Source organism: Perna viridis, chromosome 10, assembly GCF_037379345.1.
Source record: "Perna viridis isolate PV_CMFRI_1.1 ecotype Kerala chromosome 10, ASM3737934v1, whole genome shotgun sequence".
NCBI classification, from domain to species: Eukaryota; Metazoa; Mollusca; class Bivalvia; order Mytilida; family Mytilidae; genus Perna; species Perna viridis.
This window is the reverse complement of record NC_142454.1, coordinates 29,380,557-29,452,645: the sequence shown is the minus strand read 5'-3', so window position 1 is coordinate 29,452,645 and position 72,089 is coordinate 29,380,557. Positions and strand designations below refer to the sequence as shown.

Here is a 72,089-nt window from a genome sequence, read left to right as displayed (position 1 = left end):
CGTAAAACGCGCAGTGTACACTTTCATTGAACTTCAACGTGTAGACACTTGGTAACCAATATGTACTGTACAAAATAGTATGTTCGGTGTACATCAGGTATAGATTGTACATATCGATTCCACCGTAGTGTTCCGAAAAGTAGCTTTAACCAGAGGTATAACCAGAGGTTCCAAAAAGTAGAACGGGTGAATCTTACACGTATTTACAATACAATTTAATGCATATCATATAAATTGTAGCTATAACCAGAGGTATGACGAACTTTAGAGCTTTAGTTTTCCTACATGTATGAAATATTGCTAATAACTATATACAATTACGGATTTTTACTAATGTTGGAATATACTAGTATACCTTTGTCATCATCTCATCTGTAAAAGCTTCTTGTATATAACAGGAACGCACTTTTTTTACACTATATACACACGGATGATCAAAACTGTAAGGGAACGAACATCTTCTACCGCAATATTGGACAGGTAAATCCTGTGTACATGTAAAGGAGTGTATTGTACTGTAGAGTTAGCCTTTTCTGTCCACTACAGAGATTTAAAATTGGGATGTTTTTTTGTGAAATCTTGATTTTTCACAAATTCTACCTCCAAACTTTTTTTTTCCTGCACTGAATTTTATTCTATCAATGCCTCCCTAACCTAAAATTCTAGATCCACCCCTGATATACAGTATGTATAAGAAAGTACACTGTACCACACATTCTAATCTGGTTGTTTCATTGCTGCAGTTTTGAAATTGATTTATTCTGTACATTGTGCTAGTTAGAATTATTTGATACAAAAACTATAATAAAAAAATGCTCATTATCAAACTGTATATAGTAAGAATACAAGTAAAATTTTACTTTTGAACCCATGAAGTAGGGAATACGTGAACCTGTGGTACATGTATTAGGAATACATACTAAGCAACAAATCCAGTGGGAGGATTCTGGGTACTGGACCCCCATTGGTGGAATGTTTTTTTTTAATGTATGCTTATTTAGTGAAAGAATAAACACTCAGTCCTTTTAACACATTTTTGGATCTGCCGAGCATGTAGCTTCTTATCTGTCAAAAAAGAATTACAGTATTTGTAATCAATTAAACCTCATTTGAACATTAATTACAAGAATAAGTCACAAGTTTTCAGTCGGTAGAATAGACTTACGATTTGTTCACTTATAGTACAAAACAGGCATCACCCAACAATCCTGCAAAAAGTTAAATTCTTAAATAGAACTTAAAATAAGATATGGATTGTGCAAAGATTGAAATATGTTGATTGGCATTTTTTGGGTGGGGGAGGGTTCAATACCAACAGAAATTTTTCAACAGAACCATACTTAACTCAGCCTTTACACATATGGCTAGCATTTCAATATTTAAAAAAATATTTTGTTACTAAATAGAAAAACTTGTAATAACTAAATTTGTCTAGCTGTATTTTTGTTTTTTGTTTTTTTTCAGAACTTTAAGTTAAGACTTGTATTTAAAAGAGAGAGCCATTTAAAAAGGGCAATTATCATTAGTCACATTTACTGTAGCAGTAAGTGCTTGTGCATGCAATATTCAGTGATTATTAAATAATTAAACAATTTTCTCCATCCACATGTATGCATTTTTTAACATAATCTTGATGTCATTGTCAATAGGCTGAAACAGTTTTGCTTTGAATACACAGGAAGCTTTCATGACGAGCATTCTAAAAGTAAGCACACTGAAACTTGCAAAGTAATAGTGGAGATGTTTGATTTTGTTTTTCACTTCACAAACTATCAGAAACTTTCACGCATACTGTTTGAATGATAAAAAAGTCTAGACCCATAAAGGGAGATAATTAAACTGATTCGTTTTTAATGTAAAAACTTGTAAGCACAGCTACTCCAAAACCACTCAACTTTTTATATTGTAGGGAAAACCTGATATTACCAGATGACTATTAATACATTGACCAACCTGATGATGGATTGGGTTCTGGATCCTGTAGTTTGAGCGACATATGGTAACTTGTAATTACAGGTATTCCTATATATGCATGGTAAAACATTACTTGTACATGATTTTGATATTTTTTTTAGGTAATCAGTTTACTTAAAATTGTTATCAATGTTGTGCGGCCTGTGAGCACAAGAAGCATATAACATGTAGTTAGTTTTTAAACTTAGCACATTAAGTTCTGTCTTTATACATGAATGAGTTCCATATAAATCAGAATACATTAATAAGTTATCAATACTTGTAAGAACCTGTAAGAGTTGAAGACCTACAGATTATGCTTTGCGTGGCTTTGAAAAGTGAGTGGGGTGGTTGTTACTTGCTGAAACTGACCAATCACCCTCATAGTAATTAGTCAGCCAGTAACACAAATCATGTTTACACTAGGTTGTTACATTTTTATCGTTCAAGGTAGGTTTTTGATAATTGGCATGTTGTTAAGCATTTTCAAGATGCCTAGCTTTCTACATGCTCTAGGGTTAATTACCATTGACCTTGACATCACATTTTTATGCTTTGTTTACATTTTTTTAATTAAAAATCTACCCAATACTATGACGTTTTTAGTTCTTAACTATTTTTTAGGTATCCTTATTGTTTGGTATTCTATGGTCAGAATAGCTACTGGTATACAGGAAGAAATTGGAATAGTTTATACGAACTGTGTTTCTTGCCCAGTATATAAGGTTCAAAATGATAAGTTAGACTTTGATTCAGACATTTAATTTCTGTCAAATTGCATGCGCATCTATTTCATATCCTTAGAAATTATGAAAGAGGGTTTTCAGGCTTTGATTTGCTCATTTTTGCCAAAATTTTGCACAAAATCAACCCAATTTTTACACAAAAGTGGGGTGTATTAAATATAGTTGATTTTGCATTTTACACTTTTTGTGTCTGCAGTAATGAACAGAATGTATTTAACTGCATAATATACTTTTTTCAATATAATGATTTGTAAGAATGGATATAAAAAGCCAAAAAATACAGATTCTTTTGTGTTGAATGTGGATATGGTTATGAAATGTTATGAAATACTAACCTTTTTGTAGTTTGTCAATAATATTTGTACTTTTGCAATGCAAAAAAAAAGAACTATATCATGTTATATAAAGCATGTTTAAGAAATAACACTAATCAAGATAATTTAGTTCAATTATCTTTTGAGTTGAATAATTTAATACATAAAAACATGCAACTTCCTTATAAAATTTAATAAAGTAATAAATATACTTACTAAATGTGACAAAGCCTTGGTTATTACTTGCTTATAAATAATAGAGATGTAAAATTATTTAGATTCTATAGCTTCATTCAATCTACACATACATTTGTACTTTCTGATATCATATCATAATACCTCTTTATACACATGTACCCATTTTTATATGTTTATAACTGTATTGAACATGTTGAATTACAAACAAAAATCCCATGGGACAAAAATAATCCCATGGGAGAAAAAAATCCCATGGGACACGAACAAATCCCATGGGATAAAAAAAATCCCATGATTTTAAAATTGTAACTATAACTTTATTTTATCAAATATTGTAAAATAAAATTCATTTCATTAAATCCCACGTGAATCTGCATCCAATGGTTACTCACATGACATGGTAGGTAGAAAAAAAAAGTGGCGCAAGATTTGCAATTCAGTGTTTTGCAAATTTAAATTGTCTCGTGTTCTAAACATAAATTCGTGACAGTATGCACATCTCCATGTGGTTACATCACATCCTATAAAGTTGTATAACAACAGTGTAACCTGTATAGAGTATAATTTGGACAGACGGGCGGACGGACAGACTGACAGGGTGGAACCTATATAACCCTAAACATTGTTTACAGGAAGTACAAACATCTAAAGCATTCCCTCACCATTTCTTCCACTACCGTTTGTCAACAAAGGTATAGATGCAATTAATTTGGCTAACATACTCTATCACAAAAACGTTACCAACAAAATTCCCCCATATTTCAAAGACAAATCCATACCAATTATTTCATATTCCTATACTTCACCCATCGCATCCAAAATTTTCAATTATAAAAGAGGACTTTAAGGCTAAACCACATGACTGTTCTTGCACCTCTCCATTCAAATATGGTCCTTCTGGTCACGTCGTTACGGGAGATTTAACCATTATCGAAAACGAATCTCTGCGTAATATCCTTTCTAAAGGTCCCAAGTACCATGAACCACGCTCCATCAATTGGAATTATAACTTTAAAGTTCTTATGGATGCCGTCGAGGACTATGCAAGAAAATGGATAAAACGAGAACAAGAAGACATTGATTCTCCGTCAGAGTAGTTAAAGGCCGTGAGGTCTTTAATTTTGAAACGAATGAAAGTTTTAAGTAGGTCAATAATTGCCAAGGCTACATCAGTTTTCAAAGACCTCGATGTAGCAAAAACATTGTCTACTATACATGACAAATGTGTTGTCGTACCAGCAGACAAAGCCCAAAACAACATTGTTTTTGTCTGCAAAACGTTTTATATCCAATGTTTATTATCAGAGGTAGACGTAGAAAATAATAGCAGTGATAAGACCTACACTGCTACCACTCTCTCCAAATAAGAGATTGTAGAAAACCATAAATCTGTGCTATCCTCTTTTGGTCTCTCTACCAAGGACGATGATTGTGATTTACCGTCTATGTACTGGATTCCTAAACTTCACAAGAATCCATACAAACAACGTTTCATAGCTGGATCGGCAAAATGTACCACCAAACCTCTTTCAAAACTTTTAACTTCTATATTCACAACTGTCAACGAAGGTCTACAGTCCTACCATAACACTTGTTACTCCCATAGTGGTATTAATTCAATGTGGATCCTGAAAAATTCGAAAGATCTTTTGGAGACAATCAGTTTAAGACTATTATCTGAATATAATATCATTAAAACCTATGATTTTTCAACACTGTATACTTCTATTCCCCATACCCAGTTAAAATCCCGACTTAAAAACATTATACATCGTTGTTTTTCCAAAAAAGATGGTACACCTAGATACAAATATATAGTTCTTGGTAGAGATTCCTCATACTTTGTAAGAAATAATTCCAAATCATCTTCCAAATATACAGAGGAAGATGTTTACAAAATGCTGGAATTTTTAATTGACAATATATTTGTCAAGTGTGGTGGACGTGTTTTTCAACAAACGGTTGGCATTCCAATGGGACCAAATTGTGTACCTTTACTTGCTGACCTATTCCTTCACTGTTATGAGGCTGACTTTATAGCTGATCTGATCAGAAAGAAAAAAATATCGTTTGGCTAGATCCTTCAATCTCAGTTTCTGCTATACAGATGACGTATTATCTTTAAACAATCCTAATTTCGGGGATTTGATACATCGCATCTACCCAAAAGAACTTGAGATAAAGGATACCAAAGACACTGTGAAGTCAGCCTCATATCTTGACCTACAGTTAGAAATCGATGGTAAAGGATAACTATTGACCAAACTTTATGACAAACGTGATGACTTTTCATTCAGAATTGTCAACTTTCCTTTCATCTGTGGCAACATCCCTTCGGCTCTTGCGTATGGAGTGTTCATATCACAACTCATAAGTTATGCCAGAGCTTGCCGAAACTACGCAGACTTTTTGTATCGCGCTAGAACTCTAACAAATAGGCTTCTAAAACAGAGTTATGTTACTACATGATTGAAGTCATCACTACAGAAGTTTTATGGCCGTTATCATGAACTCGTGGATCGTTATGGTGTATCCATCAGCACCATGAAAACTGATTTATTCAACGGGTCATAGAATTCCTTCCCTCGTTTGTCTACCCCGGACTTGACTTTTTATGAGTAACTCGGCGGGTGTTTCTAGAAAAGCAGAGGACGCTTACCCTACCGGTGTACCTGGTCAATGCTCCCGGTTTTTAGTGGAGTCCGAGTTGCTCATTTACTTGTGTTACTTTGTATGTATGATTTTAGTAACTTTATGTTCTTTGTTGTGTATGTCTGTTTTCCATGTCTGGTATTTGTCCCTGGATTACATTATTTTGATTACCGCTATAACCTTGGTTCCCTTGATTACTCTCTCTTTCCAATAGAATCTGAGAAATCCGTTACGAAAAATCCTGTTTTAGTAAAATGGAAATAGATGAGAGATAAACCTGAAAAGGGCAGATCGTGTCATCGTGTAAAAGTAATATACAATTTACCAATAATTGAGCTTGCATTTCATCCAATAGAATCTAAGTAATCTGATATAAAAATTTTCATTATGCCCTACCTAAAAATGCATTAATCGATCTGAAAACACGATGTAGATGAGAAACAAACATTTAAAATGAGGGACACGACCGGCGTGCAGGTCATCATTTAAGCATTCCTCCCATAGAAGCTACGTAAATGCAAAATATTTTCTACATAAAAGCGGAGAGACAAAGTGATTACAGTATAGTCCCACTCTAATGATAGGGGGTGTTATATATAAACACACATGTACATTGGATATTTGTAAAATGATTTTTTTTTAATTACTAGTACAAAACGATAAAAAGGCTTAACTTACCTCGGTGACCCTAGTCTCTACCTCGAAATTGTGAATGTTGAATGCGCTTTTATGGTTTTTTTTAATGCTTGAGTAAAGTAAGCGCTTTTAACATTTGTTCGATCGCGGTGTTCAAAATTCTGACTAGCTGCCAGATTTTAACCATTTTGTCAGCCCGCTTTAGGACCAGACTTTAATATATTCAACGTGATACATATATATTCTTTATGTAAATACTTAAATAATTCAATCACTACTGCATATGTGTGATATCAAGCCTACCATTTGTTACCAACGGACTGTTAAATACTTACTAAACAGGTCAGGGCTAAAGCTTACCGTCTGTAGTATCAGTATCATTGGTGGTATCTTTTCTCAATTCACATCTATCTCCATGATAATCATCTGTACAGTTACAGCTGATCTTATTCATTTCCGGTAAATGGCAGGTACCATTATTCATGCATGGCGAATACTGTTGGCAAACATCTCCGATAAAAAAAAATGCAACAACAAAATGATAAATCATAAACGAAACTGTTTTGTTTTCTATAACGAATGAAAATTAGCAATAGTGTATATATAATCAAACCTACGCCAAAAACAATTGTGGCGCCTACGCACCGTGTATTTCACATTTTTTGTTATATTATTCGTATAGGTGCCACAGGAAAAATTGAAATATTTTTTCAGTTGTTTTTTTTTAAAGGTACTGAATATATTTGATGCAAAAGCGATAAAAATTTGAAAAAAGTGATGTACCATCCATTGCTTGATTAGAACACAGAATTGTACTTAAAGCATTAATTTTGTGCGATGAAAAGCTGAGGTAAATGTATGTATTGAATTATATCAAGTATACATGTATACATATCAGGACCTGCCTGACACATACAGCAAGTTGTAATATAAATTCTACTTCCAATACATGTACCCACCCGCAAAATTAATGTTCTGATAAGTTTCAACATGATTAAGTAATTATTTATTCAAAACTATATATGATGTCTTTAAAAGATCTTGAGACCACAACTGCGGTTGATCTTCGATTGCTATATTACCAGTACCCGTCTTATTTGGCATGGATAGTGTGTGTGAAAATTACTGCTCACCTTCATCATGTAAACTAACACACGTATGTGTATCAGCTGTTTTCATTCATTACAGTAGCATGAATGAACATCAAATTCATATTTAATAAAAATATTAAACGTTATGTTTTAGAAAAAAATATACTATATTCCGTAAAAATCACTTACACACGTACACGGTAGCACTCGCCAAGTGCCACATGCGCGATCATGTATGAAAACAAACAATAACAACCGTCAAAGAATGAAACAATATACCTGTCCACGTGTGAATACAGTAACATTACAATGCATACATCTTTTGTAATATCTAACACCGTTCTACTTAATTCGCTTTTTCCTTCATTATAAAAAATACAAATCAAAGTTTCACTACCGACGATATCAACTGACTGCGTAAAATGTACACCCAAATAAAGACAAATATGGAGGGTCTAAGGTTACCGTAATTGGTCACAAAAATGTAAAAAGGGTATTGTAATTGTCCTATTTGAATGGAAATAAATCACGGAAACTCCAACTCGCAACTGCTGAAAAAGGTATAAATGGTCAGCGCGTCCTGAAACAATGATAAAATGAAGTTTCCCTGATTTTTTCTTAAATATACAAATAACATGACTCACAAGACTCAGCTCGTCAGCCTTGATATGATAATCGGAGGTGTGTTACCTACTGTACAGTGCAAACAGGGGATATGCGTCATGTAAAAAATGGCTAGGGCTATCGGATGCCGTTTCGTAAAAAAAAAACCGTTGTGACATGTTACAATTATTTTGGAGTAGACATCGAGGTCACCAGTTATGGTGCACCACATTTGTCTTGCGCCGATTTACCTCTATGACCAATGCCAAAGGTCTACAACAAAAGACACAAAAAATTGATGCAGGGACACGAATCTTTGAGGTCGAAGTGCAAGTTTAAAAGTCATCAACCATCGTACATTACATATTGTGTTGAGCTGATTTACTCTCATGCCAAATAACAGAAGGCTTTACCAAAAAACAAAAATACAAAAGTGTATGTAAAGCCTGATCGTGATTGTTTACAGAACAAATAGACGGACAGACTGATAAATTAAGATGGTCCGCCAATACTCGTGACAGGGTCTTATTTAATGTAACACACCTGTACACTTTCGCTGCGTTGTTTCTGTAAAGGTCTTGGACTCGTTTCCGAAGTTACGTAAAATGGAAACCTTTTCTTCCCCACAATCAAATGGGTCGTATAGGTATTCAAAGGTCACGTTAACAGCCAGAGAGTATCTATCTACATGTACCTTTTTTATTGATGGAGTGATGTTTGCCTGAAAAAGTAGAGATATGTTTTATATACGCTATATTCCACAGTCACTTAACATAATAATACACTTTTCTATGCTACTTAAAGATCGGAAAATTCATATCAACACATATTTACCAAATTTCAAAAGGCATTTAAAGGAAAACTACATGAACATGTTTATAATATTTAGATCCCAGTATAAAAAAAGTCAACTTCCTTCAAATACTGGAAAACAGCTTATTATTTATAGCACAATGATTATCATTCGCAAAAAACAAATGAGTGTGTAATGAATTCGAGATTTGAAGGGGGACACACATACACATATGTATGTTAAAATGTACATGTACTATAGCATTATTGCGTAAGGTTTTCCATATTGGCTTAGTTATTGGTCTAAGGCTAGTCATACTGGACTGAGGCGTACCTGTATTGACAAACTTGTCCAATACGTCATTTTGACCTTATTGGGACACTTTTGTACTTTGTATTGTATTGGCGCTTTTGATCATATTTCGGCTAAAATTCGAACGTTAGTCAAACAATTTTTGTATTGAACGTTAATGAGACGATAATTAGACTAAGATAACCATATAAATTGAACATATGAAAAAAAGGTACACGAAACGAAAAAAAGATAAGTATTTTCTTTATGTTGCATTGTGCTGCATTTTTTTTCTGACATGAAACGGAAGTTTAAATAATACAAATGTAATATACGTTAGTTTTCGTGTATTAAAATATCAATAAAGTGCACATGCCATGTACTTACCTGTATTTAATTGTTCTGTATAAAAGTTAGGACTCAAAATTACAGCAAAGTTGCTAACATATTAAATGGGTCCAATTCTATTGAATTTTAAGTTATTAGTTATTAACCATATGACTGTAATTCTATAATAATCTCAATGCATGTAATACACAGCTGTATAAAGATTCCGTCAAAACATAATTTTGTATTCAAACAAAAACAAAGCGATCAAGAGTTACCTCTCTTTCTCCGTATATCTTGTTACTATGCTATTTCTCTGAATAAAGCAAAGTAAAGATATTCCAGAGGCTTCCATTTCAGACAATTCAGTGTATTACATTTCAATGGTAAAAACATGCCAAGTCAACAAACATATACATATTAAAATGCAAAATGATGGCATACATGTATACATACCCCAATTCGGCTAGTAAAACCACATGAAGGTATGGGATGTATCTTCTGAAATAAAATGTCCCCCTGTACTGATTCTAATGTCGAGCTTACGTCAAATCTATACGTGCCTGGTTTAGGTTTCCCTGTAAGAATACGACTAACGTACACAACGTCATAGTCTAAAATGATTTCATATACATGCACCATTTTTATTATTACATATTTGCAACTTTACAATTATTCGAATGTACAAAACAAATGACCGTGTACAAAGATATACTTATACATGTATATATGTATGTGTGCGTGTTTGTGTGTAATATGTACAGTACATTAAACTACATGTGCATGAAAGTCTTAATTGGTTTGTGTTTTTGTAAATTGCTACAGGGCGATGCTAGGGCTCCTTAATAATGCTATGTTATTCGATAGTATTTTATCTCGAATTTTTTTCACATCTTGAATCATGTGATATAAAACAAGAGGCTCCAAGGAGCCTGAATTGCTCACCTGGCTAAAGTTTGTCTTTCAAGGGTAATAAATTTAGCAAGATGTCCAACAATTTTGACTCAAGAAAGCTTTGGTAGGACTTATCGTAATGATTATTTCAGAAATTGAAAAAAAAAATCATCTTTCAAGGGCAATAACTCTTACAAGAAGTCGCCTGACAACTTTGATCCCTGACGACCTTTGAAGGCCTTATAATAAGGATCATTTCAGCAATTGAAAGAGTTTGGCTAAACCTAAGAGTTTTGAGATATATGCGAAAAATTACTGTTTGACCCCTATGTTCTACTTTTAGTAATGGGCCATGTTTTTTGATGGATCAAAAATCCCCAGATCAGTTCTATGCAGGATATCACAAGAAACGGTCATACCATATTTTGTTTCAATTTGTCAAGTAGTGTCAGGGGAGAAGATTTTTGAAAGAAATAACATTAAAAATAGCAAAAATCGTTGAAAAAGGGCAATAACTCCAACATGGCTTAAAAGATTAAAATCAAAAGTTACTCAGAGATAGATCTCATCATGCTGAACACTTTCACCCTGTGTCAGAATTTTGCTAAACCTACCAGTTTTGGAGATACATATGAAAAACTACTGTCCGACCCGCATGTTCTATTTTTAGTAACTGCGGCCATGTTTTTCAACGAATCCAAAATCCTCACATCAGTTTTATGCAGGATACCCCAAGAAACATTTATGCCAAGTTGGTTCTAATCAGTCAAGTAGTTTCAGAGGAGAAGAGTTTTGTACAATTGTTAACGACGACGACGGACGACGACGAAGAGTGATGGCAATAGCTCACGTGGCCTTTGGCCAGGTGAGCTAAAAATACCTTCATGTAAATGTACTATTATATTGTCACTCATCGAAACCGAAATTACTGCCGCTCCATCAGTATTGAAAGTACGTGTATGCGGATACATAAAGAAGATTATTTTTTACTTATTTCATATCACAAATGCATCCTTTTTCAAAGTTGTAAGTTGTAAGTTTTTTTTATTAACTGCAAGGATTGGAGAGAAAATAATTACAAAGAAAGCGTCGAAATTCATTGGAAAAGGGAGATAACAATAATTTGAGAAAAATTTGTTGCATTGTTTGGGAACTTTAAAACAGTTTTCTGTGCCAACATTTGTCATTTAAAACACAGTTATTACAATTTGACATGCATATGATATATACATTACATGACAAAATTAATCAGTGAATTAAAATTTACCCTGTGCCGCTCATATCATAGGAGCTGCCTGAATTTTTACCTGGACAGCCTCATAACGACGACGACCGATGACGACGGACGACGACGACGAGTGATGGCAATAGCTCACGTGGCCTTTGGCCTCTTAAAGTTACATTTACTGAACAAAGATTAGGAAAATGGGTTATTATTTGTATTTTGAAATTGTTTAAACACTTATGTCTAGTTAGTAGCCGAATATGTTTTTAAAGTATTGATTTTAAATAAAAGAATTCATTTCTTTTGACACTTATCTAATTTTAGAAATTATATCAATCATGTCATAGTTCTTTTAAATTACAGTGGTAAAGTTATTGAAGTGCAGTGTAGACATGTCCTTATATATAAGATAGGTAGATATTCTTGTTGAATCATGTCTATCAAGATGTATTAAAGGTATGTGAATATACCCGGTACTTAGATTAAAAGTTATTGTACTCCGTTAACGTACGCCAGTTTAATTCTAAAATGGTGGAATTGATTACAAAAGGAAGGTAATTATAATTTCTATATAAAAATTGTTTCATGTTCTTTAAGAGGTTAATCATAAAACGTTCAATTTTGTGTATATATACGGTAGGCAAGTTAGTTATACACTATACGGTCATGTGTACAGCATATATATACAAAATGTACGATATGTACGTGCTGTACACATGACCCTATAGTGTACAACTCACTTCAACTTCCGTTAAAAGTTCAAACCATCGCCTGAATAGCGTGTATATATATGCCTTTCCACAATACGGTTTTCATACGCCCCAACACCCCGTCTATAATTTGTGTTTGTTGTAAATTTCCTTTTATTGGATTTTTCAGCTATTACAGATTTGCAACTATAAATAAAAATACATATCTATATATGTACTTACATTGATAATTTCTGTCCGTTGTCAGATTTGCCGTGTACTTTTCAAATCCATAAGAACATGTATAATATATGTTAAAATCTCCTGCCTGAAAGTCTTTAATTGTAAGCGTAAAGCCATCTCTTTCTAGCGACCCTTCGTACTTATTTTCGTCTGATGGACCTTCATCTATCGTCAACACCGTAGCACCTATTTTCCATTTTCGGGGATACCTCTCATTAAAATTAGGAGGGAGGGAACAGAAAAGGATGACGTCATCTCCAAATATTATCGGATCTGTTCTTATTTTCCATTTTACTAAAACAGATCAAATGTTTCGCTGAGCACAGCTAGATACGACAGCAGAGGAAGAACCCTGAACGGTTTAGGGGAAGCACTGAATGGACATAAAAAATACGCTTGATACACCTCTGAGTGTTGTTTGCGATTAAATGTTTCACAATCTTCAATATGAGGCACAACCCCCCCCCCCCAAAAAAAAAAATAAAAAAAAAAAAAAAAAAAATTTCAAAGACATCCATACACAATCTATTCTTGTTCTGGCAATAAGCTTTTTAGAACTTTTGGTAAACGGTTCAAGTTGCAACCCCCTAAAATTAATCCAGTCTTCATTTTGTAGTATTACGTCTTAATTGTGGTACAATTTCATAAACACTCAAGTTATTGTCCAGACATGAAATGACTATGGACGACGAAGAAATGACTATGGACGACGACGAAATGACTTTGGACGACGATGACATGATGATACTGTACAACAACGTATACATTTGCACTAAAGGTATAAAAAGATACAGAAAATTTTAAAACACAATGTACATTACTCATACATGTATATATCTTTTGTTCGTGAAATACTTTCCACAGAAAAAAATAACATCAAATGTAATCCGGGAATATTTTATAATAGTTAAATGTTTTCTGTTTCACATGGGTACCTGTGAATAAAACAGAAATGGAAGGAAACGTTCTATATAGCATGTTGCACAACTGTTACATGTACACAAGTTAACAGTAGAGTTAGCGGTTTTGTTTTGTCACATCTTGTAGTATTTTCGATTGCATATACTAGCTAGCCTCGTTTTTATTTAAAATATGTGTATATAAGTAAATACACCAGTGTAATTTTGAGGTAAATGTCAATACCTTGTGACGACAGTATGACAGGTAAAAAAACGTCACTACGGTAACTGCATTACATGCACAATGTACATTGCATATGTACCGTGCGATAGTTTATTGAGTTACAAAATGTACAAGCAGTTTGTTGTGTGTTCCTGCTGCGTGAGCATGACCAATGCGGTTGGTTCTAATTGTTATTTTAATGATGTATACCTTTTGCTTCGATCAGGACACACAGGACATGTAGTACAGTAACAGCATGCACAGTAACAGTATGTACAGTAACAAGTACACGGCGGTTAAAAATAGAACGACTGAAAAAAAATCAAGGAAATGCAAGTGAAACTTTGGAGCTCAGGTATGCAAATCTACATATACAATAAAATAAAACTGTCCTACAACTATACTTCTCGTGCGGTGGTGAAATAGTGACCACCGTATTGTTTGTGTGACTCAGGCAAAGATCGAATTCGAATCCACGATGGTAGTTCTAGTATGTATGGGATAAAAAGCTTAATGTAAATACAAATGTAATGTCGTCGTTTTTCAAATTCTTTGTTTGCTGCATGTATGTTTGTTTGTTTTATCTTTCCATGATAGAAGTGTATCATTCAAGGAGCACAAGGCAGACCATATAAACGAAAATACAAAGTCAAAGAACAGAGAAATAGTCTGGAAAACAGAAACTAATGTACCGCAGAATGTATCGTAAATACAAATGTAAGACTATTACAGTAATACGATAAAATACCACGTCAAATGGATACATGTAATAGAGTATTGGAAGCAAAGACGTGTCAAAGAGTCGACAAACATTTACTTCTGAAATGTGCAAACAAAAATTCAAAACAAAACAAAAACAGAGGCAGACTACGGGTCTTCAATGGACGTTTGTGAAATTTCTCAGAGTCTGCCCTCAACTGCTTCCTTAAAAACTACATAAACATGTAACTACTAACATACAAATTCAGCGAACTGGCCTTCACCCTTAACCCTAAAAATATAGTTCAAACTCGCACGAGATTAACAAATTAAGCTAGAGGTAACGATAATATTCTTCCAAGCTATATGTACAAGTCCATATTAGCAGAAATATCAACCTACAAAGTAATAAAAAATGAAAAATAGAAAAGAAATGAGTGACAAAAGAGTAAAAAAGAATGTCAGATATCGATCTTAAATTACTAAATGTTACTATTAACTATTACATTTTCTTTTATAGTGTTGTTAAATGGGTATTTTCATGTTTTATTCCAGTATAAAGTGCAAGTACAGTCGTATTGGGTTAAGGTTTCCTGTATTGGAATGAGGCGCAGCCGAGTGACAATACTGGTGATGGTAACCCATTACGACTGTACGAGGACTTTATACAGGGTAATATGGAAGTACCCATTTCATGACACCTTTAATAACTAATGTGTCTAAGAACCGTATGGAAAATCATTTTTCAACTGTTGGTTTTGTGGGAAAAAAACACTGGTCTTTGTTTAGAATTTATTTGTCTTAATATGAAATTCAGTGGTCTTTATACATATATGTAACTTACTGGTCTTAATGTGAATTTTTAGTGGTCTTTATACAACAGATAAAAGATGATGCTCTATAAACCGGTCAATTTCGTTTGAATGTATTTATACATGATAGTAATTCCTGGTATAAATTCCTATTAAAACTAGAACAATACTGTGAGCAATGCTTACTAATCTCTTGATACCCCCATTCGCCCATTCGCCCATTTAAAACTTTCAGACTTTCAAAGTAATCTCGATAAACGCTTAAAAATGAGATGCACAATAAAATATGTAATAAGGATTCTTTCAAAGTTTCATTTAATTCCATTCAGTGGCGTAGAAGGAGTAACGGCTAAGAGATGGGACCTCCTCTACGTACGGGAAGAAGGGAGTACAGACAGAAGGAAGGACGGACACCCATATCACTATATCCATGATGTACCCATCTCAAAGTTAGGGGTATAATAATATGTGTTAATCGATATTATCGATACACATGTACATCTCTAGAATTTATTTTATCATGTTTATGCTACGAGTCCTAATTAAATAAGACGGTTACATGTATCAGAATTGCACATACATTTCCAGAGAACCATCATGTCCCGTGCAAATTTATGAATATTTTGCATTAGTTTAAAATATTCTCAGTGTGTGTGTGTGTTTTTTTTTACGTTAAGCTAGCAAATGTTTGAACATTAAGTTACTTGAAACTACAAATGTACATGTAATTTCAAAAGAATATATTTTCAATGATATTTGCTAGACTATACCCTGAATATCAACAGAAAATATCCACAGCCCATAGCAGCCAAGTAAGTGCAAAGCTCTTGATTTTTTTGTTGTTGATTTTTTTTAATGACATAAGCCAAGTTGCTCACAATTCCAGGCGGGTACTACATATAAGAGAGAAAGTTGTCACTAATCTACAGTTTATTACGATTATATTGAAAATACTTGTTACAGGATGAACAGTTGTTTTGACAACAGAAAATACGTAAAATCACGAGTGCAGTGCACTTAAACACATGGCACAGGGGAAAACTCAACAGCAAACATCAACAAGTAAGTAACTCTCAATAGTTATAAACTTCCTATCAAGGCAAGTTATGCAATCATTAATAATACACTATACATAGCCTCGAAATTCGTCCCGTACCTTGGACCATTGTCCGGAACTGTTTCCTGTTAAGGCAAGTTATGCCAGCACTCCACAGTATTGTAGAACTGCCTAATTTTGGTCTTGTAATCTGATGATTTGTAACATTTATCGCTTTAAAAAATTGTCAAGCATCTGTAAATCTATATATCTAGAAAAACCTCAACCCAAGGCCTTCAGTATGCAATAAAAATATTCTGGAAAAAATTACCCGCAGCAAATAGGGTTACCATCGAAACCATGCAAAAATATGCGAAAATTTGCAAAAAAAGTTGATAAAATCAGGTTAAAAATATAAAATTTCCTGCAAAATATCTTAATTTTTTATTTCATGCCCTCAAACTGTCCAAACCTTTTCCTTCGAAAACCCCATCCTCATTTGGGCATCGCCGGTTATATTTTGGGCTATTTCACTTTGTATTTAGTATGGTAAAAAATTTACTTACTTTCACTTTCAAAATGAAGTCAAATTGACATTGAAAAAAACCTTCAACATTGAACATATAAAACATTGCAAAATAGTCACCTTTTTCAGAGAATGTTTTATCAACTGTGGATTCTTCATTTTTAATCACTATAGCAACCACCGGTTTCTATTAATGTAATTTTTCATCCCTAGCCAAAAAGTGCGAAACTAAACTAAACTGTGGAGTGCTGGCTACACTAACATCAACTATTCACTATCACCTCGGACCCTCACCATATTGTCCGGAAAACAGAAACTTCATACGATCTATTGGAAGTCCTCAGCCTTTTTTCGCTACACATAAGAAACCTTTCTCGTTACGCATAAGAAAATACCCGGAGGCAATTTGCGGAAGAATCCGATTCTAAATTTGTAGTTAAACTGGTTGAATTTTTACCATTACTTATTTTAAGCTCGCCGTTTCGCGCCAAGATTCTTGGAAAAGTTATGTTCTTTATTTTTAGTGAAATCTAATTAAATTGGTTAGCGCCATTTGACGGATCGAACTACTTTGATTTGTGTAATTTTCGTGTAGCGGAAATGGCCGAGTAGTTCCAATTGGTATCTATCAAAAAGAAACATCTTTCAAAAACAATAACACATAACTTCCAGTTACATGTACGGCAAATTACGACTCAAAGATTTATCAAGGGAACCAAGATTATTGCGGAAATCAAAAGAACGTGAACAAGGGAATAAATACCAGACAAGGAAAACAGACATCCACAACAACAAAAAAAAAAAAAATAAAATATTCAAAAATAAAAAAGAAAAGAAGTAAATGAGCAACTTTGACTTCACTCAACTGAGAACATGAAACAAGTGCACTGGTAGGAGAAGCGTGTTCTGATTTTCTAGAAACACCCACCAAGTTGCTCATAAAAAGTCAAGTTCGGGGTAGACGAAAGAGGAAAGGAAAACTACGATACTTTTAACAAATCAGTTTTTTAATAAATTTGCAAGTTTTTATTATTGTAGGAGTTATTTTTATTATTTTTTTTTCTATTCATTCAATGTTTACAATAGTATTATTTAACTTAATTATGCTCACAGGGGAAGGAGGAAGGGGGTGGGGCTAAAGGTGGGGCGTGAAAAGAAGTCATTCAATGGCATGTGATAAAATCAAATAGAAAGTACACGCTTTTTGAAACGATATTTTTAGTAACACTTAAAACTGATATAATTATATATGTCAAATATGAATTTACAAAGGTAATCAAAATTGCTCATCTATAACTGATATCTCCAATTCTCCACCAAACATAATTTGCCATGGTTTACCCCCACCCCCTATTTAGGTGAACATATACATGTATAATCATTATATCATTGCCTATAAATAAACGTTGTATAGACCAAGGTTTCAAACTGGGAAATGAAAAAATGCCGAAAACTTCCGGGAAGAAATTATGAAAGTTAACTGGAGTTATCTCCCTTATCCTTTCGGGTCGCTATATAATGCATGAAAGATATGCAAGTGCAACATGTGCAAGGAGTTAAGACATGTAGCTTCAATGAAACATTTCCCAAACAGTTCAATTACCAATAGCAATCCAACAATGAAAAGTTCTCTTGAAGGTTTTACATGCAATCGCAATACAAATTGTGAGTATAACCCAAGACACACAGTTGGTTTGTTTGTTTGTTTGTTTGTTGGGGTTTAACGTCCGAGCAGCAATATTTCAGCCACATTCAGACACTGAACATGAAATGGATGATAAAATGAACATGAAATGAAAAAAAAAGAATGGGTCACAAGGACAATAGGGTCGACAAACTTGATTGCCACCGGAAATAGGGGGGATGGGTAAGGTAGGGCAATTTAGCCTCCTGTGGCGGAGCGCAAAGGTTCCTACTCCTATCGAATACCACAGCAGGGTTCTTTAACGTGCGAGGAACGTGGCATCTTTCCCAACACGGTGCACCACTATGGTTTGCGGTCCGGTTTTCCGTATTATAGCCTGACAACACCAGCATGTAACCCGCCAGCGGTACCCCATTCCACCACCTGGGGCACACATCCCAGTTGCTCTGTGGGCAGAGCGCCCTAGCCCCCGGCTAGTGTTCTGAGCACTGTTTAGTCGCCTTTTACAAGGTCGATATTGTTGTACATTAAAAATGGCGACTGCCTGCTTGAGCATTACAAATATACAGAGAGTTGATACCTGTTTAAAAAAAAAAACAATATTTGGTATCATAAAATTGTTGCCCTGCATAGTTGACAGTTTTATAAATTCAATTATCACCTCATTTTATATGTTCATTACTGGGAATAATCCAAAAGGAGCAAGATTTCACGAAAACCAGCAGGGGCCAGCCACTCTTCTAAACAAAAATGATAAAGGAAGGAATGTGGAAGTGAAACATTCGCAACAGGTCTCAGTATCGTATTAATTTTCCCATAGACTTCTATAGTGAAGTGCATATTTTTAGGAATTTAAAAAAAAATATGTAAATTGATTCAATAAAACTTTCACTTATGTAGCATTTCTAAAGACATGTGAAAAAATAATTTCCCGCAAAGAAAATAGGGTGAGTCCACGAAGATCGGACAGAAAAGTAGTCTCGAACTATAAATAGCCATTTTCCCTACTTTCACTTTCGTTTTGCACTCACCAAACCAACCTTTTCAGTGGAACATTTTTATGATATCATGTTAGATTTTCTTTTAAAAAAGTTCTTCATCTTACAGTGTGATGTTTGCTCTATTTTATAAGTCATTGTTCATATCTTTTGACAAAATATTAGTTTGTAGAGAGGCAAAAAGAAAATGCACTATATTTTTATAGCATCCATGTTTTGATGTACACCTGCTCAGGGATATGCAATGCGATACTGGTACCAACAATGTTTCAGGATTTCCATATTTTTTCACAGGGAATATACAGTACATCTTTAACATGTACAATAACTATCATTAAACGTCAATTTCATTATTTTAAATGATTTATGTGATTACTTGAAAACCAGAGAGCGCCTTGAAATATTTATTTACTTCGGCTATCAGCTTTGCGTCACGTGATTGTAAAACGAAAGCATCACCCTTAATCAGAAACATCAAAAGTCCAAGTGGAAGCCGACCACATATTGTCATGAAATTTAACATGTTGCTTCCTAGTTACATATTCTATACAGTAATTGCTGTGCCCAATTTTAAAATAATCGTTAATTTTTTTTTAATAGCATAAAGTGGCGACTTGTGACATATTTACGCAAATTTGACACTTTTCGTATACTTTAATATACTTTTCATAGCGAGAAAAAATTGGGCGCAGCACTTTTCTATTAAATCTATCACTTCTCTTTTACCGAAATATGAAAGTCGAGTAATTCTATTGCTAGTCCGAATTTCCTCTGACCCTGCAACCCTCCTCTTTTTTATTTGGATTGATATGTCGGGTTAGGGTCAGAACCATGTGCCATACAAACAGTTGGAGATTTAGCGGTACCGCGGAGTATCGCCCTTCAACCGCTTGTAACGACTTTCAAGTTGAAATTGTGCATGTTATATCTACCTAGTTTGATTCCGGAATCATTTTCCTGTATACTGATACCAAATTTGCTACAAAAATTACATTTATTATTGAGGGTCTCTCGTGGAAAATTATCGAAACTTCAATAATAAATGTAATTTTTGTAGGAAATTTTGTATCAGCATACAGGATAATTATTCTGGATATTCAATCAAAAAATAATTTATACAATTTTAATCCACAAAGAGATATTTAAGGGGAAAGTTGAACTTCATGAATACTCAATCAATCAATCATTGATAATTCATTTTATTCTGTTATTTACCTAAAAAATTATCTAAAATTATTTTATATCATTTCTATCTAAAAAAAAAACGTATGTCAGGTCTTTTACTTTTCTGTCTTGCAGGCGTATAAAGGTTGTCCGTAGACAGTAATGTAAAAAAAATCTAAGTAATTATGACTATATATAAGTTTTTGAAATTCGTTTGTTATAAATAAAATGGGGACGACAGACATTTTTCTAATGACACAATTATCATGGGTAAAATTTTAAACAGAAAGAGGAATTTCGAATCTCTCCACTTTTTCCCGTCAAGATCTGCCGCTGTATCCGGCTTTGTATACATGTCCCAAATTTCTAATCAGCAGTGTCTAATATTTTAGTCTCGATTGAAGCATTTAATGGTGGTACATTGTGTACATCATACATGTAGATCTAACAAGTTTGGTTTGGTGGCAGGCCTACTACAACAAAAAAGAGGTTGTGACTTGTTTCACATTCACGACTTAGTACGTCGGTCTCTAGGTTAAAATGGATGAAATTGTTTTCCGCCACTTCGGTGTGTATCTGAAAGAATTACAGAGGGGTGCACTTCAGTATCTTCTCGAAAAAGAGGGGGATTTGGTTTTGAATTTACCTGTTGGGTATGGAAAGTCTGATTTATCAGGCTTTTCCATTTGTGGTTAATGATTCTAATGCTGCTTCTTACACCCCAAACATCATACAGAATAACCAGTTAGCATCTTTTAAAACAAGGTAATGTTGAAAACCTTGTATTACGTATGTACATACGAAACTATATAAACTGTGGGAATGTTCATTACCTAATACAGACCCTCATAACAAGGGCAAACCACGGGGGGTAACTTAAGTACACTTGGTAAGTACAGTTGTGCGGCCCATATCGGTCTACTTTTATGATTAGTAATATATGAAAGGTTAGGAATTTAGTAATTTAGTTGCAGTATATATACTGATAAACACCATGCATATATATGAATGGGTGTCGGTTTTTCATTGTCAGAACATAAGAATGGGGTTGGGAAAAATTTTTGGGGCCACAAACCTGTACCCTTTTACCAGTTAAGTTACTCCCCCCAATGAAGCTCACATCAGCTTAAAATGTGCCATTTCTATATGAAATCAGGGACAGATCCAGGATTTTAGATGGGGGGTAGGGGGTACAGTTAATTTTTTTTTTAGGTTAAACTCTAGAGTGGGTGCAATCTAGATATCTTTTACTTTTGTGGTAAAATTAGCAAGAAATTTAAGCTTCATACTAAACCCGCCAAAATCTACCCCTAACAACCCATGCTGCCCTTACCTGAATCTGCCTCTGGAAATGAGAGCACTTTTGTCCCATTCGATAATACATGTATAAACTTTTGGTTTAAAGTTTTAACTGTTTAATGTTGAATGCACTGTGAAGTGTATTGGAAATCTTTTTTTTTTTCATGTAAGTGGAAAAGACTTGTTTCTATCTTCATGTTACTGTTCCTCATATGCATGATCATTACAATCTATCAATATTTATTCAGTAGTGACCTAATTTGTGAAAATTACATCAAAGCTAGGAATTTAATAAATGTCATTTTTGTAAATTATTAGAAAAAAGTTCTTGTGAATTAAATTTAAATCTAGCTAAATGTACATTATTAAAAATACTCTGCATGCTGTTGAGGTGTTTAAACTTAAGGCTACAAGTTATTTTGGAGTATGCCAACCTAGTAGACTTTTACCCCATGGTTAGCCCCTACCACATTCCTTTAGTGGGTCTGATCATTTTTTCAGCTAATATTTCCATGATTCATAATTTGTACAGAATCCGGAAATATTACAGTCCCCAACGGATGGTGGGAATATTTTACATATACAAAATGTAACCTTGGATGTAAAAACAAATGTACATGAAAGAATTTCGGCATAACGAACTCAATGATTGCCTTTCCTATCTTAGAAAGCTTTGTTTTTGATGACAACTCAATCATGACAATATTTTTCCAAGATTGGTTTGGCTCTTGAACACCCAGAGGATATCAACGGAACAGTGAAGAAAAGAAAGATACATATTTTTATTTGTACATTGTATTTTGTAGATTTTAAAGTAAATTTTGACTGTCACATGCTCACTAGAAATGAATGCTGCCTATTTCCTATTATCTTAATCATTGTAATGAAGTGACATAGACTAATTTTGTATTGAACAATGTATTGATTCCAGATAGGCTGTAGTGGTTCAGAGGTCATTAGAATTAACTTGAAACTTATTGATCAGATCCATGTTAGCATGTTAGGGCTGATTTTACAGATTATTTAATAATACACGTATGTTTAATTGGTTAACGTTCAAATATTAGCCTACATATGATCAAAACAGACAATTTAATACAAAATATAAAAGTGGCCAATACTTGATTTAGCCATATTCGCTTAGGGCAATATGATATATTGGACTAATTAGTATGTAAAGGTATAATTGCATAAGGTCATCCATATTGGATGAGTTATTGGTCCTCAGCTAAGCGTATTGAACTTTGGCCACGCCTCATTCCAACATTACTATCCTCAGACCAATAATTAAGCCATGAAAAACCGTACACAATAGTATAATATTACTATAATATTTGACTCCAACCCATGACAGAACTTAAGTATCAATGATTTGAAAATTAACAATTTTTTATGACTTACGACTGACAAATGTACATTGTATGTGTATCCAAGTATCACGAACAGATGGTATTTTTTTTTAGAAAGATAAAGAAATAGAAAAGTTATTTTTATTGAATCGTAATTTTTAACTATTTCACCTGTTACTTCTTTTTAGTATTATACATCTGGGACATGGATCTTTTCATAATTATAATTGGGAATCTAAAGGGAAATTAACATTCATATGGTAATAAACATAGAGCTCACATGTTGCTAGGTACATGTATAAATGTCTACACAGTATTAAATTGCAAGTAACACACTACACTACAATCATCTATCAACCAAATTATGTTATCTACATAGATGTATCCTAGTATGATGTAGAGTAGGCATAAGTTGCATGTACATGTAGCAAAACAGAATGTTTTGATATGCAACTAGTAATTCAAGTAGGGTTTGTATCAACTAGATGTACATTGGAATAAAATTTGCTATTTGACTCATATTATTTTAATTATATGTTTTAGATGTATTCCAGCATGTAAAATTGACATGGTTGGCAATGTCAGTTGCAATGTTTGTGACAATGTCTGTAACTGTGGTGTTCAGGGTATAATGGATGGACAATTCAGGGTAATTTACTGTTACCCTGAATCACTTTTTTTCAAATCCAAATGGGATAAAATTGCTACAGTCTGCTGGTTTAGTAAGGAATGTTAAAGCTTTCTTCATGGACGAGTGTCATGTTTTTGAAAAAAAATATGAGAAAACCAAAGTTTTAAAGTGTTTGATGTTTATTGTTTGGAAGAATCTACGTTTTCATCTTATTGAAAGTGTCTTTTATTGAAAAAGAATATTAATGGCACTATGTACATTGCAACACTCCATCAACTGATACTTTTCATCTAGGTATGCTTTAATTTTTAATGGTATATCATCTGAAAAGTATGATTAAATGGAGACTGAACGGAGCCACTATTTGTTTACAGTTTTCTTATTTTCTGTCTTCTTTTGCCAGTTATTTGTGCTTCCTATTTTGTAGCTTCATGGTTTTGATTCACATTTAAACTTCAGGTGATCCTAAAATTGAAATCGATGTTCCTATTTGGGATGCTACAATTAACTAAGTGTGTCTTTTGTTTTTGAGAAAACTACAAAAGGAAGTAACAATTTTCATGTGTTATGCTTGAGATAACATGTACATTAGTATATTCCAGGTTAACACTACCAGTTTCAAGATGACCTGCAATGCCATAGATTCAATTCAAATGGACAAGATATTATTTATTAATTGTAACAAGTATTCAGTACACTTTTAAAATTAACATAACATTTGTATTAACTGATACATGTACATGTAAAAAAGTATTGTATAATGACGGTATATCATTTGCTTACAAATAAATTTAACTTAAAATTGAACATACATGTAATACATATTTCTTCTATCTCACAAGACATTGTTATTTTTACACACATTAATATTAAAGATAATTGTAATGTGACCATGCAAACAATAGCTCTTTTAACCTTTGTAAACAGGCATTTTGTGGTCAAAACTTTTCTAATTTGCTTGAAATGTATTTGCAGCTTATATGATTTGGTTCCTTTTGTAGACTGAACAAGCTTAAGGGAAAGAAAGATAGTGAAAATGAATTTTCATGCAGGGTGTATATATCATCTGTTCATAAACATGTAAACAGGGGCGGGACCAGGAATTTTTTTTTTAAATATTCTTCTAGAGTGGGTGCAATGTACATATCTTTTGTGTGTTAAATTAGCGAGAAATTAAAGTTTCAGTTTATGTGCAAAAAAAATAGTCTAAATCTAGTTTCCTCAATTGAAAGGAAGATTAGAATATATTGTTGTAATTTAAATATTTAACTTAACACCTCCTTTTATAAACATTGGTATTGATTTCAGTATTTTTCTACATAAATGGTTGTATTATGTCTATTGACAAAATATATCTAAACTTAGTTACAAGATTTTTATAACACCTACCACATGCACAGTTTATTTAAACTAACTAGAGATTATTTTACCTACATGTCCGATTAGGTTACAAGTTTTTATAGAAATCAGGCACTTTGAGAATATCACCAATAATGTTTCTGACATATGTTGTGAAGTCCATTGATACATGCATATGATGCAGTGCCTTTACATAATGAATCTTTATATTTATATATATATTATCTATAAAAACTTGTAACCTAATTGGACATATATTTAATGATAATCTTAGTTTAGTTCAAATGAACTTTGTATGTAGTACATAAAAATCTAGCAATTTAAATATACTTTATTTATAGACATACCATAATCATTTACGTAGAGAAATACTGAAATCAATATCAATGTTTATACTTTGTATATTTAGATGTTGACATTTAAGTCGTAAAATATCTTATCTTCCTTTCAATTGAGAAAAAGTAAAAATAGTTTATTTATTGCCCATAATAACATGGTGTGAATGGTCTTGACAATTTTAACAATTTTCTGTAAATGCCAAATATTTCATATTATATATCTGTGTGCATGATTTAACATGATAATACAGATTAGTGAATTATCTACATATTTTGATAAAACGTTTGATGAAAAGTATTCAAGAGAGATTCATGATATTTGATGTACAAGTATACTATTAAAATATTGGCAACTGAAATCTCTCACATATTAATCTGACTACATGTATACATGTTATTAACAGGGGGATTCAGGCGGGGGTGTGGAGGCCGTGCGCTCCCTCCGCCTAAAATTTCCAAAGCATGGGTTGTCAGGGGTAGATTTGGATGGTTTTAGGTTGAATATTTCTCGCTAATTTTACCAATTTTATCAATCTGACTACATGTGTCCATATTATTACATGTTTATGCACAGGTGTGATATATTCCCAGCATGAAAATGCATACTGCACTATATGTTTTGTTCTTAAACTTGTTCAGTCTACAAAAGCAATCAAATAATTCATGTATGCTGCAAATACATTTGAAGCCTATCAGTATAGATTTGACCACGCAATGTCTGATTACTACACTTACTTGTATTGGGTTTACCACGGGTGCCTGATTTGATCTAAACTTTGTCTGGAAAAATTACTCTCCAGTTGTGTCGTAATTGTCACAAGCACTGAACAAAATAAAAAATTATACATGTTATAGGTAAAAAAATCAAATCGCTACCTGCTGAGCATATATATGTTAATACAGTGATATCGGTAATAATATACTTTTAACATGTTTTAAATCTTTCAAAGAATACAAAATATTCTTTTTTTCTTAGATTACCAATATATGCATATCAAATTTTGATTGAATGCAAATAAGAGTCGTATTACATTACCATAAGTTGGACTTTAAAACTGGACATGCTTTTGTGACTGACATTCTAGTACTCTATCCCTTTTAATACATGTACCCACAAAGAATTTAGAAAATCATTTGGAGGATTCGCTGTTTATGTTTGCCTGTCTATTTGTTTTGAATTAAAGTGTCATGTATATATAATAATAATAATATAATATTGAATCTAATTAGGGAGTAACGAATCAAATGCGCTCATCCTTTGATCCCCACTTTGCTCAATTTTCATTCCCAACTTAACTCCATAAATTGGAGGGCAACCCCTTACTTCGTCCGTGATCTCATTATACGATTTGAGTGCAGATCTGCCTTTAAACCAGGCAGAAGCTTTTGAGAAGTGATTCATGCATTTCTTAATCCAAAATATCGTATTTATTTAAAATTTCTTTTGTAGTATTAAAGTAAGTCAATACAATGTGGACAATACCAGATATACACATAAAGTTGTTTAAATATGCACCATTTTATCTATTATATAGGTAGTATCATATTTGGAGCTTTAAATAAATTACAAAGGAAACCATGTACGTATTTGTATCTAAGTAAATAAACACCAAGCGACCACTAACTATGAAGTGAACTTAGGGTTATTTGATTAAATTGCAAGTTGAAATAGTATATTTTATTGAAGAGAAACACGGAGGTAAGTTACACGTACGTTTAACTTCTTTTGCGTTGCCATTCTTAGTGTCTCACCGTGTTAATAGGATAAGTATTTTAACGTCTTTCGCGCTATTCATGACATGTAACATTGCAAATGAAAGTTACAAAAATGACAATTTCTTAATATTGTTGACGTCATTATTTATTTGATGAACTTTGCTTGCTTTGTACATATGTAATTTGACTTTTTGTTGTATTATCTATGTGCCCCTACTATATCTATGTCTTTCGAATTTCGTTTCTCTGAAATCGATTCAACTGTGTACTTGGTCATTCTTGGCTGTACGTGTGATTGTCTATTATTCTGTAGAGTTCTTGCTTTCATCTATTGATAATTTAATTTCGACATTCTACTTTCAAATGCATTTAACAAACACCAATAAGATATCCAATATTACAAGAGAAATAGACTAAATATAAATTTAATTAAATTTATGTTTTACCTGTTATTTTCAGATTGTTATTGGACAAGAACCACCAAAATGTCCTTGAAATAAATACTCGAAAATTCATTTTAGTTCAATGTGTTTTGAATCAACTTATGTTAACATTAACCTATTCGTCTAACAAAATTTGGGACCTTAAATATCGCAGCAAATTTATTCCTTAAAATATACCGAGATAATTCTCTTGAAGTAAAATAATCATCTATGGATATCGTATTATGTAAAATGCTTCGAATCCATAATGACTAGCAAGATATAGTAAAAACATAGATTTTCACATTTGTATGCACCAATTTATTTTTAGGCGTTAAAAAGTAACTTCAGCATTTTTAACAATAATATATGCTTATTAAACATATGAAAACGCTCATCATGTTTGACGTATTTACATTGTAGCAGGAATTGATAAGCGATCAACGCTCGCTCTTAAATTTATATAAATGCGCTTAATTTGTGTTTCATATTGATCACCTGTGAAACTGCCATCTCTTGAAACTTTGACACCTAGGACGCAGAACATTTGAAAGACCTGCGTGGTGTTTGATCGGAACTCCTCGGATTTTTTCATAATAACTTCTTCACGTTGTGGTTAAACAAGGCATTTTTAGCCGAACCAAGAACTGTTTTACCGATAAAATTACAAATACTTGGAATATCTTAAGCCGGCTCCCACTGATAAAATGATCCTTCATCAATTTCGCAAAAAATTGTAAATGACATGAAACCATTTTATTCAAAAGAGAGCTTACTTCACTCACACTTAAGGCAAACATCTTCCTTAAACTATGAAATTATTCGGAAAAAAAAGCCCTCTTCCTTCATTTGAAACGATTAGTCGTATAATGATCTTATAATAAATGTTGAAGAGTTTAGGAGGCTCAATGTAAATGCAGTACAATGACACAATCAGTAATCACGAATTGGTTTCCAAATATAATACTTTTTTTACGATTTATTGGAGTTGAAATATATATATTCAATCAGAGCGTCTTCCTGTCTCCCTGACCTGAAATCTATTACATCATATATATATGAACGCAAACATTAGTTGTTTTCTAAATCGACCGCCAAACAGTTTGAGTTAAAGAATAATCAAGCAAACCAATATTACAGCGAAAATCAAAAGCAATCCAGGGAAAAAGACCAGACACGAAACACAGACAGACACAACAGGCAACATATAATAACCAAAATAATACATGATTTTTAAATGTTTCTGTCGTAATGTATGACATACTGATTGATAAGAAATACAAATACTTATTTTTAATGAATTTCGGTATCCATATGTGTAATTTAGTTACTAGTTGCGTCGGCTACTGGAATCGACTGTGTGACTCTTCTCGACCATATGAGATTAAGGGAGAATGATATCTCATATGGATGTCATCCAGTAGCTTCTCCATAGCGTTATAATCATTGACTTGGAGATTGACCCCGTTGTGGATGACGAGAGCGGTAGTTTTGCTCGCAAGTTACTGCAATTGATATAAACAGGCTACCCAGTTTGTATGATGGGTGCTCCAAGGAAGTGATTAAGACGTCAATGCATTTTAGTTTAAGAATGACAGATGATCGGTTCATCTCAATTTTAGAATGTTTATCAGATCAGAATCAAAATTAAACTAATTTTCATCTGTAAATATTGTCTAATGTTAATGGTCAATTAAAGCTCGTGATGCTATAGAATATGACAATATTTTCCCCGAAAAAGGATTGAAAACTATTAAAAAGCATATTTCATGTATAATATTTCACACATGAAAACATGACCTTTGAACAACTATGCGCACTGTATAGACGACTCGTAACGTATCACCTAGCTAACATTATACAGATGCGTTTATAAAATAATTTCGAGTGTTTGCAATTCGATAATTTCAAAATATAACGATAATACACTCTTCAAAGCCTTAACATTTCCCATTTTAGCGTTTGTGCATCGTTAATCGTGCGTTTACCCATCGGTTTGCGTAAACACACGATAGAAGCAGTCGTTTAAACGCACAATAGACGCGTTCGTTTATTTTTGTATTTTGATTTAAATGTTTTTTTATTATTATTATAAATTTATCTATTTCCATTAATTCAATTTTCTATTTTTTTTTCTCCTTCGTCATTATTTGTTGATATTATTATGTTTCATAGTTCGTTTTTCGTGTGTTAAACAAGGCTGTGATTGTTCGTCTATTGTGCCTTGAAATGCAAGATAGAAGCGCTCGTTTACATTGCCTTTTGTGAGCGTTAAGCGTGCGTTTAGGTATCATGCGTCTCAAGGAATATAGGCATTGTGTATATGTCAAAGAGACAAAAACCCCAACGGGATTAACATGTCAGCCGAAGGTCACCGATTAGTCTTCAAACCGAAAACACCCTTCAAACGATTGTGATGTAACCAGATGATGTCATTTTTAGCAGCAACATATTAGCTTATCATTTTGACAATTATCAAGAATAACCTAAAGAGATACATGATAGCGTCGGTACAAATTATTGCAAGTACAAGTGACAATTTGAACTTAAGTATTACCTTCATACAAACAATTTTATAAAATGGTACATGTAACACACAGCATATAATAACCAACTAGAATTACCTACATTGGTAATTGGCGGTTGTTAAATTTGCAGTGTATTTCTTAAATCCATATAGACACGAATGATTCTTCCCGAAATCATCAGAATCGAATTTCTAATTTTGAGTGAAAAACTATCACCTTCCAGAAATCCCTCGTATTTATCTTTGTCTTTTTCAGAATTTTCATTATGGATCAAAACGTTGCTACCAGATTTCCATTGCCGTATTGTGTTCGATGAGAAATTCTTAGGTAGAGAACAAAAAATCTCTACATCAATTCCAAATACAATGGGATGCGTTCTTGTCATCCATTGAACTTAAACAGAAAGACAAGTCAAATACGTAAGTTAAACACTATCTCGTCATATCTAAACACGGAAGAAAAGGAAGTGTATTTTATATTTTTAATTGTTTGTCTGTGTGTTTAGTTTTGAATGTTCATATGAACAATTAAACATTCCAATGAAGCAAAAAACACATTGACATGTTTTTTTTGTTTTTGTTTTTGTTTTTGTTTTTGTTTGTTTTTGTTTGTTTTTTTTGTTTTTTTGTTTTTTTTTGTAGTTTTATACACACAATATAATGTTATATTAGTTTGAACATTAACACGAATTTATATTACTTAACCTTTGAAAATATGGCAAATTTCACTGAACAAATTTAGAATGATTGTCCGAAGGTCACAGAATGCATCGTTTTTTAATGCTTTACTATCACTTTTTAAATGAATCATAAAAAAACACCAATCATATATATTCCTAATTTTGACATGTATACACGTGTTTCCAGGAAAAATATCTCATCAGCAGCATTATAATCAAATGTGAATTCATGAATGCATATAGATGTATGACATTTTTGAAGTTTTTGTATGTAACCATTATAACTAACACGTCAAAGAAACGTAACTCCAAATGTTATTTTGTTTGGATCCTGTATTTTCCTTTACTCGCAATATGAATTTTCGACAGGGATCGCGGAAAAAAGACAAAAATCATGAAATATGGAACAAAATGGTTTTTCCAATTTCGTTAATTTTCTTATGCATGCACATGAACTTTTGTGGATAATTACCGTTTGATGCAATCGAGACTGATAAAGCTTGTAGTAAAAAAAAAGCAGGTAAGGGTTGTCGGACTGAAAAAAAAATACTTAAAAAGTTATAAATAATTATGGTCAATATTCTTGCAAGCCAGGGCTATACTTTGACAATAGAGTACAATCGTTATGGTCAATATTATAGCTGGTATTATATATTATGGCATCAAATATTATCATTTGTTAAAAATAATAATGTACATTGTATTTTGTAAACAACATAAAAAACCGATTCTTTAATAAGTATATATTGACATTTATTGTAAAATTCGCATATCATTTTTTTTTATTTAAGATGCACAATACAGCGTACCCTTACGATGATTCGATGTATCTTTCTGATATATCAACGTGTTTTGATCTATTTATGTTTATGTACGGTCCAGCTGGATACTTATCATTTAAGCCTGACTTTTAGTCTATTAATAAAAGTACAAACTCGCCGTTTGCAGAATATTTCTAAATTTAGTTCTATTTGGAAGTCAGTAGGTTTCTGAAACAAGGTTATGTTGTTACAAGATTGAAGTCACCACTGAAATGTTTTATGGTCGTCATCATGAACTCGTGGATTGTTACGGTGTATCGATCTTCCATGTTCCCAGTTTTTAGTGGATTCCGAGCTACTCATTTGCTTTTGTTACTTTGTATGTATGATTAGCAACTCGGCGGGTGTTTCTAGAAAAGCAGAGGACGCCTACCCTACTGGTGCACCCGGTCCATGCTCCCAGTTTTTAGTGGTCCGAGGTGCTCATTTGCTTTTGTTACTTCGTATGTATGATTTTAGTTACTTTACGTTCTTTGTTGTGTATGTCTGTTTTCCATGTCTGGTCTTTGTCCATGGGTTGCATTCTTTTGATTACCGCTATAACCTTGGTTCCCTTGATTACTCTTTCAAAAGAAAAAAATCAGCGTCAATACGGCTTTAGATATATATATATTTTTTGTTTTAAATTGTTGTTGGTTGCATAGCAAGCAGTATCAACAGATAAACGCTTAACATGGCAGATGTTTTCCATGTCCACGACGGCATTTTAATTTCATTCTAGACTCACAAAAACAATTGTAGGTGACAAAATAACAATGTGAATACTTAAGCTAATTTGATTATCATTTTTTTTTAAATTGTACACCATTCATTGACAGATGCACAATGAGTAAACATGGGCATTTAAACTGAGGACGTACATACATAATCACTACAAATCATTAGAAAGTCAATTTAATATAAATTTGAAAATTTGCTATATATACCTGCATGAGCAAAATCGTATTTATACATGTACAATCCTACGTTTAAGGTAATCTAAGATGGATGTTATGATAATGACTGATACACATAGTGTATACTAAGAATGCCAAAGAATAAATGATGACTTTTCATGTCCTGGTACAAAGATTTACATGATGAATGAAATGAAGGTAATACAAATTATATCAGTTTAAGTATATAACATTATTATTAGGACTTTTGACAACAAGATCCAGAACGGTGAATTCTAAAACAGAGCAATACCCATTTATTTTACCTATTCTAGTACAGAATACTTTCATAGACAAGTTCTCGTGTTTAAACCGTCCTCTAAAACATATTTCTGGAATCAGTTATACTAAAGAAGTAATATATCCAGTAGCATATTATGAATTAATTCAATATCACCATCTCCACTGTTTCAATTATTTATTTATTTTTTATTTTTTTATTTTTTTGGGAGGGGGCAACTTCTCAAACATTGGAATGACATCATCGACATGGCACTTAAAACCTCCCCCCTTTCAGTTCATATCAAAGAGACGAAAGAAAGTGTTTTTTGTACGATCACAAAGTGATGGGTTCGATACATTGTTACTATCATGTGGTGATGGTTCTGGATACAAATAGGGGGAAGTTGTGGTGTTGAATTTTAAATAACTTTTAAGATTTTACTTTTAAATATACTACATGTATAATGAATAGTGCAATATTAGTCCTGTTAAGATATACCACCATTTCTCAAATCTGACTAGATTATGTCATGGCAATATTCATATGCTTACGATTCATTGATTTAATTGGATATTTCTAATCTAGTGATTTATATTTTTGTGGGTTCAATTTTCATAGCAGAATATATAAAAATAAATTGTAATTGTAGGCCTCAGCTTTATTAGATATTCCTCCTCTGTGCTACATGTTTAACCACTCTTTAAGGTAATGTAAAAAAGAAATAAACAATTTGTGGTTATTTCGTCATACCCTTAGAGAAGTTTGTGCCAGTCATCTGTGTAATACATGCATGTTGGTTTGCATAAACATAATCGGAATTTTCTTGTGTATACACATTTAGAAAGTTGCGTTTGCATTTCTTGTGTAGATCATTTTCCATATTTTGTTATTAACAATTTTATTAATAATATTCTGCTTTCACAGTTGGCAAATCAATCTCTACCTGATGATTACTCGCAATGATATGGATTGAATAATTTTATTCTTTTAATTTAAACTCTAACTTTACTAAAACCTATCAATATTTTTTTCACAATTTTAACTCAAGAATTGAGTTAGTTGAACGTTCTATAAACCGTATACACGTATAAAATAAAGCATTATTAATGTAGATACCAAGAGAGATAATTCAATATTGTTTATAAAACATATACACTAACTGTAATATGGGAGATAGCAACGGAATGGTACAATTTATTAGAGAGAATCTTTCGTGTCTCCATCACTGAAAAAATGAAACCATTACCCATTGGAAAAATAGGCACGCGCAGAACATTCCGCGTTTGCCATGTCTTCAGGCAAATGAAAAATTGGAAAGATCTTTTGGAGGCAATCAGTTCAAAACTACTATCAGAATATAATAACATTAAAACCTATAGTTTTTTTTTCAACAATGTATACTTTTTTTCCCCATACTCAATAAAAATCCCGACTTTAAACATTATACATCGTTGTTTTCCCAAAAAAGATGATACACCTAAATACAAATATATATTTCTTGGCAAAGATACCACGCAGTTGTAAGAAATAATTCCAAATCATCTTCCATATATACAGAAGAAGATGTTTACAAAATGCTGAAATTTTTTTTTTATATCGACAACATATTTGTCCAGTGTGGTTGCCGCGTTTTCAACAAGAGGTCTGCATTCCAATGGGAACAAATTGTGCTCCTCTACTTGCTGAATTTGTGGTGTATGTGTGTTTCCATTGTCTGGTCTTTTCTCCCTGGAATAAACTATTGTGATTACTCTTTAACAACAAGTTGTAAACGATATTTTAAACGATCTATGAATGAATTGTTTTTAATATAATTCGGTCTTGTGTTATATGTATCTAAACACTCATAAAAACATAAATGCATTCCAAAGTTTTATTCCATTGATTCTTTCTGACAATCATACCTATACCATTATGCTTCTGCGCAGGCTCACCTTACTCGTTCGACAAATATGGGCTCAATTTCACTACATTCTTCACTCTACTGCATGTAACTTTTGAGACATGAAATCCCTAGATACTGTGTGAAGTGAAATTAACAATGCGATGTCTTATTCCCTGTTAATCCGATACCACGTCTATAAATAACTTTAAATTCCAAACAAACATTAGCATACAAACTGGTTTTTCGGGACTATCATTTCTTGAGCAGTTGAAGCCTTGGACAAACACACCACATACTGCTTCCAATCAATAAGACTGATTTACTTGTTTATGTTTGATAGTTTTACGAACTTCGACTTCCACACGGACTGTAGTAAGTATTGACCTGCCTTCTACCAAACTAGGAGTAGAAAATACCGGAACAGGTATAGGTATCCTTTCTAACAAATCAATAGCACCTGCCATTAGGACTGATGAAAATACTACAAAATACGTGCCTGCCTATTACTAAATCAAGAGGAGCTGCTAAACGTACTGTTCAAAGCATGAAGATGCCTATTACTGAATTAAGAGCAAATACCACACAAATTGATTGCTAGATTCGTAAAAAATAACAAAAGGTGACACTAGGACTGTTTACGTTGTGGGCCAGCCTCCAACTAAATCAAGATCAGCTTCCACAGTGACTGCCGACATCATGAGTTTGCCACTTACAAAAGCAATTCTGGCGTCCACAGTGACTGATGACATTATACACTTGTCCCATACTTCATCAAAAGAAAAAGGCCGCAAGGATTGCTGACAGTATGGGCCTACACCACGTTATTTTATATATACATAAGGGTTTTCTATCCTTTATATAACGAGATGCAGTCACTACCTGATATTGTCTCGTTTAATGTGTGATATAAGTAAATGGTCTGCAAAATGTTATTGTCAACATTTAGTTCTACAAAGTTCTGTCAATAAGCCTGGAAACTCAAAGCATGCTAAACAATTGGAATTATTGCACGTTTGTACAGCATATGTTTGTATCGCAGACTATAACCCTATAGTTAATTTCAATTTAAAATCCAGTCATTCCCAGTAGTTATATAGCAACAATTTTGGGACCGATCTTTCATGTTTTTTCAAGAAAAGATTTGAACGTGGCGTCATTGCCATTGATTCTGAATATCATGCCTGCTAAGAATGAAAGCGAGAGGTTCGAAATTATCCGTACTTGTTAAAGAAAATTTTCTGTTACATTACAATTGACTCAAAGAGTCTTTACATAAAAACTTCATATCCATAAACAGTTTCCAGCATGACACGGTTTGTTTCCTTATTGTATGACTTATGATGTACCTTGGTTCTCAATCCCACATCGGAAATATAGGATTGCTATTACTTACAATGAGGACATAAAGTTTTGTATTGGACCACACAAAGGCTAAAGTATTAACGCTTTATTTGGCCACAATAAAAAGCACCCTTTTGCACATATACGTATGTAAAGTTTTTTTTTTATCTGTATTTGGTAGAGAGACAACTTACTAAGACAGTATTTTGCAGTCAATGAAATGCTTCCTGTTATCCAGGATGAAACAGGAAGCACGTTTTTCTTAATAGTATATCGATCAGAAACGGACAAATCATTTGCCTTTATAATTGCCGTCCTTTTATTAAATACACCCAAAATAAAAAAAATACATGTTATTTGTTGGAAATACATATAGCAATGCCATGTTTAAAAATATAGTCATGTCATACTTTTAATCCCATTATTTTGTATATTAAATTCAGCTGTTTTAAAGGTACATAGCAAATTCTAAATTAGTACGGATGGTGTTTTAGGGGTTCTATTGCGATGGGCACACTTTATCTTAACTAAAGAGAACGGCAAAGTTAAAGTAGACTTGTGCAGAAGTCACAATATTTGTTTTAAAACTTAGCTATATTGCGGGAGGTGGAAAGAAGGGGGAAATGCTTTTGTACTTTTGTCATGTCTTAGTACAGTTTTAAAAACAAACCTCCGCTGCCTTTGTCGACAATATTAAGTTTTTTTTGACATCTTCATTTTTTTCAGTTTTAAAGAAAACATCGCCGCCTTTGTCGACAGTCTTAAGGTACTGTGAAGATATCGTAGTGATACTACAGAAAGTATATCCCTGCTTCTAACTTTACCACCAAGTACAGGTGCTTATTAGTTTGGTATGTAATATATTTATGTATTATGATTCTTCAAAACAACTACTACCCTAAAACCCAAATCCCTGCAGCCTGCAGCAAATGCTTATTGACAGTTATTGCACATTTAGTAGCATGACTGCTGGGAATACCTCAAGGAGATTTACCAATATTTCTTAATTAATCATGTGAAAAATTAAAGGAACGGTTGGAAATACTATTTCCTTGGAAAATCCTGACTTTACAAGAGTACTGGAATTTCGCCCATTGCAATATATTTTATGTTTAACAAGAAAAACACTCAAGTTTTCGCCTATTAAAAGAACAAAATATGAACAAAGGAGTTTGATGAATAAACTGAAATATGTCAATTTAGTAAATTGGCGGATGTAATTTTCCAAATATGTACATTCAAGATTTTTTTTGAAACACCATTTCCCCCTTAAATACCTGACTTTACAAGAATTTTGGAACTTCTCGTCCTTCCCCCGTCATGTTTGAACATTCATGACAATTAATTTTACTCAAGATACACTCCATAAGTGGTAATTGTTTTTTGTTCTATGTGTAAATACACATGTAAAGGGGTTGTGGTTTTAGAATATTTGCGAGGTCGCGATGTTCAGAGGAAAGATGTTTCAAAATAATTCTTCAACCTTCACTTGTCAAAGTAACAACTGTGGGACAAACTCCTTAGGATCATGCTATTACAAAGACCAACAGCTGCCAATAACTAATTACTGCAGGTTTCAGGCGTTTGGTTTTTGGGTAGTTGCTGTTCTTCAAGATTATCAACACATTAATACAGTATATACCAAACAATTAGGCACTTTTCTTGATGGCGAAGTAGTAGACAGGAATACTTTATGTAGTACTGCTACAATCTGAAAGCTGCTTTCTAAAGGTGTATGTGATGCTTTCTAAATCTTCTCCCATATTTGTGCTGGAGCAGCTTCATCAAGTCTATTTTCATCTGCATATGTGATAATGATTTATTCGCATATTATATAATATATTGATTAAACAAACCAGACAGTAAAATAGAACCAACAAATTGACGTATATGGCAAATTCTTTAATGTCTATGCACTTATAAATAAAACCAGGAGAAAACAATTCAAACTGTACATTTTGTAAACTCTTGAAACTAAAGATTATTCCTTGTTTAAACTTTTCTAGGTTATATTCGTCAAAGAAGGAAACATTAACACTCTTGCTTCATATCTTTGTTCTAGTAAAAGAGAATTATTTCGATGTCTTTTAGTGTATATGAAATGAATTGGCATGCTGGAAAGAACATCATCCATAATTCCTGCATATTCGGGGTAAAATAAAGGTCTTTCTTGAATGTACACGTGGCTAATTTACATCTTCCCCCCAAAAAAACAATTATTAAAATGACATATGTCAGCTTATTGTTCAAATCCCTTTTTTAAATTTTAATTTGTTCTGTTAATAGGCAGCAACTTTGAGTGGTTTTTTTTATTATACGAGAATGATTAGGCAGGTTGGGGAGGTTCAATAATTCTTGCAAAGTCAGGGTTTTGAGGGAAAATTGTGTTTCCAACCAATTTTTTAAATAGTTTTGGAATAATCTTTAGTTGTTTTTAAAAGTTGCACAAAAACAAAAACGGCTCATTTCAAATTTCTCGGGTTTTTTTCTTAGCATGTATACCATTAAGAATCAATGATAAATGACAATATTAGAAAGTGACTTGTTTTCCGTTATAAATAGGATAGAACACTCCTATACATTAATAAATTAGGTGGTAATCAGTGATTAATCTTTTCTTAAGGGAAAGGAGTATGGAGAGAAAAGGGGGAGAGTTTAAGTATCCATCCTGCTCGTAACACTGTAGGACACCGAACAATATTGCCAGAAGTCCCCAGGCCAGCTGTTTTTGATGTAGTAGGACTCAGACCCTTACTGTCATCAATCAAGGTGACCCTTTCTTTTGATGAAGTATTGGACAAGTGCATAATGTCATCAGTCACTGTGGACGCTGAAGTTGATTTCGTAAGAAGCAGACACAAACTATCAGCAGTCATTGTGGAAGCTGGTCTGGATTAAGTGAGTGCTATTTGCTCTTGATTTAAAAAGAGGTGTATTCATGCTTTCAACAGTAACTTTGGCAGCTGCTCCTGATTTTGTAGTATTTTCAGCAGTCCTAATGGCAGGTGCTATTGATTTATTAGATAGGATGCCGCTGCTTTCACTGGTCCACTCTGGCAGCTGCTCCTGGTTTTGTAGTATTTTCAGCAGTCCTAATGGCAGGTACTATTGATTTATTAGATAGGATGTCGCTGCTTTCACTGGTCCACTCTGGCAGCTGCTCCTGGTTTAATAGTAGGCAGGTTAATAATTTCTTGTGGAAGCTGCTCTTTATTTCGTTTGAGAAAGGTCTACGCTTTCAGCGGTCCTTGTGAAAGCTGATATGGATTTACAGACTGCAGGCCTTATACAATCGGTAGTACCCGTGGTAGATTATCTGGATAAATAAGAAGGAAGGCTTATGCTGTCATTACTCTCTGTGGTAGCTACTCTTTATATTAGTAGCAGGAAGGGTTATACTGTAAGTAGTTCCTGCAGGAGCTCCGCTTAATTCAGTAAAAAACAGGCTCATACCTTCAGCAGTGCAGTTTTTGGGGCAGCTTTTGGTATATTATGAGGTTAGCCAATACTAATTCCCAAGGTGTTGAGTACTTATATTGTCGCCCAATCGTTTAAAGATAACGTTTTTTTTTTGTTATATAACTATTCACTCATTTATAACCGTAGACCAAACTATAGATTTAACTGTAATCAAGTGAAGACCTAACCATAGATCCAACCGTATCCAAGACGAAGACTTAACCCCAAATCGAACACTTAATGTTACCCTAACCCGTGACCTATAACCATCACTATAACAATTACCTTAGCGTTTATCCTCATTCCGCCGGTCTTTTCTGTGTTTACTCAACCTTTACCGTGACCCTATCCCAACATATTATCTAATCCTCACATTTTGACTTTGTTTTGTTTTTGTTTTTTTTAGGTCTAGTCCTTACTTTTGTTCATACACATGTTTTATAACTCTCTTTAGACTTGTATGTTCTATGTAAACCATTACACCTCCTCAACCCTAACCAAAATGAGAGTATGTATAATGTGTTCTTTAGGTCTATTCCGTATTATTGTGCGAAATGTTTTTTTTTATTGTGTTAACTGTTACCCCAAGGCTTACCCTAACCCTATCCCCGACTCTTACCCGAACTTTTCTCTTTTTTCCGTTTGTGTGTGTGTTTTTTTTTCTGTTGTTTTCACTAACACTAACCTTGACTTTTACCCTAACCTTAAACCTTGTTCTGGTAGTCTTCTGTTTTAACACTAACCCTAACCCTTATTCTTTCCTTAACCCTAATCTTTACTATATTTATTTTTCTCTTATCTAATTACTAACCATAATCACAGGTATCTAATGTTCAGTACACGGTAAGTCTTTTCCGTATTATTCCGATTTATTTTCTATCATTATCACCCTAACCCTGGTTCTAACCCTAACTCCTAACCAAATCTTAGCTGTGGTTGTTTTTTTTTTTCTATTGTTTAAACACTAATCATAACCTTGACCCTAGCCCTTACCTTAATATTTTCAGCCTTTGTTTTGTTTCAATTATCCCATCACAAACCCTAATCACACGTCTGTAGTTACTTGGAAGACTTTTCCGTATTTTTGTTCAGACTTATTTTCTATTATTCTCGTCCTACCCTTAACCCTAGATCTAATCTTTGTTTTGGTAGTTTTTCTATTGTCTAAACAATTATCCTTATTCCAAGTCTCTAAGTCTGATCCGTATTGATCTGATTCATTTTCTTTGATGTTTTATCGATTCCTAATAAATACGTTTTTATTGATCAAATGTTTATGAGAAGAAAGAAAAATAACGCAATGCACCATATGAAACAAATAACAATAAAGAGTAAAAAGTCATAGAAAGATATAATTGGGGTTATAGTGAAGGTGAGAGTTAGGGTTAGTGTTATGAGTAGGGTTAGGGCTAGTGTTAGGGTTAAGGCTATGGTTAGCGTTAGTTAGATTACGAGTCGGGGTAAGGGTTAGATTGAGATTTATTTTCTTTTATTCTGATCCTAACACTAACCCTAACTCTAGTCCTAACCCTAGCCCTAAGCCTACCCCTTTCTTTCAAAGACTTTTTTTGTTCGATATTTTATCGATGCGTAATAAATAATACTTTTTATTTTTCAAATGTTGTAAAAAAAGATGACTAACGCAATGTCCCAGATGTAACAAAAAAAAAAACAATAAAGAGTAAAAAGAGTAGACACATAAAAAGTAAGATATAGGGTTATGGTTCATCTTAGAGCTAAGGATAGGGTTAGAGATAGGGTTAGGGCTAGAGTTAGGGTTAGGGATAAAGTTAAGGCTAGGGTTAGGGTTAGTAATAGGGTTAGGGTGAGGGTTTAGGGTAACTGTTAGGGGTAAAAGCTAGTGTTGGGGCTAAAGTTAAGGTAAAGGCTTTGATTAGGGTTAGGGTTACAGTTAGGGTTAGGAATAAAGCTAGGATTAGGGTTAGGGTTTTAGTAAGGGTTAGAGTTAGAGTTAGGATTGGAATTATACTAAGGATTGGAACCGGTGTGAGGGTTAGAGTGAGAAAAAATAGAAAATGAATTGTTCTGATTCATTTTCCATTTTTTCTCACTCTAACCCTAACCTCGATTCTAACCCCAACTCTAACCCTAACCCTAACTCTAGACCTAACCCTAATCCTAGCTCTAACCCTAACACTAACCCTAACCCTAACCATACCCTAGCCTTAACCTTAACTCTAGCTCTAACCCTAACCCTAACATTTTCTTTCTTTGACTTTATTTCTTTTTACTCTTTATTGTTTGCTGTTACATCTAGTACATTGTGTTATTGATATTACTTTTAATAAACATGTGATAAATAAAAACTACTTATTTCGCATCGATAAAATATCGAAAAAAAGTCATAGAAAGAAAGAGTTAGAGTTATACATGTAGTAAGGGTTATAGTTGGGGTTAGGGTTAGAGTTAAATTTATTTTTATTATTATTCTCACCCTAACCCTAACCCTAATCTTAGTCTTTGTTCTGGTAGTTTTGCTATTGTTGTCTGAACACTAATTCTTATCCCAAATAGATAATGTTCTGTAAGTCTGATACGTATTGATAGGATTCATTTTCTATGGCTCCGTGTAGGTTCGGGAATTAAAAGAATAGGCCTGCAGCAGCACTAACCGTAAAAGGCGACTAAATGGTGCTCAGAAACCTAACCGGGTGCTAGGTGCTCTCCCCACAAAGCAACTTGGATGTGTGCCCCTAGTGGTGGAATGGGTTACCCCTGGCGTGTTACGTGCTGGGGTTGTCAGGCTATTATACGGAAAACCTGACCGCAAACCATAGTGATGCACCGTGTTGTAAAAGATGCCGCCTTCCTTGCACGTTAAAGAACCCTGCTGTGGTATTCGATAGGAGTAGGAAACTTTGTGCTCCGCCACAGGAGCTAAATTGCCCGACCTTACCCATCACCCCTTTTTCTAGTGGCAATCAAAATTTGTCAACCCTATTATCATCTTTTCATTTCATGTTCATTTCATCATCCATTTCATTTTCATCGTCTGAATAAAGCTGAAATATTGCTGTTCGGACCTTAAATCCAAACAATCAATCAATCAATTATGTTCTATGTTTCTCACTCTAACCGTAACCCTGATTCTAACCTTAAATATAACCCTAACTCAAATTCTAACTCTAACCCTAACTCTAGCTCTAAACCCTAACCCTAACTCTTTCTTTCTTTGACTTTATTTCTTTATTTTATGTGTAGGACCTACAAGGTGACAAAATTAGTTTAAGGTCCTAAACTCGATTATCGGACAATGAGTCCTTCTGAAAATGATGTTTTACAATCGCTTCGACAATGCCTTGGTGCAAGTTTGAGTAAGACAACCTAACATAAGTTCATTAATCTCTGTAGAGGAGTTTCAAAGTCGGCCAAAACATCCATTCCAAGTGTCATATCTAAAAACCCTACCATGCTGAATTCTTCTCTAAAAATTCAGAATTATTCTACATATGTGCTAATGTAATGGTTTTTGTGATATTTGCAAAAGACTACTGAACATTTACTTTTGCTATACAGGTCCCATGTTTTTTGTTTTTTTTTGTTGTTTTTTTTTTTGTTGTTTTTTTTTTGTTTGGATATAAAACAAATACGAAATGTTTTGTTCAGTGTACCCTAAAACATGCATGCCACCTTATATCAGTATCTATGAAGTATTTCCAGATGTTTTAACTGATGATGACGACTGACGCTTAGTGATGGCGAGTGTGCAAATGAGTACACTTTGTACTATCGTTTAATACCTTGACAAAAAAAAAACAACGCTCATTAGAAATATTGTTTTGGAAGAGGATAATTCAAAAATTATTCAATAGTAATTGATTTTTCTCATTTTTGTAATAGTTCGTGAATATTGAATTATATTTTGAAACAGATACATGTATTATTATAACATCTCAGTTTTTTTTTACCGGTATTAGAATTGTTTTATTATGTCGTTTCAAGTTTCTGGGCGAAATAAAAAAAAAGTTTGTCATCATTAAAAAGACAATATGAACAAAATGGATAAAGTATTGTCCAGGTATATTTGTAATAATAGCAATTATTGCCTATCAAATAATTGGATTTATAGCGGCTGCTGGTGTACGTGCTCGCTGTTCATTAAGTTTTAAAAACTTTGATTGACGTTTTTAGGCTACACCAACATACCTAATTCTACCTATCTCACTTGACGCTGCCAGTTTATCATAATGTGTCTTCGTAATTGGATTAAGGAATTCAAGTCGGCATTTTCACATTATAATTACCAGTTTTTGTTCCATTAAATTGAAAAACCTGACTAATCAGTGTTAGTTAGAGCAACGCATGGAAGTTAGAAATTATCCACAGGACAAAATTCTCTTTTTCAGGGAAAAATATTAAGGAGGAGGAACGCCTTGAGCTTAAGGACAAATAAATCGAGTAAGCGTAGAAGAACGAAGAACACGGCCTAACAATTCTGATGTTAGAGGAACCGAAACAAGTGAGTACGTAATCGATTTCACTGAACTTGTTGGAGGAGGGCGCATAAAGCATTTAATCAATTAATTTTGAACTAAACGAACCAATCTTACATTAAGGCATAAATGATCCTATCAGTTACTCCATTGTTGAAACCCAACCTCTTATAAGTATGGATATATACAAATGTAGTTCCATATCTTGTGCAAAGCCTTTCTTAATTATTCAAGGGTTTCGTTGCGATAGTTTTTTCCCCTTCGTGAAAAACCTTTTTAACTCTTCAGAGGGTTCAGCCCCGAAATGTTTTTTCCCAGCCACTTTTTTTCTTGATAGTTCCCTTTATTAGGTCTTAGCCTTTCTTGTTTATTCAGAGAGTGACGCCGCAAAAGATATCTCCTGTCACCCCTTTTTTGTATTCTGCTTTTGTTTTTGATTTTGTTTTTGTTTTTGTTTTTTTTTCTTTTTTGTTCTATTTGTTTTTAGATTGTTCCATTTGTTGTACTTATTTAGAGGGTTCCGCCACAAAAGTTATTTTTACAAGCCTCTTATTGTTGTTCTAGATATTTCTATTTATTCCTGCAAAGCCTTTCTTTAATATTTAAAGGTTTCGTCGCATTAGTTTTTCCCTTTTGTTCAAAGTCTTACTTACTTATTCAAAAAGTTCCGCCGCACCATATTTTCTTCTTTAAATAACACATTTATATTGTAGAGTTATCTTAACCAGTAAAGGTGTTATTAATGTATAATATCATCTGTCTTGTTTGAAATTCAATCACAATGTTGTGATACTGCCTTTGAGATGCAATTGAATTAGATATGCAGAAATATTTTTCATTCTAACGTTAACAAGTTGGAAATGCAGTTCGTTTTCGCTTGTTTCTTAGACAACTGTGTAATGTGTTACATGTTCGATAGACCGTGGTATATGCTTGTTATACCAGTGATCAGACAATCAGTTTAATGGATATATTTGCTTTCATCTTACCCTTTATTTATTGACTTATATCATGTGACAATATGTGGTTGTTAAATTGATTTTTAATATTTTTTTCTCGGACTATCAGAATGAGGAGGCATACATCATCTTAAAATGTAGATTCAAATACTGAGAGAAAGGAGAAGCTCAGCTATCCAATGAAGTTGATGATGACACTAGCAGTGCTACAGGTAGGCTAATTATTAAGGGTGATTGTAAGAAAATTATATATATATATAATATTTCAGCTATATTCAGACGATGAACATGTTTGTTTGTTTGTTTGTTTGTTTGTTGGGGTTTAACTTCCGAGTAGCAATATTTCAGCTACATTCAGACGATTAACATGAAAAGGATGATAAAATGAACATGAAATGATGATGAAATGATGATGAAATGAACAAAAAGGATGAGACACAAGGATAATAAGGTCGACAAATTTTAATTGCCACTATATAAAGGGGGGATGGGTAAGGTCGGGCAATTTAGCCTCCTGTGGCGGAGCGCAAAGGTTCCTACTCCTATTGAATACCACAGCAGGGTTCTTTAACGTGCGAAGAACGTGACATTTTTTTTCCAACACGGTGCACCACTATGGTTTCAGGTCAGGTTTTCCGTATTATAGCCTGACAACCCCAGCATGTAACACGCCAGAGGTATCCCATTCCACCACCTGGGGCACACATCCAAGTTGCTCTCTGGGCAGAGCGCCCAGCCCCCGTTAGGTGTCTGAGCACTATTTAGTCGCCTTTTACAACAAGTTTAGCGCTGCTGCAGGCCTATTTTTTTACTTCTAATTAGAAAGTCTCTGTGTCATTTGCGACACAAAACAGCGATAGAACACTCATGAGTAATTATTGTATTAATGTAGTTATTTGCGTGTCGTCATGCTTCCCTAAACTTTAGTTCGAATTTGAATTTATTTTATGTGTTTCGTAAATCGTTTTTAGATGATATATAAAAGATACTGTCCATGCTTCGGTATTGACTGCCGATATTCTGAAACAAAAACTGCCGTAGATTTTTTTAAAATGCAAGATAAAAAAGTCAACACTATAGCCATTTTGAATTTCCTCGAGGATGTATTTAAGTATTGACCTTGACTATCCATTTTGTTCATGCTTTTTTTCAAAATCGACTATTTATGTATAATCTGAGTAAACAAAAGGTGATCACATGCAACATATATAGAAGAGGACACGTAATACTAAACAGCATTACCTAGCCGCATACTACAAATTCATGAAAATTTATAGTAATTAATTTAATGTTGATACTGTTCGAAAGAAAGAAAGGGAATGAATATATGCAAACAGAACATCCACCATACTAGCCGTACTCAATATTAACTAAGTTTGTGTTCAAAGTATATGTCAAATGTCACATTTTTTGTATGAAAACTAAAAGGAAAGGGTGTTCCTAAGAGAATTTCAACAAGCAAAATGTTATGACATCAGGTTACTTTTAAATAAATAACGCTTTTGTATTAACTAGTTACGTCGTATATTGACAGTTACATGCAGTTAATTAACTTAATCATTTTGACATATATACTCCTAAGTTATGCATATGTTTGACAAGCACATATTTTTATGAATATGGACATATATTAGTGTGGTGTTTCTGATGATATTCGTTGAAATTACCCGAAAGAAAACCGAAAGTGAAGGCCTAAAGGCAATCACTAAACCATTTTTTTAAACGATGCAAACACATAATTTAATTTTCCTACATTAAAATCAACCTTTTTATGTATAGCAAAATACATTGTATTCAATTATGTAAAGGCAAACAGTCATACATACATAGAAATAAATAAAACAATTATATTTTAGTATGTAAAGGGTCATCTAATTAACCCCACTAGTCGAACATACATAGAAATAAATAAAACAATTATATTTTAGTATGTAAAAGGTCATCTAATCAACCCCAATATTCATACATAGCAAAATAAAACAATCATAACAATGACAATTTGTCATATTCAGCAGTACGGGGGGGGTAGTAGTTATAGGTTTTATAATTATAAGATCTAAACAGATCGCCGGGGACATATTGACAAAAGTTAAACTACTAATGACATGAAAAAGAGAAACAAAAATAATATGATTACTTTATAAAAAAATATTTTGCGGGATGGTTGATTTTTGTATCTTCTTCAAACTCAAGATAAGTTCGTAATATTCATATTTTCGATATAAATGGATACATGTATAATTACAAGCATCCTTTTAAAAACATCAGTATTAATTTAATTTTTGCTCAGATACTTAAACGTTTCGGGCTTTTTTACGAAAAAATCTATCACAATGGTGAACGATCCATTTTTCAGCTTGAATACCAGTAATAACAAAAGCCAAGCACTTTCTTACACGTAACATAATAACCCTGGTCCTCTATTAAACGCAAGTAATACTTAGTCAAGTATATCGATTCCAAAGGAAAAAAAAACCGCCAACTGCTTTATCCTGAGGGTAAACCTGGGACGAGTATTATCTTCTCTTTTTGAGAATCCGGAATCGTTTGTTCCACCGTTGTCATTTTTGCATTTACCTTTATGTAATTGGTGACGTTCAGAAAACGTTATTAAAAAGTTAGGATTTTTTTTAAAGTGTTTGGATTTATCCATCGTTGTAAAGTTCGACACCCGAAATATTAATCCAGTTTTATGAAATTTTATTAAGACCTTTAACACACAAGGGAGGAAGGTATAGCGATTTTATTCATTTTCTCGTCATTTCGTGAAATGATTTTCACGGTTACTTTTTGATAAGTTGTTACAGGTTTTCGATCTAAATCACAATTACGTATCACTGAATTGTCCTATCTTATACAAAAAAAAAGACAATCTGATAAATGCAGACTGTTTAACCATATTCATCCATGGTAATATAAGGTCTTTCCAAATTCATCATAGTTTACCTATGATGGTAATTATCCATGGTTGTATTTTATTTTCGACAACCATTTCAACTCTAAAAGTAGGTTTGTTTAGACAAGTGATGCAAAATTGGTTCATGTCTTTTATATAGGTAAGTCATTGTCATATAATTAACATAAACTGTACTGAAGTAGAAACATAACCGATTCGATTTAAAACGATATTATAACAAAAAGGGACTGAATTCATATGTATTACATATTATACGTTATTGTGATCAATCCGTACTGTACTTAAAAGCAGTTTACAGTTTAAAAGCAGTTTTTGGCATGAGTTGTGCCTTTATTGTATGACTTATGACGTACCATCATACTCCATACCACAATTTTCTGGAAAGCGACGGAATGTTTGCCTCCGTTATTATTAGAATTTAGCTTTTATGATTACAATTGGTTGGTTTGTCGTCTCGTTTAATTTTGTTCACAACCAATAATGAGTACTCATAACTATTTATTAAAAGTTTAAAGTCGAGCTAAAATGAGATGGGCATACATTTCGCATAAGTTAAACATTTGCATTCCACCTTTTGTAATATCGTTTGATCGGTCCGGTAGTTTGATCCTATTTTAATATAGTCGACTAAAACATATGTACGTTTAACCTCTCAATTTGACAATGAATTATCCCCCAGTAGTAAATGGAATTTATTTGTCATTAATTGTCGAGGCATATAATATTGGGACGTCATGCTTTTTTGCGTATTTCTACCCAACGATAAGTAAATGATATAGTGTCTCTTTTTACCATGCTACGTTAAGCCAGGGGGTATGATTAGGAAACAGGCAACTTACTTACAATAGTCAGAAGTAGTAAATGTAAACTGTAACGTATCAAATTACTGAACGAGAAAAATATAACGATATCATAAAAATTCATGAACTCACTCAATTGATTTTACTACATTTCCAAATTCCAAATGAGTTACTAATAATTATATTGTCGAATTAAATGTTTACAATTACAGATGTTAATAATTCTTTCAACACTTCTGTATTGATTAATCATTCACTTGGAAAAGTATTGCAATCTTTTATCAAGAACATTGTTAAAGGTAATAGTCCATAGAAGTGTTGATATGAAACGATAACTTGTTCTGTCTAAACACAGGTGTCATGCATTTTGTTACATATAAAGTAATTATTCTGCCCTTCTATCAAATGTAATTCATGTTTAATCAAAAATTAACATTAAAAACAGAAAAGTAATATTCTTGCGGCGAACTTTAGATGTTTGTCTTTGTTATGTATATTTTACCGTTTTCAGTGTGTTTCCATGGTACTGTAGTTTACGTTCAGGGGACATCATTTTAAATATAAAAGGAAACATGTGCAAAAAGAAATTCATTATATATTTTTGCATAATCACTGTTACTTTATTAAGCTAAATATAATATGAAATATAATAAAAAATATAATATAAAAATAATATGACACTGCTTAAAATGGTATAAATAACACATATCTAAGAGGGTGATAGCGCAGTTAGTTACCCCGAGACGATTGTAGCAATGCTTTCCATACGTTTCTTCAATGACCTTTATAGCTTAACTACTTAGTATTGAGGCCATTTCTGAGTACGTGTTGGACTTGTTTATCTATATTTTCTTCCTGATTATTGTTTCATTAAAGAGCATTTTACGATCAATAAATGGAAGGTATTGTCTCGTCTTATTGCTTAAAGAAACTATACCCTTCATTTTGACTAAGGGAATATAATTAGCTACATGTAAATCGTTTATAATGTACTTGTTTTATTAAAGTAATGAACCGTATATCGATTCGCGTAACATTTTGATCGATGTTTGGGCATGGACAAATTTATATGAAAGCAACGGGACATTGAAATTATGTACCGCGTAGGACAACGGAAATATATGCCTACGATGTTGCCCTTTAAAATTAGTCACAGGTGTATCTACAAAATATACGGAAATATTACATTTAACATTTATACCATAATTCTGGAATGACCAACCTGATTTATGCAAATCAGGTGTATTATTTCCCATCTCTGTTTTTCGAGATATGTGAACATTCTGAATGGTGTTATCTTCCAAACAGTTCTATACCGGTGCATGCCATATCTATAACGAATACCACGGAAAAAGACATTTGTAAGATCGCAAATTTGGAGTCATGCCAGTAGACATAGTCTCTGACAACGTCTTGTTTGTTTATAAATTATTACAATGACTCGCTAATTAGGAAATTTGCCAATTCAAAATTTACTTAGTTCTTTAGCTAACAGTTTATGATGTTAATTCTGGGCTAACGTCTTATAATATTAATGTACGAAAAGATGATAAGATCTTCCTTTTAATCATTTGATACAAATACTTCCCATGCGTCTTTACTAACGGGGATCTATTGTTGTGTATGCATACTGCAACAATAAACTCCTTTCAAAACTATTTTGTTTACGATATAAAAAGTTATAGAGTGATATAAGCGGATTTGAATAAATTTGGATCCTCAAATATTCAAAAGACCAACAGGAATGTCAAAAAGCCTCAACTTTCGTAAAAGTATATAAGTCTTTTGACTTTCACCGTGTGTACTACACCTCCACATAAAAAATTGTATTTCCTTATATTCCATACAAAAACTTTGGAGAGGAGAGTCAGATGTTTTTATAATGATGGAGTTTCTGGTCGAAAAAAATTGTTGTTGACTGAAGGGCATGTGCTCCAGCAGACTTCTATAGAAAAAAAAGTTGGAAACACGATCCTGTCAAAATACAAATATAGCCATGATACATATACTACAAATGTCGATATTTTCGACATATTTAATCATAAGCATCATTTAAACTACAAGTGTAGGAAATTAAAAACTAAGAAAAATCTTTTCGGTCAAAGCTATATTAACATTTTGTTCACATTTATCTATAACATAGTTTGATCCGTATTTGACAGTGATTTGTCGTAATGGACCATTATCTCATATCAGATTAGATTCCTAAAGTAAAATTTGATATCTAATCGGAATAACAGACACCAAAATTGAGACCTATCTTTCACATTTCTGGAACCTGAATGGCTCAACGAGATACCTTAACCTATGCATTTCTTTAGGCGCTCATCATGCATCTGTAAGCTGATCATCGCTAACATTTAGCAATCAATAACGCCCATCATACTGAATATGTTTTTGTTCTTTTCTTTTTCTTAAATTGATTATTCGTATTCTTCCAATTCCATGTATGGACAACTTAAGACAAAACATAAGGCAGTTATTTAATTAAGACATTTTTTTGTGCTTTTCTTTAAAAGGACTGTACTTGTTACTTGCGTACCACTGCTACTAAACTGCAATACTTGGTAGTTTATTATATTGGATTTATATGTGCATGATTTACTTAACTTTATGTGTTAAACAATTCATATCTGCTATATTACTTCTTTCTGGTCAATTGACCTATATACTTTATAGCATTTGGTATAATAAAGGAATAGATATTTGTAATTTTTATCTAATCTGTCATAAATAAATTGCAGGAAATGTTCCCATATTCACATATTTACCTTTTCATATGATCTCATAATACAGGCTCATCTAAGAATCATGTAAACATCTACCAACTAAGTTGCAGTCACCATTTGTTAACGTAAGATGTATGTTTAATATTATCAACATGAGGATATATTGTTTGTTCAATGAAAAATAATAGAATTGTCCCTCTTTAACCACAATTTTTACTTTGTTTCCTTATTTTTAATTCCGTCATTCAGAATCATTTTAGGAATTAAATTCGTTCACATTTCATACATATATCTATAGTTTTAGGAATATTTTGCATGATTATTTCTCATGTAGCTCAATACACAATGCAAGTATCGCGTGATTATTGGTTGATCCCGGACCGGCGGCGAGATTCTAAAATCAATAATGATTGCACCAAACTTTGCGCATTCTTATACATTATATGGTTAAACGATTTATGGTCTCATCATGAATTCGCAGATCATAACTGTGTATCCATCAGCACTATAAGAACCTCTGTCGTCTACCAAGGACTTGACCTTTATGAGCAGATCGACTGAACACTTACTCTACCGATTCACTTGATTCATTCTCCGAGGGTTTAGTGCAGTCCGAGATGCTTATTTACTTTTATCCCGGAATGATTTTTTTCTTTTAGTACTTATACCAAAACAACGATGAATTGTTTCACAGGGCGATTAGTCTAGTATGGTCTGTGTTAAAAATATTTCACTTTATAACTTAAATACCGCCTCATGGCCATTATAGTTAATAATGAAATGATGAAAAATTATCCAGAATAATTAATGTTATCAAAACCAAAAGATCACTTACAGTTTACTAATTATAAGAGTATATTTTATTTTTGCCGAAATATCACTGTTAGAGTTACATGTATCCGTTTTGAACGCGTACATGTTACTTGGTTTATATTAAATTCGGTCCTAGAATTTTTTTTTAAATCAAAATTGACTTTGTAAAATATATAGTAAAATGTGTGCTGGGATTTTATTTCTACAGTTTAATGATGCTTTTCATTGTTACATTATTACAATATGGAGAAAAAATGTATTTGCAAATTGAATTGAGAAATACGTTTCATTACATTTATCTTGCAAAAAATGTCGGACACACGTTTTGACAACTAAAATATTCCCCCATTAAATGATAATGTAGCATAAAAATGTTTGATTGCACATCTAGTTTGTAGCAGGATGATGTCAAGATGTGCAAATAAAAAAAATCAAACAAAATTCATTACATTTCTTATGAAAACATCGAAGTTTGAAATGAAACGATTATTTGTGACCCCTTAGTTTGACATATTTAATGTTTTCATAACATTGGTAAACTGATTAAATCTGTTGCATGTTTTTTGTAAATTCACGATTTGGTTTTACATTAAGGTCTATTGTTAGATTTTCTGAATACATGTCGATTTGAAGTGTGTGGTTGATTATATATATTTATTAAAAATATTCATTAAATTCCCCAGAAATGTTTACACATCAATTTATACAGCTTTACGAGACATTCAGACTACCTCTGAGTAGTTACGTATTATTCACTCCCAAACGTTATTATCGTCTTCGTGTAAAGAACTAAAATTGATCGCTTCTGGCCTGTCACGGAATACGGAAGTCGGCGATAGTGAACAGAAATTGGGTAAAAATCAATGATCCTTATTTTTTTATTGGATAACGCATTTGGTCAGATAATTTTTCATTGGATAACGTTTTATAAGACTGGGGAAGGTATCGTAAAAAGAGAGCATCAGGTGTTTGCATTATTTTCTGACATGATACGGAAGTTTAACTATTTCAAATGTAATAGTTATCGTGTATTTAAATATCAGTACAGTGTATATGTCCTGTATTAATCTGTATTAAAAACTCGTTCTGTATAAAAGTAAGGATTCGAAATTACTGCAAAGTTGCTAACATATTAAATGGGTCTATTTCTATTGTATTTCAGGTTATTATTTATGAACCATATAATTGTAATTTAATAGTAATTCCACTGCATGTCATACCTGTATAAAACTTCCGTGAAAACATCAAGTTCATTTTGCTATCAAACAACAAAAGAAAAAAAAAACAAAACAAAACAAAACAAAAAAAAAACAAGATCAAGAGTTACCTCTCTTTCTACACATTTCTTGTTACTATAGCATTCCTTTAAAGAAATTCTAGATGCTTGCATTTCAGATAATTCATTGTATTACATTTCAATGATAAATACATGTCAAGTGTACACTGTCAAGTGTACACGGTTCTTGAAACCATCCGCGCAACGATTTGACGGATCGGTGACCGTTGACTGATTGACCGCTAACTGATCGATGACCGATGTCCGATCTGATCGCAGTTTTGTTATGTTAAATGATGTAAGATATGTTTTAATGTTTCAATATGGTGTATTACATAATGCAAATATTTGTAAAATTGACAGAGAATGCAAAAAAAAAACCGTAAAATACATTGACCGATCAAAATTTACGTGATGCGATCACCAGTTTAATGGATCGATAACTGACCGAAAACTGATCGGTAATCGATGACCGATCGCAATTTTTGTTGCACGGATCGGTTCAGGTACTGTACATGTTAAAAGGGAAATTACTGCATACATGTGTGCATACCCCAGTTCGTCTGGTAAAACCACATATATCTTTTGAAATATGTGGTCAACCTGTACTGCTTCTAATGTCGAGCTAACGTCAAATCCATATGCACCTGGTTCAGGTTTCCTGTAAAAATACGAATAATCAATTTCAGCGTACACAACGTCATAGTCTGAACTGATTTTATATACATACACCATTTTTTTCACATATTTTTACATATTTGCAACTTTACAATTGTTCGAATGTACAAAACAAATAAATGCGTAAAAAGATACATGGGTTTGTGTGTGTGTGTGTGGGTGTAAATGTTTGTGTGTTTGTGGGTGACACCTACAGCACATTAAACTACATGTGCATGGAAGTCTTTATTGGTTTGTGTTGTTGTAAATTGCTACACGGCGTTATTAGGGCTCCTTAATAATGCTGCGTTATTCGACAGTATATTATTTGGGCTCATGTGATATAATAAAAATACCTACAAGTAAATGTACTATTGTCACTGATCGAAACCGAAATTAATGACGCTCCAACAGCACTGACATAAGTTCGCTAGTCTTGAAAGTACGTGTATGCGGATACATAACATTCTTTGATATAAAAAAAAATGTTTTACTTTATATTTCATATCACGAATATATTCTTTTTCATAATTGTTGTTTTCTTTATTAACTGCAAGGATTGGAGAGAATGTAGTTTCAAAGAAAGTGTCGAAATCAATTGAAAAAGTGAGATAGCAATAATTTGAGCAAAACTGTGTTGCATTGTTAGGGAAACTTAAAACAGTATTCTGTGCCATCAATTGTCGATTTAAAGCACGCTTAATACAATTTGACATACATATGATATACATTACGTTACAAATATCACAGTGGGATAAAATTTACTCCGTGTCACCCATATCATAGGATCTGCCTGATTTTTACTTGGACAGCCTTTTAAATTGCATTTACTGAACAACAAATAAAAAATTGGGTTAAAGTATTGTGAGATTGTTTAAATACATTTGCCTAGTAAGTAGCCGAATGTGTTTTTTTAAGTATTGATTTTAAAGATCGCCAGAGTAATCAAGGGAACCAGTGTTATAGCGGTATTCAAAAGAACGCAATCCAGGGACAAAACCACGAAAAGTAATTCATTTATTTTGACACAACTATACCTTTACATATTATATCAATCAAGTTAAAGTTCTTTTTAATTTTATTTTAAATTATAATGTTAAAGTTATTGAAGTTCTGTGTATACATGCAGTTACATGTTTGTAAGATAGGTAGATATATTTGTTGAACCATCGGGTTATCTATTCCGATATAAAATTTATTAAAGGTATGTGAATATACTCGATAATTAGATTACAAGCTGTTGTATTCCGTTTACGTTAGCTAGTTTAATTCTAAATTGGTGGAATGGTAAAAGGTAAATATAATTTATATATGAAAAAAATTCAGCTATGTGAAGTTGATTACTTATTCGACATTCGTTTGATATTTGTTTCATATTCATTTGATACTAATTTGACATTCGTTTGACTTTCATTTGACATTCATTCGACATTCGTCTAACATTCATTTGATATTCGTTTAATTTTCATTAACGTCCAATTTGATATAAAACGTGACTTGATAATTAAAAGGGTTGGCGGTCGGACCGTTTTGACATACAATATGTATATTTGCAACGTCTTTTGGCCCCCGTAACCGGAATCAGTTACTATACAGGGGTTGAAGTACTGTAATATGACAATAATTTACATCAAATCGATGCTCGATTCCTAGAAATTGAAATATTTCACCTGGCAGTCGGAGCCGTTTTAACATAAAACCTGTAAACTTATATTTGCAACGCATTTCGCCCCCACTAACCGGGAGGGTATCAAGCAGTTGCTATACAGGGATCGTAGGACTTAAACAGGACAACAGTCGACAGCCAATCGATACTTGATTCATAGACTGAAATCCCTCACCGGCCTCAAAGTTGGCTGTCAGGGCACTTTTACATAAAACCTGTTTCGTTATATCTTCAAGGACTTTTGCCCCCCCCCTTAACCGGAAGTGTACCAAGTAGTCCTTATACAGGGATTGTACTACTTGAATAGGACAACAATTGACAGTCAATCGATACTCGATTCCTAGACTGAAATTCCTCACTGGCGCTCAAAAATTGGCGGTAGGGACCGTTTTGACATAAAATCTGTAAATTTAAATTTGCAACGCATTTCACCTCCATCAACCGGAAGTGTATCAAGTAGCAACAATGGAGGGATTTTAGTACTCCAATAGGGCAACAATCGACAGCCAATCGATACTCGATTCCTACGGATTGAAGTCGCTGACTGGGGCTCAAACGTTGGCGAGCGGGACGATTTTTACTAAAAACTTGTCCACATTCACATTAACTTTCTGTCAATTTCGCAAATTTCTGCGACAAGGCAAAACAATGCTGTCGTTAAACTTTTAAAATTAGTTCGACAACCGGAGGCAATGCTTTTGAATTAAGTTCCCATTGTCTTTAGATTTCCGAGTTCCGAGCACCAAAAGTTTTGAAATCCTGCTACTCTTTAGGATGAAATAGCTTAAAACTTATATTTATCGATTAATCTTACATTAAATCTAACTATGAAATGAAGTACAGTTTGAATGTGTTTGTTTTTATTGCAAAAAAGCACTGCAACAATCACGATGGAAAATAGGCAAACAAAGTAAACACGGATTTTTGTTGAATTTGTATGAAATGTGACTTTTGCCTCAAATCATAAAAAACAGAGGTGTAATATTGTGATTAAGGAAAATACATTTAAGTGCTAGAGCAATCACCGGAAATTGCACATTTTTAATACATATACATGTTCATGTACGGTGACTTATGTGGTTCTTATTTTATTATTGATATGGGATTTTCATCTTTAACATACAGTCTTGATGATACTGAGCGTATCAAAACTACTTTCACGACTTTTATTTGATGCGGAGGAATATATTAATAACTATTACAATTATAGAAACGTACAAGTATTTGATCAAGTTAACTATGTTCTTTTCACAAAACATCACGTGTACAGAAAGTGTATGTTACCTAACCTCTTACATGTATGTACATACACAAATGTTTCAATTTCTTGTGCAAAGCCTCACGTAATTATTCAGAGAGTTCCGCCGCAATAGATTTTCCTCAGCCTATTATTTTCTATTTATTTTTTTTGTTTAGTTCTATATTGTTTCATTACTCGTGCAAAGTGTTTCTTACTTATTCAGAGAGTTTCGCCGCAACATTCTTATTATTTGTTCTAGATAGATTCGTTTGGTCATGCAAAGCCTTTATTAAAGATCCAGTGAGTTCCGCTACAATGATTTTTTTCCGGTCCGTTATTTTTGTTTATTTATTCATTTTTTGTTGTTTTTTGTTGTTTTTTTTTTTGTTTTTGTTTTTGTTTTTTCCTTTTCTTGTTTTTTATTGTTTGTTTGTTTGTTTGTTTTTTTTTTTGTTTTGTTTTGTTTTTTGTTCTAGATAGTTCTATTTGGTGTTCAAAGCCTTGTTTACCTGTTCAGAGGGTTTCCCCGCTATAGATTTTCCCCTGCCTCTTATCTTTTTGTTGTTCTAGATAGTTCCATTTGTTCGTGGATAGTTTTTAAAAGGGTTCCGTCGCAATAGTTTTTCCTCTTCAAATAGAACGTTTACACTATAGACTTCTCTTAACCATCTAAATCATTCAATTAATTATCTATTATTATTTTCTTTGTGCTTATTTTCAAAATCGGATATATGCATATTTAAGTATACATTGAAATGAATATGGACTAAAATTTATGTGATGTTTCTGACAAAATTTGATGATTAGTTATGGGATTTGAAACTGTAAGATATAAACAGGTCAAACTACTAATGACATGACGAACGAGAAAAACGAAAATAATATGATTACTTTAAAAAAAAAAACTCTTTTGTAGGAATGTTGATTTTCGTAGCCTGTTCAACTCAAAAAGAGTTCCTTAATATTTATATTGTCGATTTAAATAGATATAACTACAAATATCTTTTTAAAACCTCAGTGTTGATTTTATTATTGGTCAGATACTTAAACATTTCGATAAAATGGTGATGAATTAGAAAAGATCATTATAATTGTTTTTATTATTATTTAACTATCCAATCCATTGTCACGCTGAATACAAGTCATTACAAAAGCCATGTACTTTGTACATGTAACATAAAACACTCTGGTCCTCTATTAAATGCAGGTTATTCTTAGTCCAGAATAACGATTCCAACACAGAAACTTCAAACCGATATATACTTATGATAAACCTGGTACTAGTATTTTCTTTTCTTTTTGAGAATCCAGAATCGTTTACTCCACCGATGTTATTGTTTGTACTTAATTTTATGTATTTGGTAACGCTCAAGAAACGTTGTTAAAAGTTTAGGATTTTTTAATGAGTTTGAATTTGTACTTAGTACCGAAGATAGCTTACATCGTTGCAAAGATAAAAACACCCGAAAAATTCATCCAATTTAATGACATTTTATTAAGACCTTTCACACACAAGGGAGGACAGTATTGCGATAGTTTCCTCTCGTAAATTCGTAAAATGATTTCTATCTATGATAATAATAATCTATGGTTGTATTACATTTCCGACAATCATTTAAACTCTAAAAGTAGGTTTGTTTTAAAAAGTGATACAAAATTCTTTCATGTCTTTGACGAGAAAATTATAACGATATTTTAAAAATCCAATGTGTTAACTCAATTAATTTTACTACCTTTCCCAATTTAAAATAAGTTACTAATAATCATATTGTCGATTTAAATGTATACATTTACAGATATTGATTATTCTTTCAAAACTTCTGTATTGATTTGAGCATTAATCCTTCACTTAGAATTGTATTTCAATGTCTTAAAAATCAGAAAAACCAGGAGACTGCATCATCATATTTGCTTAGGTAATACTGGCTTATCAAATCTTTGCATTGATGTTTTTTAGGCAATTATATGAAAGCCTATGGCCAGCCAATAGTTGAAGGACAAACAAACGTTACATCGAACCGAATTTACATTTCATCACCCCATTATTATAAACAATCAACAAACTCACAATTTGTTTTAAATCAAACATCAACATTAAAAATATATACTCACTTTTACAAATGACAAAAAATAACTAAAAAAATCATCATACGACCTTCAGCTACAATGTAGAATATATTTACACTATACAATAATTCCATCGTGAATCATAATTAAAAAATGGCATGGAAAATGTAGACATAAAATCACACACACAATACTATGAGTTAGGCACAGACTACAACCGTGCATCGCACTTATACATTTTTCTTACATTTGGATATAGGATAGGTAAACGGTTGTCCTTTTTTTAAATTATAATAATTTAGCGTATCAGATCTGCATAATGTAAATAATTCTCTTTTTTTCTTCGGTTTTGAATTGCCCAATTCAAAGGTTATGCTAACTTTGAATTCACTTCCCTGACCAATTTCTGCGGGCCTGTCTGATAACTCTCCCGGTTTGAAATGTTACAAATTGATTAAAAGGGAGCAAAAAGACGACACTAAGTCGATTGAATAACATATAACAATGTTTTTAACATAATATAAAAACACAAAATTTGACTAACATGCAGTGATGTGTATTTTTCTTTCATATAACAAATGACTAGTATGGCACATTGAACACAAAGTGATAAAAATGGCTTGTTTCAACCCAGTACATATTTAGTCAAAATTGAAATAATTGAAAAACATAGAAACGGTGTTTTAAAGTTTCAAAAATTTGATTTACTTTATTACTTCTCGGAAGTATAGAAACTGGGACTTCATAAGACATTTTATGAAGAGATTGATAGAAACTCATATCAAAATATACCACAAACGCGATCAAGTGCCACATAGCATTTTGAATTTTAATTGGAATAATAATTATTACTTTATATCATCATGACACAGCTGCAAGCAAAAGTAATTTTACGCATTTCTGAGTTTAATCTCAGCAAGTCCTCTTCCTCCATGACGAAGAAATGACAAAAATTTTTCATTGGACATGATAAAATAAACGCAATATTTAACACTTTGTTCGCGTATTAAAAATTACACAAATATTTAACATAGGGTTGATATACCTATTAGAGACGTTTTCTTTTTGATGTTTGTCGCCTTGTTGAAAGATTTGGTGCTGCAATTACAAATGAGTGCTGAAATCTGTAAGAATCTGGCCAAATTGTAAAATAATGAATCATACTCAGAAAAAAACACACACACGATTATAGCAATGTTGGCACATAGGTCACATTCTATTGAGGACGAATTGACAGTTGCTTCGTCATAGAAAAAATGTGACAGAGAATGCAGAAAAGCGAATTCAAAATTATCATAGAACGATACAAATGTTGGGGACGATTGAGTTATCTCCAATTGATGATAAAATTTGAATGACTTTTAAAAAGAAATGAATGCCATTTTTGCATTTTAGGTCATATATTGAAAAATAGTTCATGGAAAAACTCGTGTGTTTAGTTTCCCACCATTATTTAGCCCTGCCTGATTCTTAGAGAAGACTCGTGTGTTTATTTCCCCACCATTATTCAGCTCTGCCTGACTCTTAAAGAGAACAAATATTTGAGCTTTTTTCTCTTTTTTTTTTTTTTTTTTTTTTTTTGGGTGGGGGGGAATAAAAAAGAGGTGTATATAACAGTAATCAGGGGCGGGTCCAGGATTTTAATTTTGTTGAAATATTCTTTTAGAGTGGGTGCAATGTACATATCTTTTGTGTGTTAAATTAGCGAGAAATTAAAGATTCAATCTAAAACCGCCTAAATCTACCCCTGATAACACAAGCTGTGCATATTCTGGGGGGAGCGCACGCCCGCCACGCCCCAGCCTGAATTCGCCCCTGGTAATATTATGTACACATGTAGTCGGATTGATATGTGAGAGATCAGGCACATTTACTGTATATTATTTCAGTTACCAATATTTCAATAACATACTTGTACACCAAATATTACGTCTGTGTCTTCAATGCTCTACATCAAAATATTAATCAAAATCTATAAATAATTCCCTACCTTATATAAACATGTAAAGTCATGCACATAGATTTATATATATGAAAGGATTACATGTTGGCATTTTAAGAAATTGCTAAATGGTCTGACCTATCTTAATTTGTGAAAAAAGATCAATAACGTGTTTCAATTGTAAAGATCATTCATACCTATATGTTATTATGTGCAATAAATAGTCTAAATCTAGTTTCCTCAATTAAAAGGAATATTAGAATATGATATTGTAGTTTAAATATTTAATTTAACACACCTCCTTCTATAGACATTGGTATTCATTTCAGTATTTTTCTACATAAATGATTTTATTATGTCTATTGACAAAATATATCTAAACTTAGTCACAAGATTTTTATAACACTTACCCCATGTAGGTTTATTTAAACTACCTAGAGATTATTTTACTTACATGTCTAATTAGGTTACAAGTTTTTATAGAAATCAGGCTCTTTGTGAATATCACCACTAATATATTCTAACATATGTTGTGAAGTGCATTGATACATGTATATACATGTACTACAAGGCCATTACATAACACATTGATGTATCATGAATTATATCTATTATATACCCTAAAATCCTATTAAGTGAATTACTCATATTTGTTCACCTTGTTCAACAAATCAACGAGTGGTCTAGGCAGGTGGTGTTGCCATAGATGTCACAGCGGTACGAGTTCGAGTCCCGTGGAGGGAACGACAAAACTTTGCTTCGCAAATTTGACAGTTCTAACATCGTTGGGAATTTTTCAGACCCTTATATATATAGAGAGAGATTCATTATGTAAAGGCTCTGCAGCATATGCATGTATCAATGCACTTCACAACATATGGCAGAAACATTATTGGTAATATTCACAAAGTGCCTGATTTCTATAAAAACTTGTAACCTAATTGGACATATATTTAATGATAATATTAATTTAGTTCAAATGAACTTTATATGTAGTACGTGTCATATCTTATCTAAAACTCTAGCAATTTAGTATAAATATATTTTATCTATAGGCATACCAAAATCGTTTATGTAGGGAAATACCGAAATCAATACCAATGTTTATACGTTGTAGATTTAGATGTTGACATTTAAGTCATAAGAAATCTGATCTTCCTTTCATTTGAGAAAAAGTGAAATTAGTTTATTTATTGCCACATAGGTGTGAATGGTCTTGACAATTTTAACAATTTTCTTTAAATGCCAACATGTAAATATTTCATATTATATATCTGTGTTCGTGACTCAACATCATAATACAAGTTAATACAAGATAATTATCTACATATTTTGATAAAACATTTGATAAAAAGTATTGAAGACAGAGGCATGATATTTGATGTTTACGTATACTATTGAAATATTGGCAACTGAAATAATATACAGTAAATGTGTCTGATATCTCACATATTAATCTCACTACATGTGTACATGTTATTAACAGGGGGATTCTTCAGGCGGGGGCGTGGAGGGCGTGCGCCCCTCCCCTACAATTTGCAAAGCATGGGTTGTCAGAGATATATTTTGACGGTTTTAGGCTGAATATTTCTCGCTAATTTTACCAATTTTATCAATCTGTCTACATGTGTACATATTATTACATGTTTATGCACAGATGTGATACATGCCCAGCATGACAATGCATACTGCACTACCTGTTGTGTTCTTAAACTTATACACTTTACAAAAGTAATCAAATAATTCATGTATGCTGCAAATACATTTGAAGCAAATCTAAATAGGTTTGACCACGCAATGCCTGATTACTACACTTACTTGTATTAAGTATACCACGGATGCCTGATTTGATCTAAACTTTGTCTGAAAAAATTACTCTGCAGCTGTGTCATAATTGTCAAAAGCACTGAACAAAATCAATAATTATACATGTTATAGGTAAAGAAAATCAAATCATTATCTGCTGAGCACATATATATTAATACAGTGATATCGGTAATAATATACTTTTAATATGTTTCTTTCAAAGCATACAAAATATTATTCTTATCTTAGATTACCAACATATGCATATCAAATTTTGATTGAATGCAAATATGAGTCGTATTACATTACCATAAGTTGGACTTTAAAACTGGACATGCTTGTGGTTGTTTGTGACTGACATTCTAGTACTCTATCCCTTTTAATATCTGTACCCACAAAGGATTTAGAAAATCATTTGGAGGATTCGCTGTCTATCTTTGCCTGTCTATTTGTTTTGACTTTAAGTGTCATATATATAATAATTCATCCAATGGAGCAGTGTAGCGAATAGAGTCGCCATATTCTGAGACGTTTGTATAATATTGATTTGTTGCGACATGCATCATTACATTGATCCTCTATCCTACATAATACAATCTAAATGAACTGTCCCGTACTACCCTACATTGTGTACTAAGTTACAGCCCTAGATTAATCCTACGAGGAGGAATGACCGGGCCAGCGAAAGCTCTATTTTTACATAGCCTAGCTGGCCGGGTGGTCTAGGGCGCTGAACTTTGTGCAGGCGGTGTTGCCATAGATGTCACAGCGGTACGAGTTCGAGTCCCGCGGAGGGAACGACATGTTCTAACATCGTTGGGAATTTTTCAGACCTTTCTATATCTATATCTATATATATATCTATAATAATGGATCTAATAGGGAGTAGCGAATCAAATGCCCTCATCCTTTGATCCCCACTTTGCTCAATTTCATTTCCAACTTAACTCCATAAATTTGAGGGCAACCTTGCTTCGTCCGTGATCTCATTAAACGATTGCAGATCTGCCTAAAAACCAGGTAGAAGCTTTTGATAAGTGATGCATGCATTTCTTAATCCAAAATACTGTATTTATTTAAAATTTCTTTTGAAGTATTAAAGTAAGTCTATACAATGTGGACAATATCAGATATACACATAAAGTTGTTTAAATATGCACCGTTTTATCTATTCGATGAAGTAGTATCATATTTACAGCTTGAAATAAATTATAAAAGGAAACCATGTACGTATTTATATCTAAGTAAATAAACACCCAGCGACCAATAACTATGAAATGAACTTTGGGCTATTTTATAAAATTGCAGGTTGAAATAATATATTTTATTAAAGAGAAACACGCCGGTAAGTTACACGTACGTTTAACTTCTTTTGCGTTGCTATTCTAAGTGTCTCAACTGTGTACTTGGTCATTCTTGGCTCTACGTGTGATTGTCTATTGTTCTATAAAGTTCTTGCTTTCATTAATTGACCATCTAATTTTGACATTCTACTTTCATATGCATTTAAAAAACACCAATACGACATCCAAAATTACAAGAGAAATAGACTAAATATAAATTTAATCAAATTTATGTTTTACCTGATATTTTCAAATTGTTATAGGATAAGAACCACCAAAATGTCCTTGAAATAAGTACTCGAAAATTCATTTTTAGTTCAATGTGTTTTTGAATCAACTTATGTTAACATTAACCTATTCGTCTAACGAAATTTGCGACCTTAAATATCGCAGCAAATTTATTCCTTAAAATATACCGAGATAATTGTCGTGAAGTGAAATAATCATCTATGGACATCGTATTATGTACACTGCTTCACATCCATAATGACTAGCGAGATATAGTAAAAACACAGATTTTCACATTTGTATGCACCAATTTATTTTTAGGCGTTAAAAAGTAACTTCAGCATTATTAACAATAATATATGCTTATTAAATATATGAAAACGCTCATCATGTTTGAACATATTTACATTGTAGCAGGAATTGAGAAGCGATCGACGCTCGCTCTTAAATTTATATAAATGCGCTTAATATATGTTTCATATTGATCACCTAAGAAACTGTCATCTCTTGAAACTTTGACACCTGGGAAACAGAACATTTGACTCATCGGATATTTTTCACAATAACTTCTTCACGTTGTGGTTAAACAAGGCATTGTTAGCCGAACCCAGAACTGTTTTTACCGATAAAATTACAAATACTTTTAAAAAATATTGTAAATGACATGAAACCATTTTATTCAAAAGAGAGCTTAGTCACTCACACGTGTCTTCCTTAAACTATGAACTTATTTGGAAAAAACCCTCTTCCTTCTTTTGAAACGATTAGTCGTATAATGATCTTATAATAAATGTTAAAGAGTAAAACCTCGATTATTAACGACAACGGATTCTTAGGAGTCTAAATGTAAATGCAGTACAATGACACAATCAGTAATCATGAATTGGTTTCCAAATGCAATACTTTTTTTTTACGATTTATTGGAGTTGAAATATATATATATATTCAATAAGAGCGTCTTTCTGTCTCCCTGACCTGCAATCTATTAAATCATACATATGAACGCAAAAATTAGTTGTTTTCTAAATCGACCGCCAAACAATTTGAGTTATAGACTAATCAACGGAACCAATATGACAGCGAAAATCAAAAGTAATCCAGGGAAAACGACCAGACTTTGGTGAGCGTTCAGCGTGCGTTTATGTATCGTGCGCCTCAAGGAGTGTAGGCATTGTGTATATGTCAAAGAGACCCCAACGGGATAAACATGTCAGCCGAAGGCCACCGATCGGTCTTCAAACCGAAAACACCCTTCAAACGATTGTGATGTAACCAGATGATGTGATTTTTAGCAGCAACATATTAGCTAATTATTTTGACAATTATCAAGAATAGCCTAAAGAGGTACATGATAGTTTCGTTGCAAGTTATTGCAAGTACTAGTGACAATTTGAACTGAAGTATTACCTTCATACAAACAATTTTCAGAAAATGGTACATGTAACACACAGCTATTGGTGTAGTTATTTGGGTGATCCTCTGTTTCCATAAACTATGAATTTATTGTAATTGTGTTGCTACATTATGTGTATAAATCGTCTTTGTTTCCTGGTGTCACGTTCATATAGAAACGCTTCGGTACTGATTACCGATATTCTTAAACAAAAACTGCTGTAGGAAGGGTGATTTTTTTTAAATGCAAGATAAGAAAAATCAACATTATAATCATTTTGAATTTCCTTGAAGTTTTTAAGTACCAACCTTACTTATCTCTTTTCATCTTGTGCATCTTTTCAAAATCGATTATTTATGCAGGACCTAATTGTTCTGCGTAAACAAATGGTGATCTCATGTCTTCGTGCAACATACGTAGAAGGGGACATGTTATATTAAAAAGTGTTACCTAGCCGCATAAACAAATTTATGTGTTCGCGGTATTAAAGTCAAATATCACTAACATTTTGTCTTATGTAAAGTGGGGAAAGGGTGATCCTAAGTCGTTCAAAAATACATTCCTTTAGTAGACTAAGATTTAAAGAAAGTAAGTTAATTGAAGTCTAAAGCTTAAGCAAAAACGCACAATAAAGGCACAAAAACAAATCGTAGAGAGTAAATATGCATAAAACGTCCTTACAAGAGGTTACTTTCTGATAAAAAATAAAAAGAATGCCTTTGTATTAACTAGTTTTTTGACAATTACATGCAGTTTATTAACTAAATCATTTTGACATTCATGTTCGTAAGTTTATTTTTGATAAGCATATATTGTAATGAATATTGACTTAAGTTTATGTAGCATTTCAGACAAAATTCGATGAAATTATGCGAATTAAAACCGAAAATAAATGCTTCAAGGCACTCACTAAAATCAGTTGTCCAAAACAATACAAAAACACAATTAAATTCTCCTACATAAAAGGTGGATCTACCGCTTTTATATCTCTCTTTGAATTCATCACCACTATATATATATATATATATATATATATATATATTCATTCGGAGAAGAATGTGTAAATGTCTTTATTAGCTCATTGAAAAAAATCATATAGTTCATTACAAAGCTCAGTTCGTTTAACAAAAACTGTGTACAATTTATTTCCGTTATCAAATCATTTTTTGTAGCAACGTAAATCATACTCAATTATGTACATGGTCATCTATTCAATAGAAACAGTCATAATATATAAATAAAACAAACAAGTAAATTTTAGTACGTAAAGAGTCATGTAATCAAGCCAAACAGTCATGCAAAATTAAGCAAACATAATAATGAAACTTTGTTCATACTTAGCAGGGAGTTATACTTATGGGATTTGAAATTGTAAGATCTTTACAGGTGGCGGGACACCAACTGACAAAAGTCAAACTACTAATGACATGACGAACGAGGAAAACGAAAATAATATGATTACTTTAACAAAAAATACTATTTTGTTGAAATGTTGATTTTCGTAGCTTGTTCAATTCAAAAACAGTTTCTTAATATTTATTTTGTCGATTAAAAATATAATTTTTGAAACCTCAGCATTGATCTTGTTATTGCTCAGATACTTAAACGTTTCGGTCGGTTGTTGCCACAATTTACGATAAAATCTAATAAAATGGTGATGAATAAGACAAGATCATTATAGTTTTCATTTTATCATTTAACTTTCCTATCCATTGTCAGTCTGAATAAAAGTCATTACAAAAGCCAGGTACTTTGTACATGTAACATAATAACTTTGGCCATCTATTAAATGCAATTAATACTAAGTCCAGAATAACGATTCTAACACAGAAACTTCAGGTACTAGTATTTTCGTCTTTTTTCTTCAATCCAGAATCGTTTACTCCACCGATGTCATTGTTTGTACTTAATTTTATGTAACGCTCAAGAAACGTCATTAAAAGTTTAGGATTTTATAAGTGTTTGAATTTATACTTAGTACCGAAGATAGCTTCGTTGCAAAGATAAAAACACCCGAAAAATTCATCCAATTTCATGACATTTTATTAAGACCTTTCACACACAAGGGAGGACAGTATTGCGATACTTTTCTCTCGTAACTTCGTTAAATGATTTCTTACTATGATAATAATAATCTATGGTTGTATTACAACAATCATTTAAACTTTAAAAGTAAGTTTGTTTTAACAAGTGATACAAAATTCTTTCATGTCTTTGACGAGAAAAATATAACGATATTTTAAAAATTCCTTGTGTTAACTCACTCAATTGATTTCACTACCTTCCCCAAATTAAAATAAGTTACTAATAATCATATTGTCGATTTAAATGTATACATTTACAGATATTGATTATTCTTTCAAAACTTCTGTATTGACTTGAGCACTAATCATTCACTTAGAATTGTATTTCAATGTATTAAAAATCAGAAAAACCAGGAGACTGCATCACCATATTTGCTTTAGTAATACTGGGCGATCAAATTTTTGCATTGATGTTGTTATGCAATTATATGAAAGCCTATGGTCAGCCAATAGTTGAAGGACAAACAAACGTTACATCGAACGATATTTATATTGCTTCACCCCGTTAGTATAAAAAAAATCAAACTCACAATTTGTTTTAAATCAAACATCAACAGCAAATTTTATACTCACTTTTACAAATGACAACAAAATTACTAGAAAAGCATTATACGACTCTCAGCTACAGTATACAATAATTCCAATAATATAAATAATAATTAAAAAATGTCATTGAACATTTAAACATAAACTCACACACAATACTATTGAGTTAGGCACAGACTACAACCGAGCATCGTACTTATACATTTTTCTTACGTTTAGAGATAGGATAGGAAAACGGTTGTCTAACTTTTTTTAAAATAATAATTTAGCGTACCAGATCTACATAATGTAAATATTTTTTCTTTCTTTCTTCGTTTTTGAATTGCCCATATCAAAGGGTACGCTCACTTTGAATTCACTTCCCTGACCAATTTCTGCGGGTCTGTCTGATAACTTTTCCGGCTTGACATATTAAAAATTGATTAAAGGGGAGTAAAAAGACGACACTAAGCCGATTTAATTACATAAAACAATGTTTTAACATAATATAAAAACACAAAATTTGACTAACATGCAGTGATGTGTATTTTTCTTTCATATAACAAATGACTAATATTGCACATTGACCACGAAGTGGTAAAAACGGCTTGTTTCAACCCAGTACATATTTAGTTGAAATCGAAATAATTCAAATACAACACCGAAACGGTTTTGTACAGTTTCAAATGTTAGATTTATTATATTACTTTTCGGCAGTATAACAACTGGGACTTGATTAAATATCTTATTAAAAGATTGATGGAAACCCATAACAAATTACACAACAAACGCGATAACCTCTCTGCAACATACTTGCAGCTCACATTTGTTGATAGTTTTACGATACTTCATACACTATGCGTTTTTGTTTTTCAGAACCGTAACAATTTATTTAGTTCCCGTATTATAAATTTTCCTGCTTCTTTCGTCAACACCGGACGTGGCATTTTTTTTTTTCAGATATACTCGGAAACTTTTTGTTGGAAAAGCAGAGAACATTTACATTACCCCAATAGTATATCATGTCCATGCGCCAAGTTTCGTGTAGTGAAGTCCGGGTTGTTCATTCACTTTTGTGTCTATGTACGCGTTAGTTTGGTTAGTTCATTTTCTCTGTTCTCTTTGTTTCGATCTTTCTCTGTCGTTTTCATTGGATAATATTTTTTGATCCAGGTTTGATCCAACGTTCTCTCGTTTTCCCTTTACGCTTCGTAGTTTTGTAAATGGTTAATCATCCTTATTTTAAGTAAGATTTTAACAAATATTTCCTTACATTCATAGTTACAATTCAAGCATCATTATCATCGCTAATTAAAAATATTATATACAATGATTGCCTAGGACCTAAAATGTCGTAACTACAACTGTATGTTAATATGCAAAAGTTATTACCATTTTTGTATAAGTTTTTTTTCCAGAAAGACAACACCTAAATTTAAAAAAAAATATAGCTTATTTCAACACAGCCTTGCGTAAGATGTAAGATACAATAGTTCTCCAACTTGGCGGAGGGTCATTAGAGAATTAGTAAATTTTACACATCGGATTTTAGATGCCCTGTTTTGCACTCGCACAGATACAAGATTCTAAAAGAACAGTGCCATATGAAAATCAAACATACACATGATGGTGGATAGGACATTATTATCTAATTTTCCTGTTTACATGTTTATATAAACAGGATCGAAATAATGGCAAAAAATGATTCGATATACCACAAGTTGAACAAGTTATAATCAATATAATGTGTAGTGCTTTCTTTTTGCAACTTATCGCTCTAATGAGGGTAGCTTTATCAAACACTAATTACCTCCGAGACATATAGAGCATTCTAAGTAATAAATATCTCTAAATTTCAGAAAACTTCGTATTTCAGAAAATAACTGCAATCATCACTCACAAAGAGGGAATCAATCCATATCAAGTGCCACATATAATTTTGACTTTTAACCGGAATATTATTTATTATTTTATATAATCTTGACAAAACTCCAAACAAAAATAATTCCACGCATTTCTAAATCTCAGCAAGCACTCTTCCTCCATGACGAAGAAATATGAGAAAAATATTTCATTGGACATGATAAAATAAATGTAATATTTAACACTTTGTTCGCGTATTAAAAATTACACAAATATTTGACATAGGGTTGATATACCTGTTGGACACGTTTTCTTGTTGTTGTTTTAAACAGCTTTACAACAACGTTGTTGAAGGATTTGGTGCTGCAATAGAAAAAAAAGTTTATTTGTATGCTAATAGTAATCTGTAAACCAAAATGATAAGTAAAAATGAAAAGCATCCAAATTTTATGCGTTAGTAGTAACACTACAAACCACAAAATCCTAATGCAATCAGGAAAAAATGAAAGATTATAGTGCAACCATAAAAAAAAAGAATAATTCAACAAAGGAAGCGGATACGAAAAAGAACCACATTAATTATAGAAAGGAAAAACATAATATCCAATAAATTTAAACCATTCAAGTATGAAAGGTACATGTAAGCTGTAAGTTTCCTGAATTGTTATTCTACAATTTGTACAGATTAATATCAAATTCAAATTCAAGTACCAATAGTATCTTTAAAAAAGATAGCCGTCGCAGTAAAATTTTACTTCTAATTTTCTTTCAAGAAAATAACACATGGCACGCAATTTCAAATTTTCGATAGAATTTTTTCGAACGCAATTTCAAATTTCCTTTACCGTTTTTTGAATGCCAATAAATTATCAGTATTTGGCCAATCGGGAAACAGAATAGCTATCAGGTGACTTGTGTTTCCATAGATGTGCGTCCTTAAGGTCAAAAGGTAAAAAGCGAAACTATACCGACTCCGTCAGAAACATTGCGCCCACATTAAACAGCCATTGATTTCAAATGAGTGCTGAAGTCCGTAAGAATCAGGCCAAATTGTAAAATAATGCAACATGCTCAGAAGACAAACACACGAATATAGAAATGTTGGCAAATAGGTCATATTCTATTGAAGACGAATTGACAGTTGCTTCGTCATAGAAGAAATGTGTCAAAGAATGCAGAAACGCGAGTTCAAAATTACAATCGAACGATACAAATGTTGGGGACGAATGAGTTATCCCCATTTGATGATGAACTTTGAATGAATTTTAAAAAGAAATGAATGCCATTTCTGCATTTTATGTCATATATTGAAACATAGTTCATGGAAGGACTCGTGTGTTTATTTTCCCACCATCATTTTTAAAAAGAAATGAATGCCATTTCTGCATTTTAGGTCATATATTGAAACATAGTTCATGGAAGGACTCGTGTGTTTATTTTCCCACCATTATTCAGCCCTGCCTAATTCCTAAAGAAAACAAATATTTGAGCTTCGTTCTGATTTTCGGTGGAAAAGCATAAACAAAGAGCATTAAAACATAACAAAATCGATGATTTTTTGAAACATTGTGTGCAAACCTCAGAATGTTTTTCGACGTGCGAAAGAAAAGGTGGTATTCACTTGGATCCAGATTGTTGGTTAAATGATTCATGCGTTACAAATAGACATTCAAGAGTCACATGTA

General features: G+C 32.7%; 1 long non-coding RNA gene across 6 annotated transcripts; it reads left to right on the top strand.

The window, feature by feature from the left end:
* The first annotated feature begins 27,105 nt into the window (after positions 1–27,105).
* Positions 27,106–70,651, top strand: LOC148605288 (uncharacterized). 6 transcript variants are annotated; one of them, XR_015916061.1, is made up of 8 exons: positions 27,203–27,332; positions 30,555–30,718; positions 32,773–32,893; positions 36,910–37,034; positions 43,606–43,681; positions 44,010–44,122; positions 45,165–45,267; positions 69,960–70,651. It is a non-coding gene; the product is annotated as an uncharacterized LOC148605288 (long non-coding RNA). The 6 variants fall into 6 exon arrangements; XR_015916062.1 differs by lacking the exon at positions 43,606–43,681 and adding an exon at positions 38,807–39,081; XR_015916063.1 differs by lacking the exon at positions 43,606–43,681.
* Positions 70,652–72,089: the final 1,438 nt, after the last annotated feature.